Genomic DNA, 72,089 nt, shown 5'->3' on the forward strand with positions numbered 1-72,089 from the left:
GATGGCATGGATTTCTAGTAATGATGGTGTTGTCGGGGGATTGTCTGGATATCCATGGGATTGCTATATCCCTGGATTGTTTTATCCAGTTTGTTTGGCATGCCCGGCCAATCCCGGGATTAAACCTTCCAATCCCTTGAACCAAACACGTCCCAAGCAAATTTGAACGGATTTGGGTGGATTGGATGGGATTTAAAGGTAATGATGGTGTTGTCAGTGGATTGTCTTAAGACCCATGGGATTGGGATCAGATCACCCACTCTGTTTGGCACGCCCGGCCAATCCAGGGATTTAACTTCCAATCCCTTCCTATACCATCCAATCCCTTCCAATCTGACCAGCCAAACGGGCCCTTAAATTCCATCCAATCCACCCTAATTTGTTCAAATTTGCCTGGGACGTGTTTGGTTCGTGGGATTGGAAGGGATGGGAAGGTTTAATCCCGAGATTGGCCAGGCGTGCTAAACAGACTGGATATAGCAATCCAGGGAATAGCAATCCCATGGATCTCTCAAGACAATCCACTGACAACACCATTATTACCTAGAAATCCATGCCATCCACCCTAATGCCATTCAATCCCTTCCAATCCACCCGGCCAAACGGGCCCTAAGGGGATTTGAGATGGTTTCAAATCTCCTAGTTGCTTGGCATCATAAAGTTTGCTTAGCATCATTAAGTAAATGGGGTTTCAAATCCCCTTGAAGGCTTGAATTACATCTAGGGCCTGTTTGATTTTCCAGTGCACTGGTAAATACCAGGTAAGGGCTAGTTTGTTTTTCCAAAAACAATGTAAATACACGGGAAATAGGTAATTGTTACGGTTTACCTTGTTTGAAAATTCATAGGTATTTGTACCATTGAAACTAGTTCAAAAGAGATGATTTTAATTTTTGAATGGTACGGTAATGTATATAATGTCCATCTATTTTATACAATATTTTGAAGCATAAGACAAAAAATGAAGCAAATAAAACACTCAGGTGGCCCAGACCAAAAGAAACAGTGGCCCCACAAAGTTTTTAACGGTGAGTATTCAATTCCCTTTTTCCTAGGGTGTGGTCCACTTGAGTTTTGGATATACCTATTTCCAGTGAATTTACAATGGCTTTGAAAAAACAAACAAGCCTAAAATCTTTTCAAGAGTTGCGTGTTTAACATGTGTGTCACTAGACTATTAATCTATTGGACACATTACCTACTAATAATATTCCAAAATAATTAGATTATCAATTACATCACTATAATTACTTTAATACGATGATCAATGTTGTCCAAACATTGTCCATGTAAATCAACGGTTAAAAATCGTTAGTTAGTCACTCGGACATAATTTTGTGCTTATGGCCTATTCGAGACTGGAATTTCATCCTTTTCCAGCAAAGTATATATTTCGGCGAGCTTATTACAACCATTGTGTCAAACATTATATATGTTCACTAATTAGATATATTAAAATTGATTTAGTAATTAAATTTAAACCCCTGTAAATATATTATTCATAGCTACTTTTGGATTAAAGTTGATTATGAACCCATGGTGCCAAACATAATAAGAGGATTTCAAATCTAAGGGGTTCTAATCCACGCTCCCAAACAGCCCTACGGGTAGGTGTGTTCACTGTGATGTTTGTATTATATCCATTCCATTCCACTATAGGAAATTGCTCTTTTACTGACGGCATAATTCATCGTTATTTTATCTTTTTTCGTCAGTAATAATTATTACTGACAAAATATGTCGTCATTAAGATCGTAAAAACTTTTGATATGTGTTGTGGGTACAGCATTTACCCCCATTTCATTTACAGGGAAACAGGTCATATTTCATTTACAGGCTCTCCAAATGGAAAGATTGGCTCTCCATTTACAAGACTTAAAAAATTTACAGGCTATCTAAAGATAGACAATCATTTACACATTGTATCCAAAACAGGACATGCTGTAAATGATTGAGTACCACTTAAACCATTTACGGGTATCCAAACAAAAATTGATTTACCCCCATTTCAAAAAGACTGGAATCATAAGAACGAAATAAAATACCATCCAAGCCCTAGAATCTTCCATCAATCATCAAATCGAAAGACAAAAACAAAAAAAAATGCACAATAGATATCCATCCAATGATTGTAATCTATATAAAATAGATTGAATCGGTAGAAAGTAGAATTAGAAAAAAAGTGAAAGAGAAGAAATCGATGAGAGAACATATAGATTACCTGTTTGACCAATGTAGGAGAGATTTGAGACGAAAGAGATGGAGAGGGAGACAATCGGACGTTGGGCAGGCAACAGCGAGTTAGGGTTTAAGGTGACCAGAATAGGGGCGTCGAGCAGGTAGGCAGCGCTCGTTCGGGCGGGAGAGGGGGGTAGGGTTAGAAGAGGGAAGAGTAAAAAATATTTTCGACTTAAAACATAACATTATTACCGACGAAAATTTTCGTTGGTGATAGTTTTCACAATTCGTCGGTAAAAAGATTCAAAAATATTTGGGCCCACCCGTGCTCTATCAGCCTCATCCACTCCTTACATTTGTTTTTAAATATACTTATTGGTTACACCAAAAATAAAAATTACAACTCGACATCCATGATCAACCACACAAAGTGAAATAATATGTCCACCGTTCATTTTGTCCGACGATGTATCTATTTCATTAGTAAAAAGCTCTTTTACCGACGATTTTTTTCGTCAGTAAAAAGTTCCTTTACCGACAATATTGTATAACGTCGGTAAAAATAGCCTCTCCGTCATCGGAAAGGACACTAAAGGATCTTTTGCCGACGAACTATTTGGTTCGTCGGGAAAAATTATATTTACCGACAAAATAATCATTGGGAAAATAGTTTTCACCAACGATACATAATGTCATCAGGAAAAGTTTCCACGCTGTCGTTGTAAATGGTGAGGGGGGGGGGGGGACATATTTGGTCATGGCAAGAATCTTTTGCCGATGAAATATGATTTCGTTGTGGAAAGTCATGTTTGCTGATAAAATTGATTTCGTCGGAAATAAGTTCATTAGTAAAAAACTAATTTCTTTTAGTGTTTGTTTATACATTTAAGGCTTGTTAGTTGCTTATAATTACATGTATTTTAAGGAAACATTCTTAAATATGTAATTATGAATTTCAGGGGTGTTTGAATATAAAGCAATGTAGATAATAAATAGACAAGAAATTTACTATCATGCAATCAGTGTAATCGTGTAGTGAAATGTGGATAATAGATTGTAGAAGGTGCTTCCAAATGTGGTATCTGATACCCAATTGCAACTTCAAACTCAATAGTTTTTAAAGTATGCATTTAGTACTTAATTTGATACATATTACATGAAAGTGCATGTAATTACATCTAACCAATCAGCCCTTTAGCCAACTCATTTTAGCACGTGAGCTCAAACATGAGGAAAATTCACCACCCAAGTGAGCTACATCACAAGAAACTATAGAAATTTAGTGCCCACTCCTAACACTTGAGTCGCTACAAAAGTTTGTATTAAGTTGGCATTTGGTGTTTATCACTTTTAGGTGAGAACAGTGTTTAAAGTATCTATATCGCTACAAGCTTCTCTTGCCAAAGATGCATAAACAATATCAATATTGCTAATAATATCATTGATAACCAAAAATGCAGGAAAACATGAAGAAAATGGAAGAATTTTTCAATAAAACTTTAGGAAATGTTAAAATATATATTTTTTCATATTTTGATATTTAAAAAAAAAAATACATACATAATAAGCTTATGATAGCCCAACACCCTAATCCATAGCTCAAGTGGTAGACTGGATGAAAGATACCTTGTTTCAACACTGAGGTCTTGGTATCGATTTCCTAGTGGGGGTGGCTAACAGTGGGGTGTGAATTCAAAATGGGTGTACTAACGAGCTAACCAAAAAAAAAAAAAGCTTATATGGCCCAAAAGCATCTCTTGTCATAAGAAATCAGTTCAACCATAGCATCGCTCCTATACATCCAACCATCCCATATATCCATCCAGTTGTCCATCCAACCATCCATCAATATTTCGGAATATCAATAACATAAGATATTTCACCAATGAATCGTTGACAACAAAAAAGAATATGAAAGGTTGTGGTCTCAACATCATCCATGTTGTGATAAGGTTAATATCATGATATTATCATCGACAAATTAAAAATTGCATACAAGCATGAACCTAAAAATTTTTTAAAAAAAATGAAATAGATTTTTTTTTAAATAAACTGATTTTTAGCATTATTGATACATTGGCGATATTATCGAACTATCTCCGCGACACTGGCAATACAAATGACACCTAAAATTTAGGTAGTCAAAGCTATTGACGATAGCAATACATTAGCGGTAGTCAAGGATAGGTTGCCAATACTTAGAATTTCTAATATTACCAATGTAATCGATATCATAGAGCTGGAGATACGGATACCATCGGAGATACTCTAAACAATGGGTGACAATAATCGTATGAACTAATAGGACATTATATAAATATCAAGATATATGGACCCTAAGAAGGTTTCAATGGCAAGTGATTTCATCTACATTATTTCTTGTGGTGTGACCCACTTGAATTTTGGGTCTCCGTCATGTTTGGGCTGAGTCTTATTATATGAGCAACAAAATGGACAGACAAAGTGGAGTAAATAGGGCACACATCACAATCGGACCTATAGAGCAATTATTTACAGGGGATTAATCCTTCAAACCCCCATTACAAGCAAGTTAAATCCCTTGGTTAAAGGCGATTCACATCCTCCCTGGACGGGTTGGATTCCGTACACTAAGCCAACAAGCCACAGTAGGTCACACTAAGTGAAGTAGGGTAAGCTTTTGCTACAAATTTATCGTAGAAGATTTAGTCTCTCTCTAGGTTCTAATTCAGCTGGAGGTGGAAGATGAGGCTGGGTGTTCATGTAAGAGATCCAGGCCACTCATCAAGTAGGGTGTTATAAAGGTGTTATGGACTAAAAGTAATGTTGATCCACTCAGTAGGTCCAATTTGTATGGCACTGATCTCCGAAACATGTGTTACACGAGTGTATATTTACACTTTTCTTTTCCAGCTTGGACACATTTGTTTTATTCTTTCCATGTACACTTTTATCGTTGAAAATGGATCATTTGTGTTACTTTTATAGTCTAATCATGAAGGGGTGTGTGGAGATTGGACTGAATTCCTCTGTAACACATGGGTGCATAGGCTTGTTCGAGATGTGGGCTTAGGTGGTATTGAATTGCCTTTGGCCGAATTAATACAATTATTACACAATGATTATGTGTCTAAACATCCTATGGAATTTTGATCATTTGGGTTCCGATTCTACCTTGGGAAAAAAACAATGTGTTAAGTGAAACTAGTGTTTGGTGGACTATGGAATTATAATCAATGGATAAGATTTCATAGTTGATACCAGTCACCTATATGCATATGCAACTTGAGTATCACATGTAAAGGGTGCATATGCATGGAAGGCATGGATAAAACATATGCATTAATGCAGGGTCCACAGATGTAGTGATTTTGAATTCCATTAAAAATCTAGATGTTCTCTTTCTAAGAAATTTCTAAATTAATCCAATCTTCCCATTTGATTCCAAACTTAGAATGAAATTTACATTGGACTGATCTATGTTGATCCCCATAGTATTGTTGTTTGGATATCTTCAATTTGTGCAAAAACAAGGGTTTTGATGGATTGAACAGATTGCTAGATCAATTGAGTGAACTACGGATTAAACAGATTAGTTTCTGGATAATTTTGGACAGGTTTGATCAATCAACCTTGGAAGTTCGAGTGATTGATATAATTCGAAAAATTCATGTTAACTCTCTGGATATTTTTAAGCATGTTGGATTGATTGAACATGGGGGCTCGATCGATTGAGGATTGCTTGATCGATGCTTAGATCGACATCGCGCATAATTTTGCATAATTGCATGACTTATTTTCTATTCTGGGTGTAGCACTATATATATATATATATATATATATATATATATATATATATATCTATATATATATATATATATATATATATATATATATATATATCTATATATGTCTATATATATATATAATGGGATTAAGATAGAACAAGTAGAGCTAAATCATTTCTAAGATTCATAATGAAAGAAATTAGGATTTTTGCATAAGTTCTTTTTTTCTTTTTCATTTTGTTTTTTAAAAAAAAAAAAAACTTATTAGTACAACCCACTGTCAACTCACACTTCACTATAAGTCACCGCCACTATGGATTGATACCAAGACCTCCATGTTAAAATGAGGTATCTTTCACTCAGTTTACCACTCAAGCTATGGATCAAGATGCATATGTAAGTTAATCTATCTCTTATATTTTTGTTTTCATAGTGAATTATTTGTCGCTTTGAACTGTAATTTTTTTTCTGCAATAATTCTTTTTACATAAAATCGTGTGTTCTTTGTATTATTTTGTTTGTGCTTATCTTTCATCTGTCTAATTCAATTTTAGAGTTTGCTTCTGTGGCTCTTAATATTGTAGGGAGCTGATTTTGAGGTGTGGGGTAAAAATTATAGAATTTACCTGATAGGCAGACTGGCTTTCAGACACTCAACAAAGTGGGTCCACATAACTCAGGCATTATATTCATATGCAACAGTTGCTGTGGAGGATTCCGGTTCTACTCCAATCCTACTGCTGTTATATAAACAACCATGCCTACAACACTCATCAGGTGGGACGCACCTGTACAAAATAAATGAACGGCCACAAGAAATTGACCGATGGTTCTAAATTCTAATTATGTGTATACATGCATGATCTACCTGATAAGCTATACACATGTGGCCTCTTTCCAGGTGAAGATGAACGTTTTTTCAAAGTGTGCTTGCGCCAGTGCAATTAGCATTTACCATATGGATTTATCTTGTCACGTTTTCACTTATCAGGCTAGCAAATTTTACAAAGCAAATGGACGGCTGTGGAAAAACTTGGCTAAGGTTTTTTAACCTGTCGACCAATTTTTCTAATATCATGGCTCACATGTTGAGTGAAGCACTTGTGCCCATAAGAACATACAAGCGAGACCCACCTGGAGTATGGCTTAGATATTCAGTAGCCATATATAAGATAGAATTCAAGAGGCACATATAAGTCTCAAAACATTTAAAAACTTCTCACCTATGTCCACTTTAGGAGGTCCACCATGATAGGTGGCCTAAAAAATAGATTATTCCACTCATCAGTTGTCCCAAAACCCCCCATGCACACACATGTAGAAGACAAAAATGGAGAAAAAATTAATGGAAGTAGAGATTTAGCATGCAAGTCCTACCAACTAGGAAGGTCCCACCTAATAACTGGCCCATATCTCCCACGCGTGTCATGTAGACATGGTGTGAACGGTTTCCACTCTCGCAATATTCGGAAGTTCTTCTCCCATGCAAACCATAAATGATTGGTGAAGAAGGTATTTGTCATTCCCAACATGGATGAGCCTAGAGGGAGGACAAAGGAATTGTAGCTTTGCACTAAACAATCATTAATTGATGTTATTTGGCAAATCTAAGAAAAGCTAATGAAAGAGAACTTTCAAGTGAAAAAGTATATATCTATATCATCAATTCAGTAGCCTCGAACGATTATTAAGAATGATATGATTTTAATATATTCATTTTTATTTTTTATTTTTTTATATTAAAATTTAATTAAATTATTTTAAATAAATATCAGTATATGTGGTTTCTAATAAATCCCAAATACCTTGCTTTATATGCCAAAACTCATGATTAAAATGTTTAAAATTCGTCGAGGACAGATCCATCTTAGATTCGGCCTTATGTCTTTTTAGCCATTATGTGGATGAGACGGTTAGGATTGCCTAACGGAATTGATTCTGTAGAATCATAAGCAATCGCTGATGTGAACCATCAAATAGATGGACAGGATTGTTGGTTTCACATTTATTTTTTTGACAAATGATCTTGACCATCCATATTAGAAGCCATTGATTAGATGGTTAAGATCATCAGATCAAGGTGATATTTGCATAGTAGCCAATCGGGATGTGTGTTGTACCTAATGGACAATCTAGATCAATGAATGGACTGTTTATGTGTCCCAATGAATCTACGGCACTAACAGTGCTTTGCGAGTACAGGAGCATCTGTCAGAAACAACCCTATCAAAGTACTATATATCAGTGATAAGGACTATATATGCAATATTGATATTTGATTTCACACGCTGACATGACCCACCTGGCCCGCGGACACAAAATGCAAGCCCGAGTCTAACAAAAATAGGTGATACAGGTGGGCCACACACTGCAGAAAAGCCCTTGAATCAACAAGGGGCATGGTTATCTATTTCTTAATGGGCCCAATAGGAAGCCCAAGGCATGATGTTCTGGGTCAAGCCTAATGGGCTTTTTGTTCTAGTCCAGTCCATTGATTACCTAACCAAAAAGAAAAGAAAAGGAAATGACTCGGTAAATCCCCTCCCCCATTCTCAAAGACACCTACCTATCACCATACACATGGCAAGGGACAGTGGATCGGGACCGTCCATCTAGTGAGTGGCGACCCACTATCTTCTCATCTCCAATGATACCTAAAACTTATGGAACTTTTATTAGAGTGATATTTAACGTCTGTTTAGTGTTCGGGCAAATGAACATAAGCATAGTATGATCCTTGGCCCAAAAATACGGCGAAGCATTTTTTCATTGGGCATTTGGAAAAGACCGGACAACTTGGATCCCCATGCGAGTCTTAAGGTGGAGATCGAAGAAGCCCGGACCCTCTTATCTGATCTGAGGGAAAAAGGGCTAAGGTCCAAGATGTATAAAGGAGTACATTGAAGACTCTTATAAACTTCCAGATGCTTCTTTTTGAACTACACTAATCTTGATAAATGTTTTCTCAGGATAAAGCAGCTGAAAAATGCCGATTGATCCAGAGTGGAGATCGAAACCCAATAATAGAAACCAAGTGATAGGGCTATGTTTAGCCCACCAGTAGCGGGGGTGGAGAAAACCGAGGCACCAACAGAGAGATTGGATCTCATTGGCCCAACTAGTGATTCTACCCGTAGCTCGCTCCGCCTCTTCTTCCCTCTAGTCCATGCAATTGGACCCTATATTCAGGTGATCCAGGCCATTGATGTAATGGACCTGAGGTAGATGGATCATATAACCCGTTGGATTTGGACGTTGATCAGTTTCTTCCTCATCGACTCACCATCCGTTTTATGGCCCATGTTGGATGGTTAAGATCGATGTGAATTTTGCGAGCCCGCCTGAAGGTGGCAGACTGTATTTTGAGCTGGGTTGTAAAGAATTGGGCCCAATACCCCAGTCCTGGCCCAGTAATAATGTTGGGCTTAATGGTTGGATAGTAGACTCATGCTTTTAGTTTGTGTGTGGGCTTTGACTTGCTTTGATATGGCCCTTATGAGCATGGTTAAAAGATTCAGTGGCTTGGATTGACTGATTCAGTCCAATTTGAGTTGATCGGGACGGGTGGAGCAAATTGCCACCTATCACTACTCCAAAAGCTCCATAGGATCCACTGAAATGTCTGTTTTATATCTACTCCATCCATCTTTTGCATCAGCTCATGTTATGATATGACCTAAAAAATCAAACAGATTCCAAACTCAAGTGGGCCACACCACAAGAAAAATGGAATTGAACGCCCACCAATGAAACTTTCTACCCTACATAAGTTTGGGATCATGCTCATATTTGTGTTACCAGATCATTATAGCGAGAATCATGGTTGGCCAAGCAATGTTGGGTGTTTCCATAACCACTGTTTCCTATGGGTTGGTATACTTGTTTTTTCGATATGCCTCATTTTTGAGTTCATGTCAAGCTTGCCAAACTAATGGGTTGAGTGGATGTCACAAACACCTGGCAGCAGACCCCACGGAGCTTGTGGCCTTGGGTGGGCTTTTTTATATTGTTATCTTACGCGCGTTGTTGATGATTACAATGACTCCTAGATGGGCGACTGGTAGACATGATGGACTGCTAACATCGAAAGTAGTCGATGGCGCTGTGGAGCCCTCTACAGTGGGTCCCACTACTTATGTGGCTCAATAAAAAGGGTCTTTTGGCACCGTGAATTGGAGGAGATTTGACGGGGTTTCCAAATCCCCTGTTCGCTTGGCAGCATAAGGTAGCCAGGGGTTTCAACTTAGGGGAGTTTCCAATTCCCTCTTTGAGGGGTTTGTAATCCAAGGGTGTGAGCTTGGATTACACCTAAAATTATTTCAATAGTTGCAAGTGTAGTCCGTGTGTCACTATACACTATCATATTATTGGGCACATGAGTTATTAATGTAAATCAGTACCATCCAAACATTATCTAGCACTGTCCAAACATTGTCCATATAAATCAACGATTAAAAATCATTGATTAGTCACTCAGACGTGATCTTGTGCTTGTGGCCCATCCAAGACTTGAAATTTCATCATTTTCAGGCAAAGCACATATTTCAGCGGGCTTACCATAACCATTGTGTTAAAAATTACATATCTCATTGAGTAGAAATATTAAAGTTGATTTAGTAATTAAATTCAAACCCCTATATGCTATATATAGGTACTTTTGATTAAAGTTGATTTGCACTCCTGAGTACCAAACACACCAGGAGGATTGCAAATCCAAGGGGTTTCTAACCATGGGGGTGGGGGTTCCGAATCCTGGGGGTTCGAAAACCACGCCCCCCACATAGGCAATTGAATTTTGAAGTGGTCCTATGCTTCATGTGGGTCTCCTTTTTTCTTTTCTTTTCCTTTCTTTTTTAATAAATGGGAAGTGATTTCGGGAACTTGGAGTTGGCAGCGCCAAGTTCCTGTATGCGGACGCTAGTTAGGGCCCACAGAGATGTGTGTTTAAAATCCACCCCGTCCATCAGCTTTTCCCACTCATTTTTGCGTCTGGTCCAAAAATTGAGGCAGATCCAAAACTCAAGTGGGTCACACTACAGGATACAGTGGGTATGGAAATTCCAACCCTTGCAGCTATCGCGGTGATGTTTATATTCCATCTAAACCGTTCATAATGCCTCTCCCACTGGGATGAACTGAAAACACACAAGTATTAGCGTGATCCAAAGATTCTGTAACTCTACAAATGTTTGATGGTATGCGTTCAATCCTCACGAGTGTTTAGTGTACCTAATTTGTGTGCTCATGTCCTAGCATTATCTGACTAAATTGATAGACGGTGTGGATTTCCTATGAACATCGCAGTGGGCCCACGTACAGGAACTTCCTGTCGGTGGGGCCACCGGCAACCCGCATCCAGTGATTTCATACTCTGGCAATGTGTTCGTTGATACTCGAGTCAGAAACTTTTTGCCGAATTCCAACCGTTGGCTACTTTTTCATCCCAGCCGTCCAATAAACCCTCAGTACTGTTACTCTATGCCACGTCTTCAATTTAGTGGTGCCGGAGTATCAATCATCACACTCGGCACAAGTATCAAAATTTATCTTTTAAAAATTAAGAGTCAGATCATTTGTCTGTCCACCACAGACACCAACGGTCGCCAAGTACACCATTCCCGCTCATCACTCGCGGGTCGTCCACGATCTCGAACGCCTTATCCATGTAATGTTACACGTGTTGATCTATAGCATTGACAAGTGGATGCAAAGTGCTGGTAACCTCATGACCCATGACCGCAGCATGAAATGATGCTATTGCCATTTTCCTGCAGACTAGTCACGCGCACCTACTCCATATTGTCTACTAAACAAATGAAATGCGCGTGAGTTCTACAAAGTCAATGTTATCCTAGCCTGACCCAACCTGCTCAGCTCGGGCCACAGCAACTGTCTATGAATCTAGTTACAGTCAACACCCATCCTGACGTTGCTGGGCATCTGTCGAATTGCATTGGCTTCCTCAGCCCACCCATGACGTGTATGTAGAACTTAAAGCTTCAGGGATGGATGTCTGTAGAATTCAAACCATGCATCTGGTGCACCTGTTCATGCTCACCACGCATCCCAAGGATTATCATGACACAAAACTAAGATAGACATGCTACAGGGAACAGTCTACAATGTCGGCATCTTTTCCTCTTAAGCCTAAATCAATGAAATTAAGGATATAAAAGATTTAATGAAATAAAAATCATATCTAACATAATACAAATAAATTATCAAACATGTATAGTGCAAGAGACATCAAGATTTCTCATGTGGAAAATTTTAGTCTAGCACAAATCCATTATAATAGAAATAATTGAAGTATAATCATTGATAGACCTCTCTTGAATATCCAAATTGTTTCACCCAAAAATGAATTACAATCAATTATTAAAAAATAATAATTTCTCACCAACTAAAAATTGTAAAAACTCTCAATTCAACCATTAGAAAAGACAATTAAAGAAACGATCATTATGGATGGACTCTCACAAATCTGAATATGAAGATTTTAGTGGTAGTAGGCGCTTACTCTTCATCTTTTACAAAATCCAATTTTCTTTTTCTTTCTTTTATTTTTCTTCAAGAAAAAAAAAATTTCTCAATATTGCTACAAAACTATCTTTAAGCAAAAGTCCTTTTTTTTTTTCCCCTTTTTCTTGGTTAAAATATTAAAATACTCCCACACGTGGTCTAAAATAAACTACTTAAGCCACATAATAAATCCCATATCTACAAAAGAAAATTAGAGTTTTTGTAAAAGATGAAGAACAAGGGCCTTTATGTTGCGTAGTACACCAACAACACAGTGAACCGAGATCCAATCTCCGGTCTCACCCACAAACGATAAATAGAAAGAAATATAATCCAAAAGTAGAATCAAAGCATACCAAACAAACCACAAGACAAGATATACGTGGAAAAATCCCAAACAATGGTAAAAAAATTACGGGTGCAAACTTCCACTATGAAGAAAACAAGATTGCAAGCAATATACTAACTCTTTTCCTTGGATGTATAGAGAAAATCATACCCACACTTTAGAATGACTCTCATAATCCTAGAAAAGCCCTATGGACCCCTATTTATAATTTAGACAACTTCTCTTTCGCACCTCTGCGAAAACCGACTCAAATTTCTGCAGTCCATATCAAATCTGCAAAACGAATCTGCGTAACCTCGACTGGTCGAGCGGACCCTCGACTGGTCGAGTAGGGGCCTGGACCGGTCGAGCACCCCGGACTCAAGAAAACATAACTGGCTGGACTTTGAGTCAAGCCAGCCCTCGACTGGTCGAGTGGGCCACTCGATCGGTCGAGCAGGGCACTCGACTGGTCAAGTAACCCTGTTCAGATGTGACTCCACATCTTAATAATCTCTCACTTGGAGACATTACCGTAAACCTTCATCTTCTATATCCAAAGTGCATCACCGCCCCGTCTTCAAGCTTGAAGACCAATCAAAGCAGAACAGAGCTTCAGCTTCTCCCATGTGACCGCCTTGGTTAGCATATCTGTAGGATTCTCACTTGTATGAATCTTCTTCAGAGCAATCGATCCATCTTCCAGTAACGAACGTATGAAGTGATATTTAATGTCAATATGCATGGTCCTTGAATGAAATGCTGAATTCTTAACCAAATGTATTGCACTTTAACTGTCACTGTATAGCTTACAATCTGCTTGCTTCTTACCCACCTCTTCCATGAAACCTTGCATCCACACCATCTCCTTACATGCTTCTGTAGATGCAACAAATTTTATTTTTATTGTATTGATAAATACTATTTTCTGTAACTGAGAGACTCAACTGACTGCAGTACTACCCAGAGTAAAGACAACATGTAGTGCTTCTTCTGCTGTTGATATCTCATACCAAATTTGAATCTACGTAGCCTTGTAACTTGATTTTTGATCCACTATAGCACAACCCTATATCCAGAGTACCTCCCAGGTATCTGAAGATCCACTTCACAGCTTCCTAACGTTCCTTCCCGGGGTTGTTCATGAACCTGTTAACAACTCTCACTGCTTGAGTAATATCTCGTCTCGTGCTCACCATAGCATACATAAGACTCCCAATAGCTGACGCGCATGGGACTTTAGCCATGTGGTCCCGTTCCTCCTGCGTCTGCGCACCTTACTCCTTAAAAAGCTTGAAGTGGTTGGCTAATGGAGTGCTAACCGAGTTAGCACCTCCCGTATTGAATCGATCAAGTACCTTGGCTATGTACTCTGCCTGTGACAAAACCAGTTTCTTATTTTCCTTATCACGTTTTATCCTCATGTTCAGGATTTGTTTTACAACTTCTAAATCCTTCATGGCAAATTATCTAGACAGTTGTCTTTTGAGATCTGAGATGCCCTTCATGCTTGAACCGACCACAAGCATATCATTAACGTACAGAAGAAGGATGATGTAAGATGTATTAAACTTCTTCAAATAGCAACAGTGGTCTGCATAACATTTCCTAAAACCATTTCCCGACATGAAACTGTCGAACTTCTTGTACCACTGCCTCGGGGCCTGCTTCAGGCCATGTAGACTCTTCTTCAGTCTACACACATTGTTCTCCTTTTCTGATGCCACGTATCTTATCGGTTGATGTATATATATATATATCTCTTCTTCAAGGTCCCCATGAAGAAATGATGTCTTAACATCTAACTGCTTTAGATGTAAGTCTTCTGTAGCCACTATACTCAAGACCATGCGAATCGTAGACATTTTTATTGCTGGTGAAAATATTTCGGTGAAGTCGATACCTGCCTTTTGTTGGAACCCTTTCACAACCAATCTAACTTTGTACTGTTTCGAACCATCGTTCTCCTCCTTCAGTCTGTAAACCCACTTGTTATGAAAAGCTTTCTTACCCTTAGGTAGAATGACTAGCTCCCATGTACGATTTGACTCAAAAGAGTCCATCTCATCATCCATGGTCTGCTCCCACTTAACTCGTGTATCTGACTGTAATGCATCTTCAAAACACTTTGGTTCACCATTATCTGTTAGCAGTAAATAATGTAAGGAGGGTGAGTATCGGACCGTGGGTCTCCTCTCCCGAGTAGACCTCCTCACAACCAGCATATGTGGCTCTGCCTTATAATGCTCATGTGGATGATCATCCTGTGGCATTGCAACACTCGTGTCCGGTAACTCTTCCAACTTTACGAATTCTTTCTCATCGACCTTATTTTTCTGCATGCTATCCTTATGCATCACTTTTTCATTGATGAATACATCTTTGCTTCTGATGATTTTTCTGTTTTTTGTATCCCAAAACCTGTAGCCAAAATCATGCTGCCCGTAGCCTATAAACGTGTACTTCCTGGACTTCGCATCCATCTTGTTTCTATGTTATGCATCAATGTGAACATATGAAATGTAACCGAACACTCTGAGATGTGTAAGGTTCACTTCTTTCTCAATCCACGTTTCTTCTGGTAGCCCACCATCCAATGGTGCTAAGGGACTTCTATTGATGAGATATGCAGCAGTATTCACAGTATCTGCCCAAAACGTCTTGGACAACCCTTCATGTAACCTCATGCTCGTGGCACGCTCAAGGATGGTCCTGTTAATGTGCTCATCCACACTGTTCTGCTGCGGTGTCCCTGGAATCATTTTCTGATGTTTAATTCCATTTACTGCATGATACTCCTCAAATCTTTTATCACAGTATTCTCCCCCATTATCTGATCTAAGACATGTTACTGTTTTACCTGTCTCGTTTTCTACTATAACTTTTCACTTCTTAAATATATCAAATACATCAGATTTGTGCTTTAAGAAATAAACCCACAATTTTCTACTAGCATCGTCAATAAAAGAAACAAAATAACGTGAGCCACTAAGAGATAATACCTGTACCGATCCCCACACATCAGTGTGTACAAGCTCCAACAGATGCATCTTTGGAGCGCGTCCTGTCTTCTTGAAACTTACCCTCTTCTGCTTGTCATACACACAATCCTCGTAGAATTCTAAGTCAATAGACTTCAACTCTGGTAGCTTCTCTTTTACAATATCACTTTCATCACTTTCTCACTCATATGTCACAACCTCTGATGTCATAACTGCCCATTCACTCCAGTTGATGCGACTGCGAGTGAACTATATGATCCTCAAGTCACGTACAAAGTACCTTCCTTCTTACATCGAGATATCACCAAGGCACCTTTTGTGATCTTCTAGGAATTACTAGGGAAGGTTATCACATATCCGGTATTGGCCAACTTCACTACTGATATCAAGTTCCATTTTAAACTCGGTACATGTCTGACATCCTTCAGTTTCAATGTTGTTCCGTTTTTCTGATTTATATGAACGTCTCCCTTTTCAACAATACTACACGGCTCATCATCACCCAGGTAGACTTTCCTGAAGTCACCTGACACATAATCACACAGAACTTCCTTACACAAAGTGGCATGAAAAAAGCACCTGAGTCTATAACCCAAGACTCATTCCTTATATTAAGAGACAATATCAATGCCTCTATATCACTCTCCTCAGATAGATTCACTAAATCATTCTCGCCTTGAGAGCTTCATTCTTGTTTCTTAAGCGCTCTGCAATTACGTTTTATGTGCATATTTTTGCCGTAATGCCAACACCCGTCTTTATCTGTTGGTCTCATTGAGTTCTTCATTGACTTAAAACGTCTGTGTTTATTGTCTCATTTGTTCAGCGATCTTCCTCTTCCTTTAACGTTTAGAGCATTCTCTGAATCTCCTGAAACTCCTGATGCCTTTCTTCTAGATTCTTCGCTGAGAATTAAACCAGCCACATCATCAAATTTCAACTTTTTCGACCTTGAAGAATTGCTCACAACAATCACTAAACCATCCCAACTGTCTAGTAAACTAGACAAGATCAATAACGCACTGACCTCGTCCTAAAAAATAATGCCAACAGATTCCAACTGGCTCGTGACTGTATTGAACTTGTTTAGATGTTCAGCTACGTTCCCACCATCTGACATCTTCATGATGAATAGTTGTTTCATAAGATGAACCTTATTGGATGCTGAGGGTTTTTCATATATCGTAGCTAGGGCTTCTATTAATTCTTTTGTGGTCTTTACCATGGATATATTGAAGGCGACGCTCTTAGACAAAAGGGAGTCAGATCGTTCCTAAAGCCTTCTGATCCAATAAAAACCATTTATCATCTGTCATCTTTTTTAGTTTATTCTCTTTTCCTCCTATAGGAATATAGAAGTCCTTCTGATACAGATAATTTTTCATCTGCATCAAAGTTTAAACCATCAAAATTTTCAATTCTAGTCTTCTCTTCTTCCGTCATCGCTCCCAATAAAAATAAACCAATAGTTCTGATACCAGTTGTTGTGCTGCACGCCAATAATGCCGTGAACCGAGATCTAATCTCCAGTCTCACCCACAAATGATAAATAGAAAAAAAATATAATCCAGAAGTAGAATCAAAGCATACCAAACAAACTACAAGACAAGATATATGTGGAAAAACCTCAAACAAGGGTAAAAAACTATGGGTGCAAACTTCCACTATGAAGAAAATGAGATTACAAGCAATATACTAACCTTTTCTCTTGGATGTATAGAGAAAACTCTTTGCCCACACTTTAGAATAACTCCTATAATCCTATAGAAGCCCTAGAGACCCCTATTTATAGTTTAGGCAACTTTCCTTTCGCACCTCTATGAAAATCGACTCAAAATTTCGCAGTCTGTATCAAATTCACAAAACGAATCTGCTTAACATTGACTGGTTGAGCAGGCTGCTCGACTAGTCGAGCGGACCCTCGACCGGTCGAGCACCGCAGACTCAAAAAAACATAGCTCACTGGACTTTGAGTCGAGCCAGCCCTCGACTAGTCGAGTGGGGCACTCGACCGGTCGAGTAGCCCTGTCCAGGTGTGACTCCACATCTCAACACTTTCACCACTAGAATCTTCATAACCAGGTTCGTGAAGGTCCATCCACAACGTCGACTTCTTCGATTGTCTTCTCCAAAAGTTGTGTTGGGATTTTTACAATCTCTAGTTGGTGATAAATTATTTTCCTTCATTGTTACTTATAATCTTTTTTTCATAAAATCTTAGTAGAAGATTAATTCGACACATGGTGAAAAACACTATTATCCAACTATTATTGAATATGTCTAATAGTTTTCCTATTTAACTTTTTCACTCATCATTTGATGTGTCTTTTGGTTTGGCTTTCATCGTCTTCAACTGGTGCATATAAATCCTTACAATGTAAGATGTTATTCATATTGGCTTTCGGAATCTTCCAAGTGGAGCCATTAAGGCTAACTATTTTATTTGTGGTACTTGTCACCATTTCAATACACACACAATGAAAAACAAACTCTCAAAAAAATGACCAAGCTTCTAACCAAAGCTTTTATATTACTTGTAAGGGAAAATAACACATTTCCCAACTATATGTAAATCAATGAGATTAATAATACAGAGAGACTTAATAAAAGATTTCAATTTCAACATCGGTAAGCATTTTATCATATATGTACAATGTAAGAAAGATATCAAGATTTTTAATACAAAATACCTTAAATGTGAAGAAAAAATTACGATACTTAGTCCAATAACAAATCCGCTATGACAATAATAAAATCACAATTATAAAGAAAACATTATCTCTTGGTTGCCCAAATACACCACACAATAACCTTTAAGGGAACACATTTTCTTGAATTATCAAAATATAATTCCTCACAGGTATATTACAAGCATCAAACGAGAAAGATATTTTTCACCAAGCATATTATAGAAAAGAAAGCACTAACTAGCCGTTGAGAATATAACCTGGGGTGCATCGTAGCCACATATCATAATAGATCCCACACAACTCATATCGTATGGTAGTTACCGCAGTGTATGTGATGATACCACTTATAAATGTTTCCATGTAGGGATCCTTCCCTTGTACATTTACATCATGACATTTTTGACATATTGACATTATCCATGTCCTGACGCATTAGGATCATATAATTCCACCGGACACGAATGGCAGGAGATCGTGAAGTCCACAGGACAATAAGTTAAGGGCGTGTTTGGACGGGCAGCCTTCGTTGGAGCATCCCGTATTAAGTTGGATTGGGTACTCGAATCCCACAGCATCCAAGCAGTTGTTTGTTTGGACGGGCGGCGGATTTGCGGCTGGATGAAAATCCGCTGGATTATGAGGGATTTGGACGCTGGATTGTGGGGGGTTTTTGGCGTACGGTACAATCCTATAGGATTCAATGCTTAATAGGTTTTTTTTTTTTGGAAACCATGATGTATGTGTTTCATCCTTTCCGTTCATCCCTTTTTACAGATCATTTTATGGCTTGATCCAAAAAATGAGAGGTATATGCATTTCAGATGGACCACACCACATGAAAACAATATTGATTGGACATCCATCATTCAAATCCTCGTAAGGCCCATTGTACTGTTTTTTTGACATCCAATAGGTTGATTAGGTCGTACAGCCCCAGATGAAGGGAAAAAACAAAAATGACCTTGATCCAAAACTTTTATGGCCCCAAATTGCTTTTTCAAGGTCGACGCTCATTCAATAATGTTTCTTGTAATATGGTCCATTTAAGATTGGGATATAACTTATTTTTGTTGTCAGATCATAAAATGATCTGTTAAATTAGATGGACGGCATAGATGAGACACATACATTATGGTGGGTCCCACGGAGCACCGACCAGCAGCCCGTCCAAACACAAGCACGGATTGCCATCTGCCCGTCCAAACACGCCATACCTGCGCCGCTGGATATAGCAATCCAGTGGGATTGCATGTAATCCATTGACACCATCTTGAAAGGCGTGCAATCTACCCTAATACTACCCAATCCCATCCAGTGTGCCTGTCCAAACATGCCCTAAGGTGAGGTGGTCGTACCTGCTGGTACAGGTGGGGATGATGGAACCCATCTGAGATTGATGGGATCATTCATCTCTGCACTACATGCTGATCCGCCATCGCAGGTGGCGAATTAGGTGAGAACTCGGATCCACCCAGGTGGCTAGGACCCCGGACTATGGGGCCCACTATGATGTATGTGACTACATCCACCCACATCATTAATATATATATATATATATATATATAGAAAATGTTCTATGCGTTCGAGCTGTGTGGGCCCACCATGATGCTTGTTGAACATCTACCCCATCAGTTAGATGCACCATTCTATGGTGGGCCTAGGGCATAAAGCTCAAGTCAATCTGTTACTTGTGTAGGCCACACCGCATACAAATGTTGAGAGGGGTTACCCTCCGTTAAAACATTCATAATCATTTATTGGGCCCACCGAGATATGGTTCACAAATCTAGCCTATCCATTATGTGTGTCCCACTTGGATGACGGGTCAGACCAAGTTTCAGAGGCATCCAAATTTCATATGGGCCCCACCAAGTGCTTTTATATGCTTTAGGCATGCCTTTGCAATATTTTAGATGGTATGGCTCACCTGAGTTCCGTATACGGCTGATTTTTGGGATATCCCATCATTTAAATGGGACCCATCAAATGCACAGTGTTGATGTTCCACATACAGCATAGTAGGGCCCACACAGCTCAACCTCATGGGATGTTCCATAAGCTTGTCTGCATATAACCTTTTCCTATATATATATATATAATATGCATATGACGTAGGTCTACTAGCCCTACAGGCAACTTTACACCCATCGCACGCGCCGATACGAGCTTAGAACATGTTGAGCTAAGGGTGACGTGGCTACAACAACAAGGTGGGAGCGGATTAGATGCGCCACCCCCCTCGCCCAAAAGAATGCGGCCTTCTTGGTGGGGCACATCTGGATGTATGTATTTGATATCCAGGCCGTCCATACGTTTTTCCAAATTACTTCCGGGCATGAGCCAAAATATGAAGCAAATCTAATCCTTAGGTGGACCATACCATAAGAAACAATGGTGATTGAACACTAATGGGCCACAAAAGTTTTGGATCAAGTTGCTATTTGCTTTTTCCTCTCATCCAGGTTTATGTGACCTTATCAATAGGTTGGATGGCAAATAAACATTATGAAAATATTACGGTAGCTTAGAAAGTTTTTAATGATGGGTCTTCAATCACCATTGTTTCTTATACCATAGTCCGCTTGATATTCCGATCTTCTTCATTTTTGGTCTCATATCTTGAAATGATTTAAAAATATAGATGGATGAAAAATATATATTATATATTTTAATAATAAAATTATATATATCAGGTGCTGACGTAAATTTTTAGATAGCCTAGCATGAGATGGTCCATTTTAACAGTAAATTACTAAAATGGCCTCATATGACATTCATGCCGACTTCTGTAAATCTGTTTGTTTCCTATGGACGTTTTCGAAAAGATAAAGTGAAGTTGGTCAACTCCACGCGTGTTGGACCATACACGTTTACACGCAGGCAACTCTCTCACTATCTGTTACGTGTGTGAATATGACCTTTTCATCAGGTGAGCTACGGTAGTTAGATATCATGGCATAAAAGTCAATCCATTTCACGCCTCAGGTGAGCCACAGCCTATCAAATCAAATGAATGGCTGAGAAAATTTGTAACGGTTATTTTAACTTCTTTAATGTTGAGACCCAATGTATGTGTACGGCTCTACACGCATATGTAATAACCAAACCTCACATGAATTATATAATCCCAGTCATTTATGGGATACACTTGTTTTCAGTTATGGCAATTGGGGTTTGTGGCCTGTGAGCATATAGTTCATTATCACAACTGTCCACTTGCAACCTAAAATGGATACTCTTATTTGTAGGCTGGTTCTTTTAACATGGGAGATATTGATTTGGAGATTCTCTAAACGTGAATAAATACATTAAAACCCATGGAAAGCTCAAATCTCACGTGTCACGTTGTAGCACATGCGCCCACATGTAGATGCCTATGCCCCTACATGAGGTGGGGTGCTCACAAACCTCCTCTTGCAACCCTATGTCACAAAATTCTCCATAGAAAACAATCAAATTTTTAAGCAGCATATTGTTTTGGCATGGCGATTCATTTGTGGATTACTACTGATATTGTTTTTGGTTTTTTTCCATCATGCCGGTCACCTTTGCTATATATAATAGTAATTGTCCACAATTAATTACTAAAACAATTAAACCAAACCATATAAAAGGTTAGTGGAAGAGTTTTTAAGCAATTGAAACTGCTTTTAGATAATGATGGTTAATCTGTCAAGCAACAATGGCTAATGCTGGTGTGCACTTCCCAACGGTCTGTTCGACGGCTAAAAGCCGTCGGGGAAGGTGCTGATGATTTCTGGCCACTAGCGTTTTCTTTTTTTTTTGTAGTGCCCATCCTATTTTACAAGATACGTTGGAATTATAGCCATTTAAGGCCCATTTGGATACCACCAAATAGATTGCTTTTCCCATCCTATTTTACAAGATATGTTGGAATTATAGCCATTTAGGGCCCGTTTGGATACCGCCAAATAGATTGCTTTTCCCATCCTATTTTACAAGATACGTTGGAATTATAGCCATTTAGGGCCTGTTTGGATACCACCAAATAGATTGCCTTTTCCACTCACAATAGTAGATAAGTAACTTATTTGAGATAAGGAAGTTTAGCTTATGATTGATTAATTATAAATAGCTTTTTTTTTTTCTTTCTTTTTTTTCTTTTTTTTTTTTTGTTTAAAATTACCTAGGGCCCATTTGGATACCGCCAAATAAGTAATCTTTTCTACTACGGCAATAGGTAAGTAACTCATTTCATATAAGTAAGTTTAGTATATAATTAGCTATAAGCAACTTTTTTACTTAAAGCACTTCATTACTTTGGTTAATTTTTTTAGCTTTTTAACTTTTCATTAGTTGCTTAGGAGAGGCATAAGAGAGACAGATGAGAAGTTGATAAATAGTTTGTTTACCAAATATACTTATCTTCTTAATAGGTAGAAACTAAAAGAAGGTACTTGTGGCCCAAGTAACTTATCTTAAATAGTAACTTTTGTAAGCTGTTTAAGATAAATTACTTATTTCACAAATAGCTTATTTTAGTTTCTGCTTGTTAAAAAGACAAGTATGCTTAATAAACAACATACTGGTAAACTTTTCCTCTCTATTCTCTCATGATGCCTCTCTTCGGTAGTGTATGAAAAGTAGAAAAGCTAAAAAAATAATAATATTGAAGTAATTAAATACATTTAAGTAAAAAAGTTACCTATAACTAATTATAAAGTAGACTTATTTGAAATAAGTTATTTATCTACCGATATGTAAGTAGAAAAAGTAACTTATTTAGTGGTATCCAAATGGTTGATTCAAATTGTGGACTTGATACATGCAACCAATGAAAAAAAAAAAATCCTAAACTTTGAATAAATTGATGTCCCACAAAGGCCAGCAATGGTCAAAGGAAAAACGTGATTGTGACCATCCCGCCATTGTGAGCTTTTTACTATATAGATGTGAACCTGCGATGGCACGGGAGATGCATGAGATTGTTGGTCTTTAGTTATATTGTTCCATACTCTAGCCGTGATGGAGATGGATCATTGCAATTGTTGATCTTCAACGAGAAATGCCTAGTAGGCCCGAGTTATCAGCTCACGTTAACTACGTCCCTACCCTTTATACACACCGCCAGTCGCTCCTACCGATTGAATGGTTCGGTGAAGTGTTCGAATCGCGGCACCGACTGTGAACCCAATTTCTTGTGCCGCCTACTTTTCCAATGACCTTAGTGATGTGTGTATGTGGCATGCAAAGATGAGCACCTCACTTCTTAGAGCCCCAAAATGTACAAATTATGGAAGTTAGATCAAAGTTACGTGGACCCTATAATAATGTATTTATTGTATCTAGAGATCATTTTGGAGCATGATCCAAAAAATAAGCCATACCAAAAGCTCAAGTGGACCACACTACAAATAGTAGGGGTAGTGATTCTAACTGTTAAAGCATTTGTAGGGCCCTCCCTGATATTTATTTTCATCCAATTTGTTCGTTCACAATATCGCACAGAAATGGATGAAGGTTAAAAGCAAATACCAGATTGATCCACTACTTCTGTGACTTCGTGAAGGTTTCAATGGTAGACTTTCAATCTCCCACTCCTTTCTAGTGTGGTCGGCTTGATCTTGGATCTGCCTTATTTTTGGTTTCAAGCCTTACAACGATCTCGCCTAATGAACGGACAGTTTGGATATAACACATACCTCATGGCGGGGCCACAGAATTAGGTGACGTCAACACACCACCTAGGTCGGTGATGTGTAGTTTGGCCATCCACGTTTAGCCTACGATAGAAGCAGTCACATGAGTTGGACGCGGATTGCGTACTACCCCCACCCGTCCATAACTCCGACCGGGCAATTCTGTGGGCGGGCCCGCCATGATGCATATGGACATCCAAGCCGTATATCCCTTTTCCCAGATTATTTCAAGCAACGAAACAAAAATGAAGCAGATCCAACGGTCAAATGGACCACACCATAGATGACTTTTGCATTTAATGCAGCTGACATTTAATGCTTTGTGCATTTTAATGCAACCAAGCTTATTATTTGGTGTGGTCCACTTGAGCATTGGATCTGCCTCATTTTTGTGCTCATGCCTTAAAATAATCTGAGAAAAGGGATTGACGGCTTGGATGTACCGATACATCACGGTGGGCCCGCCCACGGAACTACCCGTTCGGAGCTAGGGACGGGCGGGGTAGTACGCAATCCGCGTCCCAGTTACATCATCGTACCTGTATGCCACGTGTACTGCAGGGCGGGAATTGCATGCATGCAAGTTTTATGCCTACAAGCATTCATCAAACCCCAATAGAAAAACAAATCAAATTGGGAGCGGATCACGTGCTTTCACGTTATTTCGTGGTACACAGACGTACTTCCAAATCATCCATGGCATACACGTCACAGATTTTGGACCGTTCATTTGCGAGGGATAGTATGGATGAGTTTTCCTGGTGGTCAGATTAGCATCGCCACCAATCGATGGAATTTTCGTCATTGAGATGGACATTTTGAAATATTTTTTAGCTCCATTCAATAGAGCCTAATAGAAGAACGGTTCTGATCCTGTGTCCAGAGACGAGAGTGCTTGGACACCAGATGCTTTCCCATCGTTCTAACCTGAAATCAATAGGTGATTTATTCACGAAGCCTAATATAGCTGTGCCACGGCAGCAAGGCTACAGCGGAGCCCATATTTTGATGATACGAACAGTTGATATGACATGCTTCACCATGTATGAGAATGGACCAATAATGCCTCGGATTGAGAGATCCTGACCGCATAGCATTTGGCCCTTTCCCCTGTATGAATGTAAACCACTGCTGTACATCTTCTCTTTAAACATGTTTGTGTGGACGACATAATTCAAATGTTAGGATTCATCACGAGGAATTTGGGTTTCATGGACTATCCTCGGTGGGGCCCATAGTATCATTTGTTTCAATCACTGAATAGTTGTGCAAACTGAAAACCCAAACGTAGAAATGTATAGGTGTGGCTAGGGCTGAAAGCTAGGCAGGTTGGGTCGGGTTGGTGCTCAACCCTAGCCCAATCCAAGGTTCCTATACCTCAATTCTAACCAACCCAACCCAACCTCAGGTTGGAAACTCTCAACCCAAGCCCAACCCAAGCGGGCTATGACAAGTTGGTGGGATGAATAAATGTCAATATTTTTGTTAGTACATTAGCCTATTATACCTGTGTTTTTGTTAATTATATATGTGATTGTTCATAACACATGATCTATTTGAGAGAGAAATATGGTGTATCATGTTAGCTTGAGTCATCAAAAATGATATAGATTAATGGGCTCCAATGGCACTGGGATTTCTTGTGCCTTCGACGAAGATGATGCACACTCAATTATAATTTATAAGTATCTTATACATCGATTGGGTTTGGTTTGGGTTGGTTGGGTTGGGCAACTTGATATCTCAACCTGATCTTGACTCAAGTTTTATTTGTTTGGTGTATGTATAGCCCAAGCCCGATACCAAACCCAATACATCCTGCCCGTGCCTAACCCAATCTTGGGTCAGTCGGGTTGAACCCACCCAACTTTCAGCCCTAAGTGTGGCCCATCTTTTCAGTGACGTGGTCACTGAAGGTTGGCGGAGCTTCTTAGACATGAACTGGTGGTTGTTGGGTCCCATGTCCATCAAATGGCTAGGATCTAAGTGGGGAAATATTGTGACATGGAGAATCCCACGACCGCCCCCACCGTCAATGGCCTATGTTAGCCGAAGGTCGGCGGCCCACCTACACCGACTGAACAAGAAAATAATGTTCCTTCTGATTATCGTGCCTCATGGAAAAAGATTTAAACGAGTATAGACAATGTGGTGTTTCGTGAGAGTCGGTTCCCAATTATCTACCAAACATGTGTTTGGGACATCTGGACACGTATTTCCAAATGGATGGAATTCTAAGATTCGTTTTTTTTATTTAAACGCCGTAAGGTAATTGTCCACCATATAAAAAAGTGGCCAGATATTATGAACAAAGGTTCCACGTTTCAATAAATCCACTATTATATACGTATATAAGTAGAGTCTTGCGCAATTGGCAGGAGTTGCGTGTTCCACACAACACCGACCATGGCAGTGTGTTGACCTCACAAAGTTAAGTGGGCCCCACCATGATATATTTGTTATATCCACACTGTCCATCCTTTTTGCGATATCATTTAAATCATGCACCAAAAAAATGAGTAAGATCTAAAGCTCAAGTTGACTACACCATAAAATAAAGTAGGAACAATGATGCCTACTGTTGAAACTTTCATATAACTCACCGTGATGTTTATTTGCCATCCAACCTGTTTATAAGATTACACAAACCGAGATAAAGAGAAAACACAAATAACAGCTTGATCCAAAACTTCGGTGGCCCCGAGAAGTTTTCAATTATTCTAAGATGCAGCCCATTTGAGCATTGGACCTGCCTCAGTTTTATGACAGCCCCATATGATTATTTTGTAAAAGTGATGGGCAGTAGATATAACACATATATCATGGTGGGCTCACATAATTTGGTGACATCAACATACACCACATGATCCGCTTCCTGCCCAATCAAGACAGCTGGGTCATTAAGACGATGCCATGTCCTCGCCAAACCATGCAGCACAGTAGGAGATCAGACGTGTCCATCTAGTGGGTCCCTGTCAAAAAGGGTGGAAATAAAAACCAGTCTAGTTGATTCATCGACCGGTTCACAGTTTTATGAAAAAAACAATTAAAAAAAAAAACAGAAAAAAGATTAGGACAAATTGCTTATAATTCTCATGGGATTTTTCGCCAATGCATCCTTAATTTGAGACCCATCTGATGGCGGTTCAGATCTTGTACACATGAAAGCTTTTGACACGTGTCATGAGGGCTGTATATTTTTTGTTGAGAGTGCATTAGCAGGGACGTTGGGGATTTCACATCGCAATGCATTCCACTCTTTCTAACATAGATAAGATATATCAAGTTGGGAAGTAAACAGTAAGCTCTTGCTTGTTAAGATTATGATAAAGACGCGAGGAAAAGATTAACGTCCTCCTGAACAATCAAGACCTTGTATCCGTGAGGTGATTTCTTGAATCCATAAAAAGAAAGATAAAAAAGTCAAGATATTTTTTTATTAGATCGTTAATTAAAATCACTCAATTATATGATAGCTTAAAACTCTAATTCGAATAGAAACGATTAGAAATGTCAAAATCTGTTATGAAAATTAAATTTATTGAAATTAGAAATGATAATATGACTTTATGAGAACATTTTCAATATTATTAAAAGTAACTTTTAAATTAGATGAAAATTATAAAACTGCAAAACTAAAAAATTACATCAAAAATGAAAAAAATTTGATATTGAAGACGTAAGTTTTCTCATGAAACGGACATCTACGGCCAACGTAATGCATTATCACATTAAGATCAATAGATAGTGGGTTTCATGGTGATACCCTAATCAAAAGTTACAATTGATTTACAGTTAACACTTCCAATGATAATTTCTTCATATTTGGAATGAATATCTTCGAACCCAACATTCTTAATGATTGGTTACCTCATGCTTTACACAGAACTAGATCGGACTTTGATGGACTACTTTTGCTTTTATTCATTCTTCTTTTGATCTAACTATACTAAGAAATACACCAACCTAATTCTGTCTTTTACATCTCGTATCTATCATAAGTTCGGTCCACCGTTTCGTTTGGAATCTGGCGTTTGTGATAATGTATCAAGACAGACCTTCTCCGGTAAGAAACATGCTTTTCACGATGAAGTCGTGGGCATGGCAATCTACTCATGTGAATGAGCAACTTCACGTGGCCATGTGGGCCTGCCTAAAACCTCCAAATTCACATGGTGTGGTCCACTTGACGTTCAACACAATATGATTTTTGGAGAGTACATTTATGTTCCTGATATGAGTCATATTAAAAGAGTAAACATATATATAAACCACAGTGGATCCATAAACAACCGACGGTGGGTATTCCATTTCAACTCATTCTTATAATTTGCCCATCTACTCAAATTTTGTTTTTTTTGTTTTTTGTTTTTTAAAATTTATTTCCATAGTGAACATGAGGCCTAACACCTGATGGATGGATCTCCTGCTCGTTCTCCCGCAAGATGTGCTGGTTAGTTGTAGGCATACCCAGGTGTGACTTGCCTAATTACGCTTGCGTGGTTCAGTACATGGGAGTTTATCGTGAGTCTGTGAGTGGATGGAAGTCTACTCTGAATAATTGGGGCACTCTCAACGTAAATGGTTTCACGAATATCATGTTGGGTCCTTTAGTCAGGTGGACCGTTGGGCAAGAACTTGACTTTTTATATCGTCATCATCACTGTGGGGTCCACCTTTATGCCCGAGCAGGTGCCCCACACGCTTCTCATGTAAGTGTGTGCAGCTGTGTAAAGGCGAGTGTGAACTATTGCTTGCAGTGCCCTGCTGGCACTAACCTTTGTGGGCCCAACATGATGTTCATGTCATCATCTATTTGGCCATCTCATCTTAGGGCATGAGTCTAAACACGTAGTAGATTTAAAGCTCAAGCAGACCACACTACACGAAATAATGAGGATACTAATGTGGATGTTGAAACCTTCCTACCACCTACCATGATGTTTATTTGCCATCCACCTAATTGTCCACCACCATCCATAGCTCACGGGGCCTCAAAGTTTTGATAGGTGGAGATTCAATTCACACTATTAATTCCCGCGGTGTTGTCCACTTGGGCTTTGAATTTGTCTCATTTTTAGGCTCTCTAAAATGAGATGTCCAAATGGATGAAAGGAGTGTATATAAGACATACATCATAGTGGCCTCACTGATCAGCTTCATGCAGCCAGCAATCTGTATCCACCAATTTGCATGTGGAGGGACCATGAATTGCTTGGAAACCCAATGACCCAACTTTGCGGGGCTAGTGTGATGTATGTGTTTTATCCACACCATTCACCCTTTTTTCTTAATAATTTTTAAGCATGACCCCAAAAAATAGCTAGATCCAAAGTTCAAGTGGACCACATCATAAGAAACATTGGGGATGATGACTTTCACTCTTCAAAACTTGGTTGGGCTTACCATGATGTTTATTTTCCATCCAACATGCTCTTAATGTCACACAACGTAAATGAAAGAAATACACAAATATAACTTGATCCCAAACTTTTGTGGCACCCTGGAAGTACTCAATGATAGTTGTATGATCTCTTATGATTTAAGTCTAATTATTTTTAGCTTATGCCATGAGATAAATCCATGGACATAATTTGGCTCTCTATCAACTGTCCAAGCTCCGTGACGTTGTCTATACACTTTGCTAAGTTCATTTTGAGGCACAGTACTAAACTAAGATAGATTCAAAGCTCCGAGTGGACTACACTAAGGGAGATAGTGGGGATAATGATGTCTCCCATTGAATTCTCCCTAGGCCCACAATAATATTTATTTTCCATCCAACTTGTTGGACTCCGTGAAGGAAAAATACAAACATAGATGAGTCCAAAACTCACGTGACCTTGGCAAGTTTTCAACCGTTTGTGTTTAATCTCCACTGTTTTGCGTGGTGTAGTCCACTTGGGCTTTGGATTTGGGCTCATTGTTTGGCCATGCTTTCAAATGAGCTGTAAAAATCCACGGAGTGTGGATAAAACACATATATCGTGGTGGGGCCTGAGAGCTTTTGACAGAGCTAACCGGATAATGTTGGGTCACCAGCCAAATCACGACCATGATATGTCAAAACCGATACACACGATGTGGATAAAACAACTACATCACTGTGGACCCCACATAATCGGGTCACGGGTCTTCGGGCAATCCGCGTCCGGAAGGAGCGGAGCAAACGTCCGCTAGAACGAAATCATCTACTAACCTTTTTACACGGCTCGTGCCACACGTAAGCTATGGAGGGCCCACAGTGCTGTATTTGTAACATCCACCCTGTCCATAAAATTCGTACACTTTTTTTCACCGTTCATATAAAATATCAGTAGGATAAAAAACTCTTACTGGACACACCACTGGGAATAGTTTAAAATTACGCCTAAAACCTAAGTTAGTTTGACACGGATGGCCTACGTGAATTTTATATCAAGCTAATATTTTCATTTTCCAATTCATCCTTGTGATTCGTTCCTGATGAACGGCTTGGATAAAATAGATAGCCCACGGTGGCCCCATACACAAACCGATGGCTGGCGTCCCTTCCCAATCGTTCCCCCTGTTTATCCCACCTGAGTCGTAGAACAGGCTATTCTTTGTCTCGAATACCTATAATGGAGGCGTGCACATGATGGACGGAGTGGATGCCACAGAGACGACATGGTTGGCCCACCGAGCTTTATTGCTGTACGCACTTCGTACAGCAGGTGTTGCAGAGGAATCTGGTCCACCACAAGCAGCGCAACGTTCGAAAGTGGTGGTCATTACGGTAATTTAAACCAACGCTAGTGGCATTCATTTCCTTTCGAAGAATATGATATCCACAAAACGGAAAGAAGCTGAAAGAGAAACTTTTCGCCGTTGCTTCCGATCGGAGTTTCTTCGTATTTAATGCGTCCGAAGCCTGCCGTCCAAAGGGTTTCGTCTTCCGTTCAAGGTCTATCTTTCTCCTTTTCCAGGAAGAAGCTAGGGTTAGGGTTTCTTGTTTGATCCTGTCTGCTTCTCTTTTTTATATCTGAAACTCGAGGTTTTATCAGGGCGGAAGATGAAAGAATCAGTAACCGATCTGTTCGATCCCCAGACAATTATGGACTCCGATTTCTCGCCAGGCAAGGGCGCCTTCGCTTTTGCCTTCAACAACAACGTCTTCTCCGACCGCGTACTCCGGATCGAGGTCGTGGCGGGACCGACCGAGCACAAATCGGACGGCGAGGGTTGCTCCAGCATTGCTGAGTGGGCCAGGAACCGCAAGCGGAGGAGAGAAGACATTAAGAAGGAAAGCAACGGTGGGGGTTTGCCTTTTTCTCTTTTTCTCTTTTCACTTTGGACTTGATTTATTGGTGTTTTGTTTTTTGATGCATATGTTATGGAAATTATTTGCTACTTGGATGTTTTCTCCCTCATTTTAGCTGTTTTCGATGCATCTGAGGAAGGAGGTCGAAAACTGGGAGCACGTAGGACAATTAATCCTGTGGAGCCCACCGTTGGCTGGGCCATGGTGCGGAAATCAGGGTCACTCTGAGGGCTGCAAACGAATGGTTCGTATTAAAAACATTAAGCTTTAACCGGTTTGGTGGGAGTGTCTGATGAATAAAACTTCGCACCTTGGGTCATCTATGATAGAGCTCACCAGATGAGTGGTTCCAATCACCAACGGAAGGTGCGTGTACAGTGGTGGGGTCTGACTACGGTGTTGGGTGGTGTACATTTATAGGTAGCACTTGCGAAAGTAGCGTCAATAATATTAGTATTACGTAGTGATGCTATTGTGATGGAAGGGGTGGGACTGGGAACAATGTTGAGAATAACTGTTTTGCAATTAGGATAGTGAATTTCAAAATGACCAGTGCAGCAATATAGGAATAAATGCCTAAATGGCATTGATATAACTCATTATGATGGGGCTCACCAGATGAGTGGTTCCAATCACCAATGGAAGGTGCGTGTACAGTGGTGGGGTCCAACGACTACGGTGTTGGGTGGTGTACATTTATAGGTAGCACTTGCGAAAGTGCTACCTATAATGTTATGTAGTGATGCTATTGTGATGGAAGGGGTGGGACTCGGAACAATGTTGAGAATAACTGTTTTGCAATTAGGATAGTGAATTTCAAAATGACCAGTTCAGCAATATAGGAATAAATGCCTAAATGGCATTGATATAACTCATTAAACATCTGGATATAAGTGCTAAAGGGCAAATTAGAACAAATTGTATGACTGATGCTAACTAAGTGTTTGTTTTATGGTATGGTAAGAAAGATGAGAATGCAATTTGGGTTTGTATTTTGAAGGATGAGGATGTGGAAGAAGCAATTCACCACAACATTTATGGGAAATGGGATGCACTATAGCTAGTGTGTGCAATGATAAGAAACTAACATCTAGTATATTTTATACTGAACAGTGCGATGCTTCTGAACTATATATTCCAGTTACTTGAACTTGGTGCTGAGCAAATCAAGCAGCTGATTTGCTGTGAAAGCAAAGCAGCAGTGATTATTTTCGTACTGTTTTGATATAACCTTGTAATTTCCCATCTAATTTGTGAGGTAAAGTCTCAAAAAGTATCTTTTTATTTGTCATGTTGCTGCTTTCTAGTGGAATGCCAGGGGTTCTGTCATTCCTCAGGAGGCCTAATGGAAAAAATGCATTGATGCCAGCAGGGGGACAGCCCATGGATAAAATAAGAGGAATAGGACACTTCTATGCCTTTTAGGCTTGTGGTATCATTCTTCTAAGTTTAAACCTTGGAATAAAATCTCTCTCTGAAAGTAGCTCAGAAATTCTATGGCAGTGGTGACTATAACTTGGTAGGGGGAAAACAATGGGAGTTTGGAGGTGAGCAAGAGAGGAGAAGTGATTAGCAGATATCAGGGCTTTGGATGTGGTATTTTCTGTATTAATAAGTCCATAATTTCTTCCTGAAATGATATTGAAGTTTTCAGCTATTTGATTTGGTTAACTGTTATTCCTGCAAATTTGATTGTGCGGATTCATAGTGTATTAACACAAGACTACACGAATTCATACTACATGGGAACACATAAAACCATACCTACCTCCCAAAATTGATGCATGTTGTGATGAATGATATGTCATGGTAAGTGAGTTATTTTCTATAACCAAATTTTAGTGTTTTATTCCCTATGGAATAGATCATTCACAAAAACTTGGGGTGCAGTGCTGTCCAAATTCAGTCTCTTGGGTCGTCCCGGAATCTGTATTTGAATTGGTTGAGGGCTGGTTGACTGGTTTTTGGAGTGAGGTTGGTGCACTTGAGAGCTTATAGCATCAGAAATGATAAAACGTTAGGCAATTATTTGCTGGCCCTAAAGGAGACGGTTGCAAATGTTAGTACATAATACACCTTTGGGTGCAAGGCAATGTCTCTTCCAACAACATTCGGGACTTCCTTTATCCATGGGGAAGCTAACCAAACACCTATGGGATAAAGTCAACGATAGGATTGAAAGGAAGCTGTCTTGGTGGAAAAGCAAACATCTGTCATTAGGGGGCAAGTTGACATTGATCAAGGCGGATATGTCTAATCAACCGATATACTTTACATCGCTCTTCAAGTGACCACATTGATAGATTATAGCTGTTGAGAAGGAACTTTCTGTTAGGAGCGGAGGTGAAACCCAAGATTTTATCTATTAAAGTGGGAGGAGGTTTGCAAGCCATACCGGAGCTAGTGTGAGGAACTTGGAACAAGTGAATCGAGCTCTGCTCCGCAAATGGTTGTGGAGGCTCAGGACGGAGGAAGGAAGATTTGTAGAGAAGTAATAGGAAGCAAATATGGTCTCTAGGAAGGGGGATAATGGGTGAAGAACCCATCTCTCTATAGGGCATCTAGGTTGTGGAGGGGAGTCATGTCTATGATGAACAAGTTCAAGGAGAGGATTCACTCTTCTTGGGGTGGGAACAAAATTTGGTTTTGGAAGGACCTGTGGATTGTGAATGCATGCTTTTATCAAGCTCTACTCGACAAATGGTTGTGGAGAACTTCTCAAAAAATAAAAGGTTGTGGAGGCTTAGGACAGAGGAAGGACGATTATGGAGAGAAGTAATAGGAAGCAAATATGGTCTCTAGGAAGGGGGATAATGGGTGAAGAACCCATCTCTCTATAGAGCATCTAGGTTGTGGAAGGGAGTCATGTCCATGACGAACAAGTTCAAGGAGAGGATTCACTCTTCTTGGGGTGCGAACAAAATTTGGTTTTAGAAGGACCTATGGATTGTGAATGCATGCTTTTATTAAGCTCTACTCGACAAATGGTTGTGGAGAACTTCTCAAAAAATAAAAAAATAAAAGGTTGTGGAGGCTTAGGATGGAGGAAGGAAGATTATGGAGAGAAGTAATAGTAAGCAAATATGGCCTCCAGGAAGGGGGATAGTGGGCGAAGAACTTGTCTCTCTATAGGGTGCCAGGGTTGTGAAGGGAATTATGCCGATGATGAACAAGTGCAAGGAGGGGATTCGCTCTTCTTGGGGTAATGGGAAGAGAATTTGGTTTTGGAAGGACTGTGGATTGGTGAATGCATGCTTTTATTTGCATTTCCAAACCTAGCCAAAGTAGCTTTGGATTTGGAGGTGACTGTAGTTGTTGTTTCTCGCTTATTGGCAATTCTTTAATGTGGTTTCTTCTATGCCATGGAAATTTATTGGATGAGGAGGCAAAGGAGTTTGCTCGACTTTGGAGTGGCTTAATCGACTCAAGTTCCACGCGGTGAGGACTTTTCGGTGTGGCCACTGGAGAAATCAAGGAGATTTTCTGTCCAATCATTATATTAGATATTGGCGCAGCAATCTCAAGTGAGGAATGTGGCACACTGGCTTTGTTTGGTCTTATGGGGTTCCCCCTAAAGTGATGGTATTTACATGTTTGGCGGGTAGGAATGGGATCCTTATTATTGATTATCTTTAGAAGAGGTTGCTTGCAATTTTTAATTGATGTGTTATGTTTATGAGAGGAGCAGAAATAGTGGATCATTTTATCCATTGCCCTTTTATTCTGAGGGCGTGGGAAATATTCATTCATTCATTATTATTATTAAGGGGGGGGTAGCTCCTCATGGGTGATGCTAGGATCCATTTTGACCCTTTACTAGCTTGACCTGGTGGGGGTGCAAGGGAAAAGAGAGGTCATGGTGTGGAAGGAAGTTGGCGCGGCGGTGCTATGGGCTGTTTGGGAGAGAGGAATGCTCGGTGCTTTCAACACAAGCACATGTTGGAGGTGAATGTATAAAAAAGGGCTAAAATGAATGTAATTGGGTGGGTTTCTTGTGTTAAGGAGCTTGACCAAAATAATTGGTTGTTCTTAGCCAGGATGTAATTTCTTTTGTAAATTTGAGCCGTCGTGGTCTTTTAATAAAATGTCATTCATTACCTTTAAAAAAATCCTGAAACTACTGAAGTCATCTTATTACTTCAGAAACATTTACTGAATTTGGAGCATCCCTGCAGCACATGTTTTCTATTCCTTTTGGTCTGATGGTTCATATACACCTTGTTATGCTGTTTATGCATTTTGCATTCCCTATATTTTATGCATCATGGCCTGTGCCATCTGTCAATATGTAAACTTACTGCTGGTAAATGCTACTTCTGATCTTTTCTCTTAGTTGCGGCGCTTGCTATTTATCCTGAGGAGCATATATTGAACTGTAATCAGCCTGAGTCAGAGGATGGTGTGGTTTATGACAATCAAGATGAAGAAGCTGTGGCAATGAGTGAAGAATCACCTTCAGGTGTCGGAATGCTTTCCAGTCAAGGTGGTATGTTTTGTCTGTTTTCCTTTTCTAAGAAACCACATAACAATGTGACTCAAATGGATTCTTAGAGTTTTTATGTACTCCAGGGACCATAAATCTGATTGATTATCGAGTTCTACGTCAGTTATTTATATGTATATTTTGGATGTCTTTTTCCAATTCCTATCATGATAACTATACTATTTACAATTCCTTTCATGTATCCTGATGGTGCTTACCATTGTTTTAAGGATTGCGAAACATAAGTTACTGAAGTCTCTGGATGAAAATTGGGACACTGTCCCTGGCCTAGAAAGCCCAAACTATAGTGCCAAGGCATAGCTCTTGAGATTGCTGTTTGAAAAGCCGTGATTCACCAGTTTCTTTAAAGGCAAAAGATACTGTGTTTTTACATTCATCACACACACAAAAGATGGTGTTTTTACTCATTATCTCATGGCATGGAAAACTTGTGTTAATGCCTGTTGCCAGAAGTAGCACATATTGGGAGCGTTTGTGGTAATAAAAGGTAGACAGTCTATTTTTGAGCATGTCTTGGAACTACATCATTATGAAGCAGGAGCATCATGATGCAACTTCTTGTTTGTTTAATTGGCATGGGTTGCACATCCTTCCAAGGCAGCTGTTCCTACTTGCCTGTGTTCATGCTGTGATTATCCAAAAGAATTCCTTCGGTCCTACCCATTGCGTCTTCAACAGTCTGCTGTTATCATCGATAACATGTCTAGCCTCGTACAATTATTTGAACATTCATTTTCTCTCTTGCACCACTTTGTGAGCATAGGGATGGAAGGAACCATACACTCAAATGACAGCAGATACCATTTATACTTTTCTAGGATTAGGATATTTGAAGTGAAAGAAGCTTTGAGAAGATAAAAAAGAGGAGAGGTCCTCAGACTAGATGGTATACCACTAGATGTTTGTAAGTGCATGGGAGAAACTGAGTTATTTTGGTTGACAAATTTGTTCAACAAGACTGTAATATCAAGAAAAAACCAGGAAAAGTACCGTGTTACCTATTTATAAGGAGACATACAAAGCTGCACTAATTATCATGGAATTAGACTTATGAGCCATACTATGAAACTTTGGGAGAGAGTGAATGAGTAAAGACTAAGGCATGAGACAAATGTATCAGAAAATCAGCTTGGTTACTTGCCTCGGAGGTTTGCCACTTAAGATATGTTCCTACTTGGACCAAGTTATTCGGTAATGGAAATGGCCGGCATAATGGCCGGCCATGTGACTGTTACTATATGGGCTATAACTGCCGTTATGGCCCTTGTAATGGTTATTTTTTTAAAGGAAAAATTGTACAAGAATGTTGAAAAAATTTAAAAAAATATGAGGATCCGTTATAGTTATTCTTTTCTAGTTTTGAACATGTATTTGATGGTATAATGGGCCATTCTTTAGTAAAAATGCTAGCTCGGGCTGCCTGATACTTTCAACTTGAGACCATTGTGTATTAAAAAACAATGATACAACGGCCATTATGTAACGGTAATAATGAGAACTGTTATGCCTCACATGGCCATGATGACTGTTACAAAAAATAAAAAAAATAATAATAAAATAACAGTCCATTACGAGGCCCATGGTCATTATTAACTTAGAGAGAGCATAGGATAAGGTCCCTAGAGAGTTAATCTGGTGGGTGTTGGGAAAGAAAGAAATTTTAAGAATATATTGACATAATTAAGGATATGCATGGGGGAGTGTTAATGGGTGTGAAGACCACTAGTAGAGAGACAAGTGAGTTCTCAATTACTATAGGCTTGCACAAATGAGTTCCCAATTACTATAGGCTAGCACCAGGGGTCAGCATTGAGTTCATACATTTTCTCATTGGTTATGGACAAGTTAACAAGGCATTTGTAGGAGGAGGTCCTATGGTGTATGTTATTTGTAGATGTCATAGTTTTGATTGACAAGATGAGGGAGGGTGTAATCACAAAGCTAGATTTTATAGAGTGGTGCTTTAAAATAGAAAGTATGTAAAATTTGCCGGACTAAACAGAGTATGTGGAGTTGAATTTTAGTAACAATAGGAGTGAAAACGTGGAATTAGTTAAGATTGTTGACCAAAAGTTTCCCAGGATGACCACTTTTCATGCCTTGGGTCAATTATCCATGAATGGACAGATTGAGAAGGATGTTGCCCATAGAATTCAAGTTGGGTGGAAGAAATAGAAATGTGCCTTTGGAATTTTATGCGATCGTCTTGTACCATTCAACTTGAAATGGAAATTTTATAGGATAGCTATAAGACCAGCCATGCTTTATGGGACAAAATGTTGGCCAGCTGAGGAACAACATGTTCATCGGTGAGTGTTGTTGAAATGAGGATGTTGAGATGGACGAGTGGCAAGATATGGAAGGATAGAATTAGAAATGAATGCATTCAAGGGAACTTAGGAGTAGCACCAATAGGTCTAAGATGAGTGAATGCAGACCAAAATTCTGCGCCAGTTAGAAAGACAAGTTGAAGGCTCTAAAAGGGCAAGGAAAAGGCCCAGAAGGATGTGGATGGAGTTGTAGGAAAAGACTTGATTACCTATGGTCTAACTGAAGGTATGGCCCTTGATAGAGTGGAATGGGAACATGATTCATGTAGCTGACCCCACTTAATTGGGATAAGGCTTAGATGATGATAGAATTAGAAATGAATGCATTCGAGGGAACTTAGGAGTAGCACCAATAGGTCTAAGATGAGTGAATGCAGACCAAAATTCTGCGCCAGTTAGAAAGAAAAGTTGAAGGCTCTAAAAGGGCAAGGAAAATGGCCAAAAGGATGTGGATGGAGGTTGTAGGAAAAGACTTGATTACCTATGGTCTAACTGAAGGTATGGCCCTTGATAGAGTGGAATGGGAACAGGATTCATGTAGCTGACCCCACTTAATTGGGATAAGGCTTAGATGATGATGACGATGGCGATTGTTTTCTCTCTCTCACATCAGTATAAATCACCACCACCATCATCACCATTATGTATCCTTGCCCAAGGCAGATTTACAACTCCCATTTCTGAGATATCACCATAACAAGTAGTAAATGTGTTGATTGTTGAGTCATAGACATGCTCTCAAATGAAGTATTTACCTTATTGTGAGAGTTTCCACATGTAGTAGTGCATGTATTGCCCTGAAACAGACCTTTTAAGGATTTTTTTTTTTTTCTTTCTCATGGGTTCCCTCAGGATCTGTTCCCAATGAAAAGTTTTTAACTTTGCATGTGACCAGGTCCATTTTTTTTCTGTTGCTGGTTGTGAAGCAGTTACCCAATCTCTTTTGTTTGGATTATAATGTCAGACTCAACAGATTGCCATTGCTCTTGTTATCAGTAAGATTCCTTCTGTTTTTTTAGAATCTGAATGTTGTATCTGCTATTGTCTAACAAGTCATTTGCCATATACTAACATGAATCTCAAGTATCAGTCCCAGATATCTTACCCAGACTCTTTTGGACCCCATGTCTGCAGTTTCAATTAGTAAGCGCAGATGGTGTAGTTGAGATTCATTAATGGCATAACCCTGGTGATGTAGGGCCTGAGCAGCCCCTTTCTGGAATCTTGAATGAGACCTTGTGCTTGTTAACAGTTAACCTAAATTGGATACTGCAAATGATACCATAAAGATAGAGAAATAAATTAATTCCTCTGCTTATAATTATACATTATAAGACCCAAATCCCACAACAGAAACAGAAGCTAGTGGTTGTCAGCTGTGTGGCACGTGGAATAATTGATCCTTGAAGTAAAACCTACATTTCCCCCTTGCTTTTAGATGCATGCGAGAACTAATTTTGCTGTTGAATTTTTTTTCTTTCAAGAAATTGTATTTTGTAGTGTTCTGTGCACTTTGCCACCAGGTGGTAAAGAAGGAGAAAGTGGGATCCTGAGGGTCGCATGGAGTTATTTCTTGCATCTTACAAGTTCTGAATGTTGTAGATTAAAATGATAATTTACTGATGTCATTCATCTGTCATGGCCTTATTGCTCAGAACTTGCTTGGAGGGTCTAAAACTAAGCAGAATTTCATTTTTGGGATAAAATAAACATAATATTGTATTTATCCATGTCAGAAGTGAGTTGCAACCTAAATTCGGTTGACCATCGTTCCATATTTCTGTTAGCATTCCATGTATTTCTAACTAGAATACTGTTCACTTCATAGATGACGTTGCTGCCCACAAAAATGATAGAACTTGGAGCATGGATTCTTCTTCAGTTTTGAGAGTTAAATCAATACACATTAGTTCTCCAATTTTAGCTGCAAAAAGCCCGTTCTTCTATAAGGTAAGATTTGGATTTGATTTACCACATTTTCCCTCCATGTTAAATGTGTTTTTTCGTTTTGTTATGTTATTGTTTTTGTTTTTAATGATTGCTAATGATGGATTTGATTTACCACAGTTTCCCTCCATGCTAAATGAGTATTTTTGTTTTGTTATATTATTGTTATTGTTTTTAATGATTGCTAATGGCTTGATTCCTTGCAATTCTTTTGAAGCTTTTCTCAAATGGCATGCGGGAATCAGAGCAACGATTTGTAACTCTACGAGTCAGTGCCTCAGGTACACCCCAAGTTGCAGTTTGTCATAAGTTCATTTTTGTTTGTTGTTGCCAGGTTGATTACTTGCAGCCTTATTTTATTGGCATATGTGGCCATAAATAGCTAAGCTGATTCTTATGAGAAGTTCATATTGACCAGATAATTGTCACCCCTAGCATTTTTTTCCATCATGTATCCAACTTTTAGTATCCTATTCTAGTTCAGGTAATTTTGTGAAATCAATCTGCATGCTGATCCCCCCCGCCCCCATCTCTCTCTCTCTCAAGAAGGATGCTGTGGGTACTCACTAGGGTAAATGACCCAACTCCTACTCCCCCTAACCGTGCTACTGCAGCACTGTCTGCAAAAATCAGGTTTGTTCATCAGGTGTGCCCCAATCTTATGCAACATGGAGGCTAGAGAAAATTTTGGGGCTGGAGACACTGACAATGCAGCCCACCAGATGAACATCCCGGATCCCACCACATGCAGAAAGAGATGGATTCAGATGAATACGCAACAGGACTAGCCATGCCCATCATCTTATTTATATATGTCACCAGAGTTTGACGAACCATAAGAACTCACAGAACCACTCTTCTACAGATTACCGTGTGACCCACTTTTTAATCTCTCCTCTCTCTATATCTATGGATCTCTAGTTGTGAGAACCCTTAGGATGGTGAAGAACAGCTGAGACAACTCCTGCATTGGCCTCTTTTAACTCGGGTACCATTGCGCAATGCATGACAGTTTGCTACATGTGCTAGGCATCTCTGATGGAGCTACATTTCATGCTGGTCCCCTGATCCATGCGAGGGTCTCTGATTTGTCACAATGTAGGGGTCTACTGCTACTCCGATTTGTCACAAGGGGGTCTACTGCTAGTTGAGCTTGGGATGATGGTCTTGAGTTTGAACGCATAGCTCAATGGACTGCTCTTAATTGCAATGTTTGGATTATCTGAATCACATGCTCTTTATGGTTGGGGCCAAGCAATGGACTGTCTTGCATGGCAATGAATGGAAAACCCATCTCTGATGATTCACATGTGGTATGAGCACATTTAGCATGAATGTATGTTGTTCCTGATCTTGTCCAAATATTGGAGGACATGCCCAGTCTATTATTGGGGCTTGAGAGTTTTGGACTATTCATCTACTTAGCCCACCACAGCTTGCTATGTAATGTGCGACTGGATGGTGATGATCTACATACACCAGTACACGTTTGGCCAGTTACTAGGCTGAAGAATAGCAAGTTATGTGAGTAGGCATTGAAACTTGTATTCATTGTTGCACAAGTGGACTATTTGAGTCACCTACTGAAAACTGTTGGTGCATTCCCGTCCTGATGTTTGTAGGTTCCAATCTTATCGATCCAATTGCATCAGGTCTTACTTTCGCTTTAGCTGTGGATTAGTACTGTGATATATGTTCTTGTTTTTGTAGCTAAACAAGCCATAAATGCAAGTTCATCAAGACTAGGGTCCTTACTCATGGTTCAGTGGTAGACCCTGTTGGTTTCAACAGTGAGATCATGGGTTCAAATATCCATGTGGTGTGTGTGGGGTGTGAGGGTGTGTAAAAAAAAAAGTTCATCAAGACTAATTCTCTGCTGTACTTTTTTTTTTTTTTTTTTTTTCTGGCACAGAGGAAGTTGCCGTCATAGAGCTTCTTAATTTTATGTACAGTGAGACATTATCAACGAATACAGCTCCTGCGCTGTTGGATGTCCTAATGGCCGCAGACAAGTTTGAGGTGGCTTCATGCATGCGATACTGCTGCAGGCTTCTAAGGAACTTGCCCATGACTCCAGAATCTGCGTTACTCTATTTAGAGCTTCCATCCAGTGTTCGGATGGCTGATGCTGTCCAGCCTTTGACTGATGCAGCCAAGCAATACCTTGCCACACGCTATAAGGACATTGCCAAGTGAGAGTCTGTTTACATGATGACCTCCATTTTATTTTCTGTCGATATAGAGTTTACAGAAAACTAGCTGTCCTGATATCTTCCATTAATCTCTTCTTTTATCATATAGTCGATATAGATTTGATTATCATGTGATTTCCCAGGTACCAAGATGAAGTACTAAACTTGCCACTGGCCGGAATTGAGGTAGTGCTGAGCAGCGACGATCTCCAAGTGGCTTCCGAAGACGCTGTCTACGAGTTTGTGCTGAAGTGGGCTCGGGCCCAGTACCCAGATCAAGAAGAGCGGCGTGGCATTTTAGGTACACGCCTCGTGCGCCTCATCCGGTTCCGCTACATGACCTGTCGGAAGCTGAAGAAAGTTCTCTCGTGCAACGAATTCGACAAGGAGCTTGCCGGCAAGGCTGTCCTTGATGCCCTCTTTTTTAAAGCCGAGATCCCGCATCGGCAGCGCTCCCTTGTGTCCGAGGAGTCTGGCAACAGGCGTTTGGTCGAGCGCGAGCGGGCATACAAGTATCGGCCCGTGAAGGTTGTGGAGTTCGAGCAACCCCACAAACAGTGCATAGTCTACCTCGACCTCAAGAGAGAGGAGTGCGCGAATCTCTTTCCATCATGCCGTCTTTACTCACAAGCATTCCACCTTGGTGGCCAGGGTTTCTTCCTTTCAGCCCACTGCAACATGGACCAACATAGCTCATTCCATTGCTTTGGGCTCTTCTTGGGAATGCAGGAGAAGGGCTCTGTCAGCTTTGCGGTGGACTATGAGTTTGCAGCAAGGACGAAGCCCACTGGCGACTTTGTGAGCAAGTACAAGGGGAACTACACATTCACAGGTGGGAAGGCAGTTGGGTACCGGAACCTGTTTGCCACCCCTTGGACATCGTTCATGGCTGATGAGAGCATCTACTTCATCAATGGCTTGCTTCACCTCAGGGCTGAGCTCACTATACGGAAGCATGTATGCTAACTCAGGTGCGGAGTTAAAACAGGTTTTCTCTAACGAGTAATGCTACTTCGATTTGCCTTGGGGCGATTCACCCCTGTTATTCCAACACATGTCCCCTCCCTGTGCCAACTGGATGGAGCTAGTATGTGCAACCCTTTTGCCAAAATGATGTTTGTCAGATGCGTCCTGTCTATTGCTACTGTGATAGGCCCACACCTATCCAAACCAGCCTAAAAAAAGAACAGAAAGTGAAGCTCTTCCTTCCAATCCAAGCCAGCTAAAATTGTGTGGGGTCCACCGTGATGTGTCTAACATCTACTCTGTCCATCACTTGAGCCAGGTCATGGCAGGCCATGAGCCCAAAAATCAGGCCAATCCAAACTCAAGCGGGCTACACACAGTGAACAGTGTGATGATGTGACGCAGGCCATTGAAACATTGTTGGAGCCTACTGAAGTTCTAGATCTAGGATGTAGTCTCCTTATGAATGGGTTGGATGTCATGTAAACTTCAGGCGCTACAAAAGTTCTTAAGGTGGTTGTCCCTTTTCCCATTATTCTGCATTGTGTGTGGCCCACTTGAGCTTTCTGTCAACATGATTTCATAATGTCTTAACATGAGCTGGAGTAATTGATGTACAGGAGTGCATTTCATATACACATCTGAGTGAGCCGCACAGCTTGTCGTTGCATGCACTTACTTTTCGGAGGGGACGCGTGTTGTCAATATATTGGTGAATGGCTCCTGAGCAAATAGGCATGGCATTACTCTTCTCCAACTGACATTTTGAAGAAAATGTAAATTCAGCAAGGATGTGCTTATTAGCAAGTAATGGGAGAAAAATTATGGCACATTAGAACCCTTTTTTGAATTATTTGTAGGCTAATCCATCACTACTGTCATTCTCCATTTTTTATTGTGGAACCCAGCAGATGACCCGAACTGCTGGAGCAATGGCATTTTACTAAGAGTATGAAACCTGGGCTGTTCTCTGTCTCTATTTGCAGACCGCTGATCATAGTTCTAAAGGTCTATGATGGGTGCCATTTTGTGTCATTTCCATCCATTGATGACCCAATGGCCATGGTTGAAGATTGCATTTTGGAAGTGACCATCAAAGCAGATGTATAGCAAACTGGTTTTGTTTCAAAAACAGTTGGCAACCTGGTTCAGCTCAAACAGGTGAAGCAAACGGTGCCATTTTCAGCTTTGGTGGCTTTGTGCTGGACCAGGATACAGGTGAGGCTCTGCTAATGGAAGCCTCACCTTTATCCTAGATACGTGAGCTATTTCCTAGTAGGAGAAGGATGGGAAGTATTCGTGAGTAGGCTAGGATATGACAAAGAAGAATGACCTAATTCTCGTACAGTTGCCTGTTGGAGGTGGTCCATTCCATGGACCTTCCAAAGTATCCTCAGGCATTGACATGGCCTCATGATAGGGACAAGTCCAAAAATTACCCTGAAGGGGTCGTTTAGCAGCATTGATTCTGAGGGAGAGATGTCTGTTCCAATGCACTCTGCAAGATATCACGCTTCTTCTTGGCTGATTATACTTGTGAGAGGGACCCAAATCCTCTGCTACAGCTCCGTCTATGCAGCGGGCATACCATCTGAGCTTGGTGGAACCCACCATGTTGTATGTGTCACATCCACTCCTTCAATCAGATGTGGTCATCGACATGAGGCCTTAAAGACAAAAGTCAGCACAATCGAACGATTCAAGTGAGCACACCACGAGGTTGAAAGGGGATGCCAACCATCGCTTTGTGTATGGGATCTAACATGGTGTATATTTTCCATTCCATCCAACGACAGGACGATCCCCACCACTCCATAAGTCATCCTATCCGAATATGTTCCTTGTGGTGTGGCCCGAGTTTTGCATTGGTCTGATTTTTTATTTTTATTTATTTTTAATCACATTTGCAACACAGCCGATTTTAGAAAGTAAAAAAAGAAAAAAGAAATAAAAATAAAAAGAGGCTGGGTCCTCTACCATCGTTTCTAGAAAATGCTTATTCTACAACTCTGGTTTTGGACCCTAACGTGGTTTGTGTACTGAATCCAACCTGTCCAGAAGGTTCGCCTTACCGAGAAAGTAGAAAGCTTCTCAAAATAAGACTGATCCAACCATCATGTGTGCCAATTGTTTTTTTGAGTGTATGACCATTGTTCGCCCAACCTAATGATTATATAGACCTGATTTTTGAGTCATCCCATCATCATGGTGAGGTTCGGATGGCATACATTTAACTCAGTGGATCCCGCACTAACTAATGAATAGCATTTACACGTAGGTGAATAAGTTCGATGTTGATGACCTTTACACTGGTTAATAACCTTCACACGTGAGAGTGGCAGAAACAGCTTTTTCTGCCAATGACTGTAGAGGATGGATATCCAGCCTCAAAAGAGCCACAGACAACCTCTGTCCAAAAATCCATTTCTTGTGTTGGATTTGAGCTATTAAAACGTTCTCTTTACCCGTTCATTTTGTAGCACCAAAGAGGAACTTAAAACGATGTGTATTTGTGCGGCTATCATTTATCAACAGCTGGGCCGTCGTGCTTTTGGGCCAAGCCTTCTTTAGGACACAATTGGGCTGGCATTCAGGAGCGCTGCCTCCCCATTAGGAACATTTTATAATATACCAGGGATTTTCTTCATACAAGTGTGCGCTGCCCGATCAGCGGACAAATATTGTTTTTGGTCAAGGAATTACACCAAACACAACATGATGAATGGCCCAAACTTCGCTACAATAAGCCACGCACAGGCACGTTTTTGGTCAATCAGCCAGGGCTGAACTCACGTTTAGGATCTATTTTGCAGCCCGGGGGTAGACCTTTGCCCAGGGCTCAGCTCAGGCTTGGGAATCTATTTTGCAGCCCAAGCTCATCGAATGAAGCTCGTGTACATGCCACACATGTGCCAGGCATGGCACAGGTCCGAGAGATCTAATCCATCCATCAGGTTGGTCCAAACTTGTATAATTTTTCCAAAAATAAAATCTAGTCCAATCAGCATGTATAAGCCCTAATATTGGAAACGGTGGATGGGTCAGAAAACTTAAGCGTGTACATCTATTTTACAAAATGTTGCCCAATTGACCAGTGAATCAAATTGATGCTTGGGCTAGAGCACAAAGATAGTGGTGCCATTCTGATTGAATGGATTGGAACTCGAGACATATTGTGCCATGCTGGCACATGCCTCGTGTGTACACGAGCTTCATTGCACACCCATGATGGGCCTACCAAAGCTCTGATCATGCATAAACCATGTAGCAATTGCTCTAATGAACCTAACAATAATTTTATTTAAAGGGCGAGAAAGGGTTGTTTTGCACGTGAAAGGGTGCCATGTCCAGGCTATTTGTGAGGTAGGTGCACTGTGAATATGACCCGGACCAAACCTCATGTGTCTTGAATGTGCCCCACCTAATAGATGGCTCAGATTTCGCATGTCCACATTGGCACGTGCTGCGAAGCTGGACGAGCCCATATGATGTAAACAAGTACACAATAACGACTTCCTTTATATCACAACTTAATGAGATCCATGTGTAGCCGGCCAGTCCAATCACTTGCTATTATTCTAGTCACTCATACGGTTCAGGCAACTAAACTAGACCCAAGGGCCATTTGGAGGGCACTTCCAAAAGGAGTTTTCAGCAAAACAGGCCTTCTCCCACAACTTTGGGTATGGAAAAAAAACTCTGCCTGATTCTGCAATAGTAGCTTTTTAGCTACTATTGCAGAATCAGGCAGAGTTTGTTTGCAAGTTCCCATCCAAACACAACACAAACAGGTGTTTGGCTCAAAAATCAAAACTGCGTTTTTGAGGGTGCATCCGATTGGCCCGAAGGGTTTTCATCAGGTTGAGCCTGGGCAAGGTCCACTCAACGACTGAACCCCAACCGGGCTCTTGTTGAAAGTTTAATAATGAGAAACCAGCAAGAAAAGTTCAAAACGGCATGCAATGTCTAAAAAAACAAACAAAGGTGCCTCACACTGCCATTCGTGAAAGGATTGAATAGAATGAAGAAAGCAAAAAAGACAAGCAAGCAGACCCCTAGTGCTATTCGCTGCCCCCATGTAACATAGAATGACAAACCGTATTAGAGGGATATAACATGGTCCCAATGATATGTTTTCACATAGACAGCTCAACATAAGCTTGGTCCAGACCATGCTTTAAATAGCGGATGGCATGTGGCATTTATTCCACCTAAAGGGTGAGGTATAAGCTGCACGTTACTTAATTTTCAATTAAAATAACCGGGAAAATGGGAATAGCGTAAATATAAAGATAAAGAAAATTATCAACGGAACTAATTTATGACTGTTGCTCGTATTATTTCACCCAGTGTTTTAAGTATTATTTCACTCAGTATTTTAAATAGCTAATTGCATGTAGCATAGCATTCATCCCCTCTAAACCATGAAGCTTAAGCTACATAGTGTAGCTGCATGCTACTTCTAGATTTTTAGTTAATGTTGTGATTGGCTGCCCCAAATTAGTCTGATTAATAATAAAATTTCATGACATTTGGTGCAACCAAACAGCCTAAAATAAAAGGGCAAAGATCAAGTATAAAGGTTAAAAAATAGCAACTTAATTGATTTTATACTATTTACCTGTATTATTTTACTAAAATCACTGAAAAAGATTATCTGGTTTATATTAAAAATGAAAAATGCAATAAATCATTGAAAAAATTAGTTGATTTTAATATTTTAGTTAAAAATAACTTGTAGTGTAAACGAAGTAGTGCATATTGTATGCAAAATTAGCATGTAGCATGGCCTACACTTGAGTTATTTTTCATGAGCTACATGGAATTAAAGCTAAGGTCTGCTATGTTGTGTAAGCTACATGCTACATAGCGAAGCTATGTAAAACACCGATTTCACTAAGTCATTGAAACATTAACTATTTTTTTAGTGAAAAATAGCAAATTGTAACAATTACTGAAAAGATTTATGTGTGTTTTTATTTTTTGGTTGAAAGGTTACACTATCCTGGATCACTCACATGCACTACACTGGCTCTACTAGCTCATCTAACGAGCAGGAGACTTAAGCTACATGCAACCTACATGAATTATTTTTTACCATTTTAGTGAAAATAACAGGTAGCATGGGTGCTACATGTGATTTCAACTATTTTTATTCCATACGTGGTGACAATGCTACACTATACTACATAGTGCAAGTTGGCATGCTACGTAGCATAAGCTATTAAAACAATGGTCCCAACAGAGATCTACAGTTTTAGAAAGATACTACAGAAGGGACATCATGTTACTGTCCCCCAAGGAAATACAACAGAAACCATAGTTTAACACCCAGGGACTGCATTTTTCATCAATGCCCTGATATCATAATCTGTTTACAATTCAGGAACAAGCAGAATCAACATGTTCAAAATTTGGGCCATGGACTAAGGGGTGTGCATCTCATGTGGTATGAGCCAAGGCTGCACGGGCACACAAACTTTTCCTACTTTGGAAAACTTTCTTTTGTAACAGTCATATACTTTTGCCCTGCCTAGTGCCTAACATTTGGCATAACGCCTACCTCAAATAAGTGATCCTCTCTCCTTCGTTGTGCAAATTAAGAGATTCTTTCCTCTATCCATACAAGTAGTTCTTCCAAATACGCTAACAATTCCCAATTTCTCAATATGACCTCAATCCAATTTCAGCCATTTATCCAACGTTGACATTCTCGTTCTCATTTTCCAGTCACAGATCAATAATTAAAAAGAGAAGATGACCCTGCCTCCCTCTCTAAATGAGAGATGCTCTGCAAGATTAGTCTAGAAACCAAATTTGTGAAAGGCAAATAAGATATTAAAAATTGTAGGAGACCTTATCTGAAATAAACAGATTCGCAGTAGATAATTCTGAGGTAGATTCAAACAAAACTTAAAAAGAATAAGATACGGGTTATGTTCCATTATCTATCATGCCACATCACATATTTGCCTGTTGAAAGTTAGTTCTGTTCTAATAAAACCTAGCTATATCCATCATCATCATCATAGCCTTGTACCAGCTATTCTGGGTCGGGTTGCCAAATCCTATTCCACCAGTCAATCCTATCTAACAGCTCATCAGTAAGTGAACAAGCTTCCGTATCGCTTGTCACCACCTCAATCCAAGTCCTTTCAGGTCTTCTTCTCATCCTCTTCTCAGGCCCTCCCACCCCACTCAACGTTCCCCTCCTCATTGGAGCTGTCAATTGTCTTCATGTTGCACATTACCAAACCATTTCAATATGCTCTCCATCTTTTATCTCCTATTCAACCACTCTTAGGCTGGCTTCGGATGACATGATTTTCAATAATAGAACTTGGCCAAGCCAAGCAATTTCCATCAATGCAAAAGTCTCAAACAATGCCATTGCATCAAGCATAGCCAACAAAATCCAAACTAGCCATTAAAAATCAAGAACCCAACTTAAAAAAGTTCCAAGAGGACTCAAATTCCTAAATATCCATCATCAAGCAATAGTGACATTACAGCCGATGTATCAGCGATATAGAAGTACAGATGCATCCCACTACAATATTAGGGATGCAATAATGACATTCGCTATAACTTATGTAAAGGTAATAACAAACCAAAATACTGCGTTGCAGCATTGATTATTTTTCCCCTTTATGACCAGAATCTGGTAAAGCATGATCAATCTGTTAAACTATTTAACTAAGTTAAATAATAATAACGTTCACCAGTAAATTGAATATGCTTATATTCTGATATGGTATTGGACCAATTCATATAACTTCTGCAAAAATCTAGGATGGTCACAAGCTGGTCCATTGCCTGATATCTCAATTTCCAATGATAGATGGAAATTAAAAATAAAATACCAATATCTTGGTTCTGTAACAGATTCTACCCTAGCCATCATGACCTGATACACTGGGATTTTAAACCTGGGTTCGACACCAAAAAGGCTCCATGTCTCATATGTGTACTTCTAATAGACCTTGAACCCTGTATGGGAAAGGAAAGTCTCCTACCGGTTAAGATGAAGATGAACACGTGAGTCAGTGTCTCTTTGTAAACAGATGGCCTGCTCTGAGGCTCCATCTGCATAGAAAAATATGCATAAAGCCCGAATTGCTGCCTCAAAATCAATTCACAACACATGTAAACACAATAAGAATTAAGGATTCTGTATACAACGTTCTAACCTCAATTCCTAAAATAACACATACATACATCCCAGCCATTGGACAAAGGGGGAAAAAATAAAAAATCAAGCCGAATTCATGTAACATGGCCACATAAAACCCTAAAATCACCATATAGAAGGGAGTAATGGAAGCAGGAACACATCATATACTGAAATTAAGCCATCACATCCAACCGAGATCACATCGACACATCACATATAAACGGTAATTCTCTATCATTTCAAATCGAAAAGAGCCCAAATTCGCTGAGTAACATATATTTTCATCAAATCCTTCAATTACCGCAAATAATAAAATCCTTAGCAATAGAAAGAAAACAAAACAGGAACTTAGTAAAACAGACCAGGATATGTATGTGGAGAGAGAGAGAGAGAGAGAGAGAGAGAGAGAGAGAGAGAGAGAGAGAGAGAGAGATCTCGGCAAAACCTAGATCTTGTCGATGTCCTCGTCCTCGAACTCGATATAGTCATCACCAGCGCCTTCATCCTCCTCGTCGAGGCCGGCGGCGATGCCTTCATTAAGGCGGGTGTTCTCCGGAAGCTCTCCGTAAGCCTTCAAGAGACGGGCCTCGTCGGGCATGTACTTGAGGATGACGTCCGCCTTGTCGTCCTGGTAGTCGCGGAGGCCGACGAGGATGATGTCTCCCGCGGCGATCCAGACCTTCTTGTGCATCTTGCCGCGGATGTGGCAGAGGCGCTTGTTGCCGTCGATACACATAGCCTCGCACCGCCCGTTTCCAAGCATGCGCAGCACCTGCGCGTATTCCTGCCCATCTTCCTTGAAGACGAGTTCGCGCTTCTCGTCGTCTGCCTCGTTCTTTCCTCTCTTCCTGTTCTTCCCTCCCTTTCCCTTGTTCTTCGGCATCGCAGAAAACCCTAACCCTAACCCTAGCTTTTGGTCGAGATTTCACAGAAAAAAAAAAACCCTAACCCTAGCTTTTGATCGAAAGATTTCCCTTTTCTCTCGTTCTTCGAATCGGATCCTTCTGAGTTGCGTTGAAGCAAAGAGAAAGAAAAAGGGTATGGTTGGGGGTCTTTTAGGGTTGATTTGACGAGAATGCCCTTGCAGCACGCGTCGGGATGTATGTGAGTTCCCGTCCGGTGGAGCTATGTACGGCTAATCTTGACGTTTCTGTGCTATCCAAACCGTCCATCGGATGGTTCACCTTATTTTTGATATAAATAAAAAAATTTGGACTAATAAGAATAATTCATATGAGTCCGAAAACAAGGAACGACTTGGTGAAATGGGTAGGGTGAAGTAAACCAAAGAAAGCTTTCAAATTGTATGTGGGGCCCAAAATGCTGTGTATTATGTATCTGATCCATTAATCAGACGAGCCTCACCAGGATGAATTGATGCCCTAGAAATCAGCTATACATAATCAATATTGGCCACACCGTATGCTTTTATAAGTGTTAGGCCTGCTCGTATATTGCTCCCTATGGTGTGGCCCACATGAGTTTTGGATAAGGTCATCATTAGTCTGATAACATGATGCACGGTTTTGATTCTACAGAAAGCATCAAGGTGGTCCCCACAGAATATCATCGTAGGGTAACACTACTACATACGCACGTATGTGATCCTTCCCGCTGATAGTTTATGAGGTTGGCTGACGATGCTCTAATCTAAGACCCCCTTGTGACATGCCAAGAGATGATCTGGACCGTTCATCTAAATGATCCAATAAAAAATTAGCCAAATCATAAAGAATCTCACTGATGGACGATTATTACCGTTCATTAGCGAAGAGCAGTTGGAAAATGTTTTTCTACACCGTTAATGATAAATGCAAAGGACGGAGAATATGCTGGGCATAAAGTCGGTTTGCTCTAGTTCTTTTAGATTTGCTTAGAGTACAACCCCACGTGTTTCAAAAGGGTGCATCGTTCCTTTAGCCGTTGGTCAGAGTACTTTTCAGCAACTCGATCTGTTTATATGATGGCCCACATCTTGGATGGTGGATTCACATCAAAATATCAGATTAAAAATATTTCAGCCCTTTGGTGATTCTAAGGTTAACTAAACTATCTATTTTGTAAGTAAAAAAAGAAGAAAAGAAAAATGGTCAAATAATCAAAGGGCCACCATATTCTAATCTAATGGTTTCTTTCTTTTGCTGCCTATTCACATCCAAGGTAAGGCTTATGATATACACATCTGAATCGTTAAAAAAATACCCTAAATCAAAATGATAAAATCTGGGCCCATCGTACAGCATCGTTGGAATGTATTATTCTAGCAAACCATTGTTTGCACTTTACACAGAGGCATCCTAAGCTATAAAGATACGGGGGGATGGATATGCTCTTTCATGGGGTGGGCCTCTGAGGTAGGGATGAATGTGATGAGGATAACTACTCCGAAGTCACGGAGCTTCTTTGGACTCCTCATGGGGACTTCTCGAATCCCCTAGGAAAGAAAGCAGAAAATAGAAATAAATTCTAATAAATTCGAAATTAATTAATTGGACAATAAAAACAAGTTCACAACCCTTTAAATAGGGGTATCAAGCAATGAGAAAGAAATCAGAATCAAACTACGACTCAAACTCTTAGAATCCGTGACTTACTATAAATAGTAAGCTTACTATTTATAGACGGTCGTGATGTCTACTAGTGCGTAAGGTTTTCGGTCAAAAATAGTAAGTGTCCTATTTGACTTCACCAAACCATTCTCCTAATTATTCTAAGTTCTTTTCACGTTGGGTGCAACTCCTAAAGCCCAACGGATGAAGAGTTATAATAAAACTAAAACTTACTATTTATATTAAAAGCGAAATTAAAACAGGGAAACGACCGTCGATCCAAGGGTTTTTCGCAATTCTGGGCTGCGTAACCCGGCGTATGTGGGTTAGTTGGCTAAAGTACCTCGTTCTACCCTAAAATCATATATTTTATGTTAGGTAACTCATTCCGGATTGCGAGATACGCCCGATCTAAGGTCCGACAGTTCGGATCACTTCTGTCGTCGACCAGGCCTTTTCTGATCCATCTTGGCCATGAAACTGTTCGCAACCCGCTCTACATCAGCCTAACATTGAATAGAAATGGAAAAGAAGAAAAAAAAAAATCATATCTAAATATTTCTTTAGGGCCCTTTTAGATTTGCTTAAAACTATTTAAACGACAACATTTTTATGAAGGGAGGTTTCCTTTCATTCATTTTACTCTTATTTTCTAAAATATACTCATTTTTTGTTAATTTAACATACTTCAGAAATGTTATTTCTAAAAAATTATAAGAAATAAAAGTAAATGACTTATTTTTCTACAAAATGTCCTACACAGTAGTTGCACATGTGACTGCCTATCTTCTGGGTGGTTTGTTTAGCATGTGCTGCTATCAATCTTAAACACCACACATATGCCCTTATATTACATGTGCGACACACATCATCGCTCCTCTTTTACCAACTTATCTTTTAATGCACCACATATCTTCATGTGCCATGTACAATGTATGCTACTCTCATCTTCAAACACCTCACATGTATAACATGACTTTAAGCCACATGTGCCATGTGACTTTCGTTCATCTTTAAGTACTTTACATGCTTGGCATGCACTAATTTAAGATATATGCAACATAAGCCACCACCAACCTTCAAGTGGCAGATGAGTGACAATTACCTCATTTCAACACTGAGGTCTTAGTATTAATTTCCAAGTGGAGCGTGCACTAATTGTGGGTATGTACTAACATGCTAATATATAAGTAAATAAAAACGAACCCTCAAGTACTCCACATATGTCACAATCCATCTACCACATGTGAGACGTACAATTGCCCATAATCAAATGCTCAATGCGCCACATGCCCTAATGTGCCTCGTGTGTAGCATGTGCCACACTAATCGTTAAGCACCCTTACATGTGCAATTGTAGACAACATATGCGATTGTGCCACATGCATGTGCTGCAGTCCATTGTTAAAACTCAATTGGTCAACATCTCATGTACGTGACATGTATGACTATTCATCTTCAAACACACCACATATGCCAATGCCTCCGCATACACATGTATCACCTCTTGTCTCTAGGTAAAAATTTCATAATTTTTTTTGAAAAAATATAATAAATTTGGTAGTGTTCTTAAAATATATCATCTTTTTTACTCTTTTTTTTTTCACCTATCCAAACAAGCCTTATTTTAAAGGTTTTATTAACCTATTATCTTCATATTCAAAGGAAAAGAGTTATATGATCAAAGATTTAAGGCGTCACAATCTAAGAGCTTTTACTATGGTCCATCCGGATCAAGGCGACCCTTAACGGACAAACGGTTTGCATTATTGAAATACATAACCCACATCCAAAGGCTAATGTTCCACTGGGATGCATTTTGGCAAATGTTAAGGTGGACTACAAAACAATGTGTGTTATCCATCAATGCATAGATGGAGGTGATTTGATCCACCGTAAATGGTCTATCGTGTGCAAATGGTCTGCTCTGGTATGGACGGATCATCTCCCAAAAATTACACTGAATTTTACTGTTGAATTTGGATCACCGACAATCTTTTAACCACCATTGATTTCTACTCATAGGATGTACAGGATCATCCATCCCTCGTATGTGTTATTTTCGTATAATATTTTTGTGTGTGCCTGCCTTCTCTATTGCCGTTTATTCACGTGGATTGACGCCTGGCCCAGCCCAGGCATGCCAGATGTAAGTGGATGATTAAGAATCACCACAATTTAAGAAAGGGTGAAATTGAATTGTAGTCGAGCCCATTGATCTAGGGGTGGCAAGGGATCGAGTCGACCATGGGTCAATTGGCCTGACCCACTTCTAAGCCGGGTTCCGGCCACGTCAAGTTAGGTTGCAGGTTGGACGCATTTAGAAAAATGGGTTGGGCCTGAGTCTAGCCCAATCCGACCAAACCTTTCCATTTGATGCAGATGCAGCTATGAGCTGGTCAAATGATCTAACCTAACCCGATCCATAACCCGAAATCCAAATAAAAGTCCTCGTGCTATTATTTTGATCCCTTCTAACAGCTATGCATATGCGAGATCAATGAACGAGCACCAATGAAGGAGCAAAATCTATTTATGCCTTAAGTGGCTTATCTTGATTTCTAGTTTTCTACTTATTAAACTGAAGTGATTAGAGTAACTTTAAATTTTTAAAAAAAAACTACTTATAATTTATTATAAACCAAACTTACTTATCTCAAATAAGTTACTTATCTACTGTTATTTATAAGTAAGAAAAAGCAACTTGTTTGATGGTATCCAAATGGGCCCTTATCATCCGGGGTCAATTCAAGTGGGTCAATTGGGCTCGACCCCATTACAAGTAAACAGTTCATGTCACGTTTGAGATTTTTAAGTAGGTCAGATTGGGGCACATGATAATGGGTTGTGGGTCAGATATCTTGGCACATTTATTAAATGGGTCACGTTGGGCTGACCTGACCCAGACCAAACCCAACTACATTGAGCCCTGCCAAGCGGACTAGTACGAGCGCACTTTTCCTATACGAGCTGCCCTCATCGAAAGAGTCAAGATGTTGGACTTGAAAAACAGCCTGGTCTAGTCATAACATGGATATACTTGAAAAAAAAAAAGAAAAGTGGACGGTTAAAAGAGAGTAAATTAGTGGTCCACATTCGACATACACGTGCCCTAAGAGATGAGTAGAGCGGGCTGATTTTGAGACACCAAATGTAATTAGTCAGGCCCACAAGCTGAGCAGCTTGGATCTCTACCAAAGTTGAAATGCGTGGGATTGGTCATTTGATTAAAATCACCATGGAATTGGTTATTGCTTTGATATTACTTTGATCTATGTTCCTTGAAACCAATCAGATGGTAAATATTCATTTTTAGGTTAGGTTAATCAATCAATTCTAGGACCTACTAAATGTACTGTCTAGATCATGATGAGATCACATCGATAGGCCCACATTAAACCTTTCTAATCTAATGGAAGATAAATATCATTTTGTTTATTACGAGCTGCGTTTTAGAAAGAAGGAAGTGACTGAGGACAAAGTCAAGGACAAATGCATGAAGGCAAGTTAGAAAGTTCAATCCATGGATTTATCGTGCAATGTAGTTTTAGACTACTACAATTGTACCAACGGTTATTCACTTCATGCATATAATATTTTGTTAAAAAACTATTAATGGTCTCTATATTCCTCCTCATCGATAGGAGTTCTTATTCTGGCGACCATGGCCCGCCAACGTTTAATATATGCCAACCATGATTCATCACTTCTTTGGCGGTCAGGCCTGTTCTCTTTGATGCCATGTTCAAATTGTAAGAAAATTAATCGTTAAAGGTTTGAGAATTCTTAGGTATAAATTATGTGACTGAGCGATGTATACTAATTAAAAGCATCGTCCTTTAAAGATTTTTGAAAAAGACGGATCAATGCTCTATGTATCATTCCTTATTACTGAATTGAGTTTCCTACAAAATGCTTTCAAATGCATTGTGACTGTAGGGCACCCATTACTATCATATCTTTTGAAATTTGGGACCTTAATGTTCCAAGGTATCTTGGCATCCGAAGAGGTTAGGTGGGGTGATGATGTCACCCCTATAAAAGATGGAGGCAATCCATTTATAGCTGGCGGCACATTAGGTGTCGCCTTCCATGTGACAATTTTGTAACCACGCAGAAGAGGGGCAAGTGGAGTGATATTATCCTGATTATGTACTAAGCATGTTGGGAGGGGAAAGGCCTCTTGCCCTTGCCCCTAGCCAAAATCACAATCCTTGCCATTGTTCCAAGTGCCTTGTGCCATGTGGCAAGAGCAAATCCCAGACTTAAAACCCCTTTCTACTCCACTGGACTTCTAAAAAATAATTAGAAAACTAACCCTGGACCCTATAAATACTCCAATATTCCTTCTCATTTCCATCCATCCCATCTCTCTGATAATCATCCACACACCACCTTTCATATTTCTCCTTCCATCCCTCCACTAAGGAGAAGAAGAGTAGCAGGAAATGGGTTCTAGCTTAGGTCCACTTAGCTAAGCCTAGCATTCATATATATGAGCCATTGAAACACCGATCCACCCACTGAAGTCTACCCTTCGACAAACTCGTCCATCTAATCACCCAACTATGATTAGTTTCATTCAAACTTGCATTATCATTGTGCAACATCTATTCCTTTTTCAATCCCCTATTTATTTTAACCATCCACATCACATTGCATACATTGCATTTGAGCACCCAATTGACTCGAGTGTATGCTTTATGGGTTGTCAAAATATCATATTCTGCCAATCAAGAGTTGATTGGTTATTCAACCACTTCGTCAAGTGGGTGAGTTAGGGTAGATTTATTTGATACGGGTCATCGCTTGTTATAGGCATCTCATTATAACGACATTGTACACACATTTGCATCATTCAATGTGCTAGAACTAATTAATTAAATACCTGATAATTGTTTAGTCCTATGAAGTAGAGACAGTATAGTTGTGCAAGGCAAAGTAGCTGCCTAACACTTTCACTCTCTATAACTATGGTCTTTTATACCGAATTTCTGGTTGTAGATCAATGAGTCATTTTAGGATAGAGAACCTTCATATTCTCATTCCTAACGTTTCTACAGAGTTTCGTCAACTATGAAAGTGAAGTAACTGACTAGTGGTGACTCTATGTCATACATGTTACTCCCAAGCCCCCAACAAATCCACACGCCCTTGAGAAAAGCACTCATGAGCTCGATCCGCCCACAACCTCAACCTTCATCCAAATTCATGTGACCCTAATCAATATGTTAGATGGAAAATGGATCGATGACTTGAATATATAACAAATACAAGGTGTCTAATCAGATTGGGATTGCACATGTAGAACACAACATAAAGGTTCGTAGTGTGTTGAAGTAGTAAAGTTCTATGAGCTCCACCACGATGTATGCGTTATATCCACACTGCCCATCCAATTTTTTCTAGATCATTATAGGGCATGAGCCTAAAAATGAGGCAGTTCCAAAGCTTAAGTGGACCACACGGTAGGAAACAATGGAGATTGAATGCCTACTATTACAAACTTTTTAGGAGCTACTAAAGTTTTGGATCAAGCTAATATTTGTGTTTTCCCTTCTTCCAAGTATGTATGATCTTATGAACAAGTTAGATGGAAAATAAACATTGCAGTGGCTCATAAGAAGGTTTCAATGATAGGCATTATTATATCCACTTTTGGGGGTGCAGTCCACTTGAACTTTGGATCTATCTCATTTTTGGGCTCATGCCCTAAAAATGGACTTGGAAAAATGGATGGCGGTGCTGATATAACACATGTATCATGATGGGGCTTGCATAACTTTTCTATGTCAGCACAGTAGTGAAGGTTAGTTCTGTATTTTACATTATGCACTCTAGTCCATTTGTATCATGGTATTAGCATGGATGAACATTGATAAGTCAATCTTGTTGGTCCATCGGGTGGTCTTAAAAATAACACTAAAAGAAAAATAAAATGTCAACTGCATACACTAATAAGCTAAATTCATGGTTAAATACATGAGATGGGTGTGATTTTGATGATCCGCATGTCACATGGATGGTGGATATTAGTTCAAAAGAGACATCCAACAACGTTCATGTGGACTGGTGATATTTTCATGCAGCGACGTTCATGTGAGCAAAAATGGGAGGACAATACTGTCATTTGACAAAGTAAATCTATGAAGGGTCAAACAGTTATATCTGCGGTTAACCAGGGATAAAACTGTTAATTTTGTAGTTAATTGCTCCATCCGTCGGGTATCCAGGTATCCGTTAGTGTAAGTGGTTTCAAAACATATATGAAATAGGTGGGCGGGTTTTTGTAAATAGTTTTGAAGTGTGTGGTTTTTGATCTATAGCTGAAATGGCAAGGGGAGGAATGGAAAAATCTCTTTTTTAGATTGTGATTTTTTGACGGATTTTTTTTTGTATAACCACCTACTTTTAGGCTATTTCTAAATAAACATATGCTTTCAAAATATTTAAAATAAAACACTTAGGGCCTGTTTGGCCGGGCAGATTGGAAGGGTTTGGATGGTATTGGAAGGGATTGGAAGTTAAATCCCAGGATGGCCAGGCATGCCAAACAAACTGGGTGATCTAATCGCGGGATATAGCAATCCCATGGATCTTAAAACAATCCACTGACAATACCATCATTACCTTTAAATCCCATCCAATCCACCGTAATCCGTTCAAATTTACCTGGGACGTGTTTGGTTTGAGGGATTGGAAGGGCTGGGAAGGTTTAATCCCGGGATTGGCCGCGTCACGCCCCAAACCCGGAAATCGGATTCAGAAGAATCCCGATCGCCGAATCCGGTGCCGACAGCCTCCGTAGTACCCCATTCTCGGCTCCAGCGCCTAAATGCCAGGTTCCGATCCTGTGATCCTACAAGGAGGATTTTTTAATGTACATTTATCTTGTAAGGAGCATAACCACAAGTTTACCCAAATCACAAAGGCAACATCATCATCACATATTTACTAATATAATCATTTGAGTACAGTGTTGAAAGAGAAATACATATGACAAAATCAAAGCTCCAGAGGTCCGCTGCATGCTCCAAGCTTAACGCTGCTGCAACCTAACGCCACCCGCACGCATATATCGTGCATAAGCTTATAGAAAACTTAGAGGGTGGTGAAAGTGTGTGTAAGGTAAGTGTTAAGTATACAATAAATCTCATATATCATACATCATCGGAATAAGCAAAAATATACTGGTAAGTCCATGAGTGCTATCAGCCGTACTAAGGTTATGTGATGCAAGGCATGAATACTAATGGCCATATCAAGGCTATGTAATGCAAAACATAATAAGACAATAATAGATGCCAAGGAAGCAATGTAATATGCAAATTCTTACGAGCAACAAATACCATCAACTTTATCTAGGACATATATCAAACCTGTGCGTATCGCGTGATCATGTGGGGATAACCCCGTCTCACAAGTAGTCCCATAAACATCTTAGCCCAATGACATCCGCTTTAATCAATCATCCATCACAACATGCATACGAATGATGGGGGTCCACAGAAGGACAACGGATTTAGTCCAAATATCAAGATAAGCTCACTGATTTAAAACGTGTCACGATAGTTAAGGAAAGAATCCAACTTATAGCTACCACAACATCGGACGATGCAACCGATGTGGGATAAAATTCTGCCTTCACTGTATGCAAGTAGCCTGCCAATCACTGGTAGCTCGCCCAGGCTCCTCAGGCCCCGCCCACATCAGTGTTCGCCCACGTATGCCCGCCCACATATGATCACAGTGATGGAGCGTCACAATATCCCCCATCGAGGGCAGATTCGAGTTTAAGTGCAATAAGTGGGCTTCCTTACCCTCTCTATCGCGCAATAAACTGGACTTTCCTATGGGCCCAATATATACACAAGGTGGGCTCCAAGGTGTAGGTATCTTAATGATATGTTGTCACATACTAATAATCGGTATCGATAACCGGCCTAAAGGAAGGTCACAATGTGGACATTTAACCAACATTGCCCATCAATGTGATTATTTAACCAACTTTACTCCCAAGGAATGGCCTACATAGAGCCAAATATATAATGAGCTCGTGGCCTCACATAAGGGTCATATACACATCAAGGTGGGCCTCAACAACAAGCCTCATATATCACATCGGGCTTAATCAAATGGGCCGAATCAGTGGGCCGAATCAAATGGACTAAGTCGAATGGGCCGAGTTCAAATAGGCCGAACCCAACTTATCTATTTTTAAAGATAAAAAATGAATCATATCAAAAGATCAACTGCACTGCACTCCAAATAATAGTGGTGATAATGATTTCCACCATTAAATTCTCAAGGCCCACCATAACATTTATTTTCTATCCAATCTGATCGTAAGGTCACACAGACCTGAATTAAGAGGAAAAACAAATTTCCTAATGATCCAAAACTTCTGTGACAACAAAAGGTTTCAATGGCAGACACTCAATCCCCACTGCTTTTTACTATGTGGTCCACTTGATAGGTAGATCTGCCTCATTTGCCTCAAGCCTTAAGGCTAGCTCGCCACTGGATGGACAGTTTGGATGTAACCCACATACATCATGGGGGGTCCCATAGGGATAAATGTTAAGACTCAAATATTGCATAATTTTGGCTATTTATATCTTGGTTTTATGAACATAAATCATCTTAATATTCTATTTTACTCATGTATGTGTTGCAAGGTGAATTTAAAAGCTTGGATTGAAAAAGGTGTTAAAAAGTAAGAATTTGATGCTCAAATTCACCAAGGCAATGGATGGATCTTAGGAGATCAAGATTGAAGAATTCACATGCCAAAGATCCAAGAAAACCAAGCGATGAATGAAGAGAATCGAAGATTTGAAGTGAAGAATCCTTAAATCGTCCTAAAAAAGTGTATTTTGAAGCTGTGAAGTTTATTTTGGAAAACTGCGCAGCAGGAAGTCTGTTTTAAACGAACTATGCAGCGAGAAGTCTATTTTGGGAAAATACATATATTTGAGGCGTTTTCTAGGGTTTTCAACTTTGTACGAAGTTTGGAGTTCCCTACTTATAAATAGGGCCTCCTAGGGCATTCTAAAGCATCATTAGAAGCATTCAAGAGCAATATTTAGGATTTTTTTAAAGAGTTTTTAGTTTTATTAAAGCTTTATAAGTTGTTTCTTTCCTTTTAGATCTTTTTTATTTGCAATTTTTCTTCTTTTTTTCTTGTTGCTTTTTATTTCTGCAATTTAATTATGTTTTTCTAAGTTCCCTCTAGCCCAAGCTAGAAGGGAAGCACATGGGTTTAATATTTCTTTAAATTATGATGATTGATTGTTTTAATGATGAGAATAATGGTGTATGCATATTATCTATTATTTAGGTTTTGTTTTTATCCTCTTGTAAGATCCATATGTTTCCATCATATGAGATTTACATTGATGGATAGGCTTACCCTAGATTAATCAGATTTCCTAGATAGGAGATGTTCTCAACTGTTATATTTCTTTGATATTCATTATCCTATAGATATTGAATACTTAAAATCACCGGCGCTTGAGAATATATGTCAATGGTGCAAATCTATTATTTTCTAATTTTTTATATTATTTATTAAAATATTTAAAGTGTTTTATTTTACGATTAGGTGACCATAGTGCTCGGATCCTAGTTGTGTTATCCAAGTCATCATGATTTTGGAACATTAATCTATGTGTGGAACTTTGAAGCTTGGGTGTTTTTTTATTCAATTGAATTACATCCATTCAAAAATCCAAAATCAAATCATCGTTTAGTTTTTATTACTTAGTTTGTTTTGCATTTGATTTTTCCTTCTCGCAATTCATCTCCTGTGGGATCGACCCTGTATCAGAGGATATTACTTATGAACCTCTCGCACTTGGAAGCAAGCGCCGTTGCCGGGAAGAGACTGAGATAGATTGGATCTGTGCAAGATAGCCAAGGTAAGTTTTCTTCTAAACCCTCCAGATTTTCACATAGATTTTTATTTTTTTTTTTTTTTATTTTTTCTTATTTTCTTTTTCTTTGAAAATAAATTCGATTGGGACTTTCAAGCACTAACTATGACATAAGGTTGCCCGCTTGGGATTTTATCACCCAAGTGCTATGGTTGTCTACAGTTTTTTGTTTGATCACAAAGATCATCCGAATCTATTTTTCATATTAGCATAGTTTAATTTCTGCATTAGTTTTACTTTTATTTATTTATTTATTTTTTTATTTTGCTTTGTGGATTGAACCCTCATGGTCGGCTCTGCCGCCTGGGTTGTTGATTTATTTTGCTTTGTGGATTGAACCCTCATGGTCGGCTCTGCCGCCTGGGTTGTTGATTTATTTTGCTTTGTGGACTGAACCCTCATGGTCGGCTCTGCCACCTGGGTTGTTGATTTATTTTGCTTTGTGGACTGAACCCTCATGGTCGGCTCTGCCACCTGGGTTGTTGATTTAAATTTTTATTTTTATTTTAAGTATCATAATTGCGATTTGAATTAGTGGTATTTGTTGTGTGGTGTGGATGGTTTATGTCCCGTTGGAGTAGGGATCAAAACAATCGACTCTCCTCTGAAGGGGGACTAGTTCCAGGCCTTGATCATTCACTTAGAAGAGGCACTCAATATCACTTGGATTCCATGGCAGACCCAATTGATAATCCAAATCCAAATCTGCCAAATCCAACTATAAATCAAAATAATCCTCCTCTTGAGGATGAAAATGAAGTTCATAGGAATGTGTTAAACCAACCACGGACTTTACGTGAACATTTACACCCTGAGAGATCAACTTTACCATCTTGTATAGTGTTCCCTGCTCACACAGGGAACATTGATTTTAAACCAGGTGTGATTCAATTAATTCCTAAATTTCATGGCTTAGATTCTGAAAGCCCCTACTTGCACCTCAAGGACTTTGAGGAAGTAATTGCAACGTTACAAGTAAACAATGGCAATAGGGATGTACTTAAGCTTAGGTTATTCTCATTTTCTCTAAAGGATCGGGCCAAAGCATGGCTCAACTCTCTAAGACCTAATACCATCACTTCATGGCAAGCCTTAAGTAGAGAATTTTTGAAAAAGTTCTTTCCCGAGCACAAAACAAATGCACTAAAACAAGAATCATGTCATTCTCCCAAAAGGGGAATGAACTATTTTTCAAGCTTGGGAGCGCTTAAAAGACATTCTAATTACTTGTCCACATTATGGTTATGAACCATGGCACGTGATTGATGCTTTCTAAAAGGGGCTCACCATGGATACCCATTAATTCATAGAAATGATGTGTGGTGGAACCTTTCTTGACAAAGATCATAATGAGGCTTGGGATTTTCTACATATGTTAGCAGAGAATACGCAGACATGAGATGTCTCTGCTAAATCAGACCAAACTAAACCCATTCCTAGAGAGAAAGCGGGAATGTATGTCCTAAGAGAGGAAGACGATCTTAATGCAAAATTCGCTGCATTGGCTAGAAAGGTCGAAGCCTTAAAAATTAGGAAGGTTGATATGGTTAAAGCAAACACTTCCTTAGGTAATTTTTATAGCATTTGTGGTGGTACAGACCGTGACATAAAGGATTATCCAATAATCTCAGTTGTACAAAATATCACGCATGAGTATGGGCAAGCAAATGCTATAAATAGCTACCAAAGGTCAGTTATGCAACCAATGGTAAACACGTACAATCTAAATTGGCGTAACCATCCTAATCTTAGTTAGAGGAATGGACCACAAATTAATGCGCCCAATGCACCTCAAGGCCCTCCACAAAACAACTTCATTGGGGCACCTAATAATGCACCATATGTGCCCCCATCAAAGTGATCATCTGTGGAGGATGCATTAACCACATTCATGAACTCTCAAGCTCAAATGAATCAGTCTCTAATCTAATCGAATCAGGAATTAAAGACGGTCGTAGCTAGGATTAAGACTCAACTAAATGCTAGGGAAAAAGGTACCCTTTCATCTCAACTTATGAGAAATCTTAGAAATACACATTTCATTGGAGACTCAAATCCAAGCGAGCTACATCACGAACAAGCTAAGGCCATCATTCATTACCTTGAGAAGTGAAAAAGAGGTCGATAACAAGATTATGCAATTGGTAGAAATACTAGAGGATTAGCTACCATCTCAAGAGAATGATGAACCGACTATGGTTCAAGAGCCACAACAACAAAAGGATAAAGAGACTAAGTCATATGAGCCTCCAGTTCCGTTCCCATCTAGACTTCGGAATCCAACTGTCCCCATGAAATATTAAGAGGTGTTGGATGTGCTCCAAAAGGTTACTGTCAATATTCCTCTACTTGATGCCATTAGACAAATTCCATCATATGCTAAATATCTCAAGGATTTGTGCACTGTAAAGAGGAAATTAAATGTGCACAAAAAGGCCTTCCTTACTGAGAAAGTGAGCGCTAGCTATCATTCAACAAAGGGCCGTACCCAAATATAAAGACCCGGGAAGTCCCACTATTCCTTGTATTATTGGGAATTTTCAAATTGAACATGCTTTGTTAGATTTGGGTGCAAGTGTCAACTTAGTATCTTATTTGGTTTACAAACAAATGGGATTAGGCGAGCTTAAACTAACCACAATTACACTCTAACTTGTTGACCGCTCTATTAAGGTACTATGAGAAATTTTAGAGGACGTACTAATCCAAGTGGAGAAATTCTACTTCCCCGTGGATTTTATTGTACTAGACATTAAACTATGTGTAAACGCTAGCGTTCAAGTTCCCATCATTTTAGGCCGCCCATTCCTAGCAACTTCAAATGCAATCATAAATTGCAGGAATGGAATGATGAACTTATCTTTTGGTAACATGACTCTAGAGCTAAATATTTTCAATCTATGTAAGCAGCCCATTGATAATAATGAGATCCATGAGTTGAATTTCATGGACTGCTTGATAGAAGAAGAGGAATTAGAACCTAGTCTGACTGATGAATTGATTCAAGTCATTGGAGACTTGAAAAATTCTGATTTAGAAAAAGTGCTTGCTGAAATTTCTGATGATAATGAGAGCACTACCACTCAGGACATTGGTATGTGCCAATGGAGACCGCGTACTCAAATCCTATCTATCGAGGACTTGCAACCTCTACCATCACCAACCAATGTTCCAAAGCTTGATTTAAAACCACTGCCAAATGAGCTTAAGTATGTATACTTAGGTGAAAATAAAACTTATCCTGTGGTGATCTCTTCATTTTTAGAGAAGGATCAAGAGATTAAATTGTTGAAAGTTCTAAGGGACCACAAAGGAGCCTTGGGCTGGACCATTTCTGACATCAAGGGTATAAGCCCTTCCATTTGCACCTATCGGATCCACCTCGATGATGATGCCAAACCAATTAGACAACCTCAAAGGCGTCTCAATCCAAACATGATGGAAGTTGTAAAAAATGAGGTGATCAATGTAAGACCCGTGTCCTACCTCGTACCGTTTCGTAGGCTTCCGCGGTCTTTTCGGTCGAATTCCGGCGACCCGCAATTTTTTTTTCGGCAGTTGCGTGCGACCTCGAATCGTATTTTGTATTCCAGAGTCGGCTCGACACGACACTTGTACCAGTGCGACCGCGCCGTCGCCACGGTTCCGACGTCGCGTCTCGCGTGCTGAGGCGATACCCAGGCAAGGAGATGTGGGCCCGCGTTCGGTTCGAGAAAACGCCGCGCGTTGCAATCCCAAGATAATGTCCCATCAATCATGTCTAAAGTCAAGTACTTCATCCCATCAAGTCAAGTATAAGCAACATCCCTTTCTTACATCACCCTTACCTAAAGTCAACTTTCCTATCACCTCACCATCTCTCTCCCATCACTTCTCTTACATCCCTTCCTCTCTCATCTCCTTTCCTCTAAGCAATCCTTCCATGGAGCAACTCACGTCCATGGCTCCCATGAGAGGGCTAGTGTGGCCCACCTCCCTATCTCCCATCTCCACCACCCAATGATCATCTCCACCATTGAAGTTGTTTCTTTGGGACTCTATCACGCATTGGCGGAAGAAGGAAGAAGAGATCTCGAGGTGGGTGATTTATTATTTGATTTGTGATTGAAGGGCCCACATATGTAGGACCCATCTTGATGTATGTGTTGTATCAAGAGGGACCCATAGTGGCGGGGTCCCTCCGCTACTTCAATCTCCATCTCTCTCTCTTTCTTCTTTGGCCCACCTTGAAGTTGATCCACACCGTCCATGCTGATGTGGACCCATCATGATGTATTTATTATACCTACACCATCCAGCACAACTGGACGGTGGAGATCCACCCACCTGATGTGTGTGTGCAGTGCACTAGTCGCGGGGCCACCTTGATGTGTATGCTTTATGCGCACCGTTTAGCAGCCTGGACGGTGCAGCCCACCTGTCGTGCATGTGTTTCATCCCTGCTGAGGGACCTTGTTGCTAACGTGCTGCAGCCCAACAAGTGGGAGCCACACCTGGTTGATGTGTTTCATCCTTGCTGTTTTGCAGCCGTGGGACCCACACACGTGTGGACTCCACCATACCATATGTATTTCATTAACGCCGTCCAAATGGTGGGCCCCACGTCAACAGCTGCAGCCGCTGATGCAGCAAGTCCTGTGGGTACCATCATGGGTCTGTGTTTCATCCAGACCGCCTGTTGGACCAACGTCCAACCTCTTGGACGCTGCCTCTTTAAAAAAAAAAAAAATAAATAAATAAATAAATAAAATAATACATAATAAGTATTATATCATGTGATGTGGCCCACACCATGAGGGACCCACCTTGAATGTATGTACCCAGCAACACTGCTGCCTATTGGCGCTAGTAAGATTTGGGTCCCACCTTGCGTACGTGTTCTATCAAGCCGTCCTTCCCCCCCTTGTCATTTTATTTTATTTTATTTTTTTAAGGCAATGAAGCAAGCTTTGTGGGCCCCATCACGAGGTATGGGTTTGATCTGCACCGTCCACCCATCCTCTGCTGCTGAGGGGATCACCCTCATGTATGGTTTGATCCACACCACCCCTAGTTGGGACGGTGGATCTCTGCCATGATGTATGCGTATATCCGCACCTTCCGTCCATTTCCCTGGGACGGGGCCACCTCACACGTGTGGTTCATGTGAGGATGGGCCCACCTATATGTATGTATTTTAATTGCACGCCGTCCATCAGTGTCCTATCAAAACCATCCATCCAAACGCCCAACGTCTGGACGCTGGACATGCTGGACGTTTTTTTTATATATTGTATTTTGTAATATAACATTTTATTATATATATAATGTATATTTTATATCATGTGGTGATGGCCCCCACGTGGGACCCATCTTGATATTGGCAACGGAATGGCTGGTGTACACCACACCTGCAAATAACTGGTGTTGAGGACGTCATCAGGTTCTGTGGGTCCCACGGGATTATATGTTACATCCAAGCCATCCTGATGGTGGGACCCGCTGCTGGACTGACGTCAGCAGACTCTGTGGGTACCACGTGATGTAATTATTTCATCCACACCGTCCAAGTCATCTGGACAGTGCTAGACTTAATGGACGGTGCTATGTGGGCCATACCATGATGTATCTGTTAGCCACTCCATCTATCTATATTCTGGACGGGCAGGGCCCGCTTTGATGACGTGTTGTATATTCACACATCCATCTGTTTTTCCTTGTCAGCGGGTGGGACCCACCCTGATGCATTATTTCATCCACACCATTCAGATTTGTACTGGACAGTGCTGGACATAGTTTGGATGGTGCTAATTTATATGGACAATGTTTGGGCAGTGCTGGTCCTCATTGATGGGCCATGAGCCCCATGGATTGATAGTGTATAGTGATACACATGATACACCTATAACTATTGAAATGATTTTGGTGTGGTCCAAGCCTACTTGAGGACCATTAGTGCGGCCCATCCATATGACCCAATATGATGTATTTTGGCCTATGGGCGGGGCCCACTTGGTTGTATTGTTAGGCCCAGATACTTGGCTCATGTGATGTATTTGAGGCCCGGGTGTAGAGCCCACCTGTTGTGTCTTTGAGGGCCCATTAATGCAGCTCACTTGATGTGTTTGGGGCCCATGAAATATGGCCCATGGGTTGAGGCCCATTGTGATGTAATTCCGACCCATATGATGAGGCCCATAGTGATGTGCATTAGGTCTTGGTGTGAGGCCATGGGCCTACTATATGTGTAGCCATGTGTGGGTTACTCCTTGGGACCAATGTTGGTTAAATGACCACATTGATGGGCAATGATGGTTAAATGTCCTCATTGTGACCTTCCTGTGGGCTTTCGATTATCGATCGATCCGATTGCGTGACCGATTTGTCGACTTTGATTATCGATCGATGATTCCGATCTACGTGACCGATTTGTCGATTTGATTATCGATTGATCCGATTGTCGTGAACCGATTTACCGATTTGGATTATCGATCAATTCCGATCCGATTGACGTGACCGATTTGCCGATTTTGATTATCGATTGATCCGATTGTCGTGACCGATTTGCTGACTCTGATTATCGACTGATCCGATTGTCGTGACCGATTTGCAGACTCTGATTATTGATCGATCCCGATTGTCGTGACCGATTTGCCAATTCTGATTATTAATTGATCCGATTGTCGTGACCGATTTGTCGACTTTGATTATCGATCAATCCCGATTGTCGTGACCGATTTGTCGATTCTGATTATCGATTGATCCGATTGTCGTAACCGATTTACCGATTTGGATTATCGATCAATTGATCCGATTGACGTGACCGATTTGCCGATTTTGATTATCGATTGATCCGATTGTCGTGACCGATTTGCTGACTCTGATTATCGACTGATCCGATTGTCATGACCGATTTGCAGACTCTGATTATTGATCGATCCCGATTGTCGTGACCGATTTGTCAATTCTGATTATTAATTGATCCGATTGTCGTGACCGATTTGTCGACTCTAATTATCGATTGATCCGATTGACGTGACCGATTTGCCGATTCTGATTATCGATTGATCCAATTGTCGACCGATTTGCCGATTCTGATTATCGATTGATCCGATTGTTGTGACCGATTTGCCGACTTTGATTATCAATAGATCCCGGTTATCATGACCGATTTACTGATCCTGATTATCGATCTATCCGATTGTCGTGACCGATTTGTCGACTCTAATTATCGATTGATTCGATTGACGTGACCGATTTGCCGATTCTGATTATCGATTGATCCGATTGTCGTGACCGATTTGCCGATTCTGATTATCGATTGATCCGATTGTCGTGACCGATTTGCTGATTCTGATTATCGATTGATCCGATTGTCGTGACCGATTTGCTGATTCTGATTATCGATCGATTGATCCGATTGTTGTGACCGATTTACCGATTCTGATTATCGATCGATTGAGCCGATTGTCGTAACCGATTTGCCGATTCTGATTATCGATTGATCCGATTATCGTGACCGATTTGCCGATTCTGATTATCGATTGATCCGATTGTTGTGACCGATTTGCCGACTTTGATTATCAATCGATTCCGGTTATCGTGACTAATTTACTGATTCTGATTATCGATCTATCCGATTGTTGTGACCGATTTTTCGATTCTGATTAGCGATCAAGGCTGATTATCGTGACCGATTTACCGATTCTTTTATCGATTGATGATGATGGATGATTCCGATTATCAGAGCCGATTCCGATTGTCGAGACCTTTATGATGTATCTGCAAACCGTAGTTGAGGGCCTAATGTGAGGTATTCATGGCCCATGGGTAAGGCCCATTGTGGTCGTATTCGTGGCCTATGGGCAAGGCCATTGTTATATGTATTAGGCTCAGGATGTATGGTGCATTTAATGTATTCGTGACCCATGTGTAGAGCCCACTGTCATTGTCATTCGTGCATTGTATCAGCTCCATTTGTGTATATATGGCTCTTGAGTGAGGCCCATGGTGTTGTATATGTGTCACACCCTTGCTGAGAGGCCATGGGCTCCACGTATACGTGTAGGCTCGTGTGCGGTCATTCATTGGGGGCAATGTTGGTTAAATGTCCACATTGTAGAGGTCGATTTTCTGCCGATTATCGATACGATTATGAGTATGTGACAGATAGCATCACGATACATGCCCATATGCATCGATCTGCATATTTGTTTCGAGATGTGGTTGACCATTGCATATGTCATTGAGGCGAGGATTGTTATGAGACTGCCTTGATAGGCAGAGATTGCTCTCACCCTGTAGCGCGCACGGTATGCGTAGGAGTGATACTGCATGATTGGATTGTATGACTCATGCATCTTGCATTGTGATCCTTTTGAGCTGCCCTAGCGATCATCAGTGGTCGTAGCCTCCACGTGGTATTTCGTGGATGACAGGATTGAACACAAAATCTGTCTACATGGGGTGCTATAGATATTCCACTGGGTGAAAGTCCCTAAACCCTCTTGGTTCCGAGGGTTTGGCTCAACCGTCTGGCAGAGTGGATTGCATGAGGGCCGTTATACCCGTTAGCCGCGTCTCCCAGTGTCGTGGTCGGTTGGAAGGGGTACGGCCTTACTCGCCGGGATGGAGTTTGGGCATTGCTATGCGTTTAGTCCGACTCGCGATGGAATGGGTCCGCTATCGACGAGCCGGCCCGATTATTGCGCATGATAGTGGGGTCTCTTCTCACTCACCTTGTTGACGCGCGATGGGATAGCGGCAACTGGTTTTGGAGTGTAATAGACTCGGTGATTTCCCAGAGAGAGGAACCATCTTGATATGTGGACTTATTGAGTGGGCATTGCATACTCATTCATTCTATCCATTCACTATCCACTCGGATGGTGCGCAACTATTTATTACGTGTACATTCGCATGACTAGGATTTCGGTTGGGCGCGACTAACCTGAGATCGAGCTGAGTTTACCACATTGAGTCGATCTATCCAAATTTAGGTATGGGATAGGTTTGGATAGAAGCCCCTTGTGGTGATGGACCCTGTGACTTGCGATACTACGTACTATCATCCTCGACTTCACA

The 72,089-nt window shown here is 40.1% G+C and overlaps 2 protein-coding genes across 8 annotated transcripts; one reads left to right on the forward strand and one right to left on the reverse strand.

The window, feature by feature from the left end:
* The first annotated feature begins 30,904 nt into the window (after positions 1-30,904).
* Positions 30,905-44,256, forward strand: LOC131241276 (BTB/POZ domain-containing protein POB1-like). Of its 7 annotated transcripts, none has more exons than XM_058240042.1 (7): positions 30,905-31,072; positions 31,173-31,421; positions 35,763-35,915; positions 40,092-40,213; positions 40,428-40,491; positions 42,123-42,402; positions 42,546-44,256. In XM_058240042.1, the coding sequence occupies exons 1-7, from the start codon at positions 31,027-31,029 to the stop codon at positions 43,366-43,368; spliced, it is 1,737 nt and encodes a 578-aa protein (XP_058096025.1). In that variant the 5' UTR covers positions 30,905-31,026; the 3' UTR covers positions 43,369-44,256. The 7 variants fall into 7 exon arrangements, with proteins under 7 accessions (XP_058096025.1, XP_058096026.1, XP_058096027.1 ...); XM_058240043.1 differs by having other exon boundaries at positions 35,763-35,912; XM_058240044.1 differs by having other exon boundaries at positions 35,763-35,888.
* Positions 44,257-50,759: 6,503 nt separating this feature from the next.
* Positions 50,760-51,567, reverse strand: LOC131241277 (eukaryotic translation initiation factor 1A-like). The gene is made up of 2 exons (XM_058240050.1): positions 50,949-51,567; positions 50,760-50,916 (listed from the first exon to the last, which is right to left on the reverse strand). The coding sequence occupies exon 1, from the start codon at positions 51,423-51,425 to the stop codon at positions 50,988-50,990; it is 438 nt and encodes a 145-aa protein (XP_058096033.1). The 5' UTR covers positions 51,426-51,567; the 3' UTR covers positions 50,760-50,916; positions 50,949-50,987.
* Positions 51,568-72,089: the final 20,522 nt, after the last annotated feature.

Source organism: Magnolia sinica, chromosome 3 (assembly GCF_029962835.1).
Source record: "Magnolia sinica isolate HGM2019 chromosome 3, MsV1, whole genome shotgun sequence".
Lineage (NCBI taxonomy): Eukaryota > Viridiplantae > Streptophyta > Magnoliopsida > Magnoliales > Magnoliaceae > Magnolia > Magnolia sinica.

Excerpts from the sequence above, each read along its gene's own strand:
- LOC131241276 (XM_058240042.1), top strand. The coding sequence starts at position 31,027 with ATGCGTCCGAAGCCTGCCGTCCAAAGGGTTTCGTCTTCCGTTCAAG. Across the intron at positions 40,492-42,122 it reads TCTACGAGTCAGTGCCTCAG|AGGAAGTTGCCGTCATAGAG; the intron begins GTACACCCCAAG and ends TTTCTGGCACAG. Across the intron at positions 42,403-42,545 it reads CGCTATAAGGACATTGCCAA|GTACCAAGATGAAGTACTAA; the intron begins GTGAGAGTCTGT and ends GTGATTTCCCAG.
- LOC131241277 (XM_058240050.1), bottom strand. The coding sequence starts at position 51,425 with ATGCCGAAGAACAAGGGAAAGGGAGGGAAGAACAGGAAGAGAGGAAAG.